The following is a 72,089-nucleotide window of genomic DNA, read 5'->3' on the forward strand; positions in this document are numbered from 1 at the left end:
GGAGCCACGTGAGGGAGCACAGAGGCGTCAGTATTCTCACTAACTCCAAAAGTCCCCCCCTGAATTCCAGGTACAGTGGGGGAATTCAGCTTGGTCTCGTAGCCCTGAAACAAGCCCAGCATTGTGGTGTCGGACACTTCAGCCACTCTCCCTGCGGTCAAGGGGAAGTGACACTAGAGAAAGAGAACTTCTGTTTAAAGGGACAATATCTGTTACTATAGCATAACCTGTAGGCGTCCTTGGGTTGATTCTGACTTAATGGGAAATCCCACGACTTTTCTTCATCTGACCAAAACATTTAGAGCAAGTCAGCATTTTTTCACCATGAAAGATCTAATGGCCTAACAGCTGTCATGGTGCCATGAGAAAGGTGTTTGCAATGAACCCATGGATTATATTGCAGAGTTCTGATGTTCTAGGTTTATCTACCCATGTCCCTCATGTTCCTAAACATTCACTTCCACTGAAGCATGAATGACTTTTAGGCCCAGAGGGGATATTGTTGTCCAAGCAAATATTCCTTGGGACACAGTTTCTCTTGTGGTTGTGGGAAAGTTTATATTTTCATGTTATGCTACTGTAGTTGTTTTTAATCACGCCCCTCCACCCTCATCCCATGTAAATGTACAAAAAATGAACAGAACACAAAACTCAAAGTGCCCATTTACAGTTTTGTTTGATTGCACAGCAGCTAAAATTCACTGAAATCAACAAGTTTGTTAAACATTTCTGAAGTTCGGGTAACTCCCAGAATGGAATTTGTCCAACCAGCGGACAGACTCCTGATCGGCTTTCAACAGTCATGCCCCCCCCCCCCCCCCCCCCCCCCCCTCAGTCTGGGGTATTCCTCTGTGTATTGTCAGCATTTAAGATCTGCTCAAAAAAAAAGCCATGAAATCTCTCATCATCTGTCATATTAAAGCCTTCAACCTCTGCAGCCCCATCTGTCTTATTAGCCGTCTTCTGGAGTGTCACACGTGGTCTCGGGACAAGCCTTCTCCTTCTCCTGCAGATTACCAGGTTTAACAGGTTAGACTGCAGAACAAATAGACATCTGGTTAAGATGGGGAGGCCTTGTGTTTAGCATGCTGTTGTGTGTTTCAGAGGTTGTTCAGGATGGGTTTGGGCTGAGAGAGAGGTTTTGGAGGGTTTAGCCACCGCTGGCTCTGAAATTCAGCCTAAATGCTTTTGCAAGAGCTTTGGCCAATTTAATTCTCCCTAATCCTGTTTTGGGTCATTTAACTACATCTCACTGGGCAGTCTTAATTTATGTTCAGAGAGAACAAATGCTGCTTTTAGAAAAACTAAGAATTCAGTGTCACCTGCATCCCTCTTTTACATGAAGAAGCCTCCAGATATGCAAAATATTTACCACAGCAGTGAACTCTGTGGATTGTAAAATTTCGCTTAGACTCTTTTCTTTATTTAGTGTCCTGCCATTTATGTATGCGTACTAGAACTAGACCTGTCCAATCATAAATATGTTTGCAAAAGCTGGATTTCCCTGAGGCTTGACCATGATTACCAAGCTGAGGTTGAAGGTGAGAAGCTGAACAGGATGGAAGCGCATCTCCTCCCTCGACGCATTTCCTGACCCAGACAGGCTGTTTGGTTTGGACCCCGCTCAGATATGCTACACCTCTGGTGCCTTCTGAGCTGGTGTGTGTACAGTGCCACACCAAAGACAGTGACCTTCATTTTCCATGACCGTGTTATCAGTGAAGAAAGATGAACTCCACTCATTCCCAGGACCTCCTCTCAGTGACCGGATCCATCCAGCTCCTCTCACACTGCCAACCACAATGTGTCACACACTGATAATCAGCCAAGCACTCACCACCGATAACATCCATATTTACTTTGCCGTCTACACTGATGCCTGTGCTCTTGTTTTGAAGAAGAAGAAGAATAAGAATATTTGCATGTGGCATAGATGGTCTCAATCAAGATGCACATTTGGCAATGTCTGCGTTATACAATGACATTACATATGGCAGCATCAAGCAGGAAGAGAAGAAAATAAACCCTTTAGTGAATTCGCTGCAAGACACCATCACATGATGTAACTCGGTCAGTCTGTACCAGAGAATCTCCACTGCTGCAGAGCCGTTTCCTTGGTTACCAAGCAGTTTCAGTAATGAGGGGATGAGACTGTTTTTCAAGCCTCCTCAGGGGGGTTAAAAAAAAAAAGATACACATTTTCAGTCATGAGGACAGTTTGATTTTAGGCATGTTTTTTATTTCCTTTGACGATTTAGTAGAGCATCTTTAATTATGGCCTTCCTTTTGTTCCCAAAGAGAACATCAGAGGATGCGCATTGGTAGATTAGAGAAAAGAATGTGAATACAAAACCAGCCTAAGGTCAATGAGTTAATTAGAAAATGCCTATGCTATCTCTGAAATGGCTCAAGTTCTTAGGTCTCTGTAAAACTGTGCACTCTAGCGCCATCTAGTGAATGTGTGTGGAGAATGATGTTACGCACCAGTGCTATTGCACAAGCTTTGTGAGAAGCAAAAGTTTAAGAAACCAGCATTCATCCTTCAGACAGAATTTTGAGCTCGATTTATTGAGTTTTCAGTGTTTTACAGTTAACTCCTTACAGTAATCCAGCTTCACATTTGTATTCCTAATAATTCCATGGATCTTTGTCGTAGGAAAATGTAGGTTACTAAGCTCTCTTTATGGCCACAGGGGGGAGCCATGCACAATCATGATAACCTTCAAATAGGCATTGCGCTGAAGCAACTGTTACACAGGAAATTGTGTTGACATTTTGCAGATTTTCATACTTGTCATTTTGGGAAACATTGTTTAGAGAAAGAGTAGAATTAAATAGATTACTTCTGTTACATATCCTCATATTCCTGATTCAGATAATGTCACGACACTCAGCATCAAAATCAAATTTATACACATGATAATTTTTAGAACGATGGTGTCAGGCCTATGAAATAATATGGGCATTCTGTAAATGAACAAAGAGTTACTATACTGTTGTGTGCATATTTGCCTATCTTGATCAAATACTTTATGTCGTGAAAGCTTATGTTTATTCCTCTTGTTACACAGTGTGCTTCATGGGGAAAGCTTGTCATTGTGTGACCACTGACTTTGAAACATCTCCTGTTCTAAGGGAGACAGATCTCTGCCCTTTGGCTGCATGACTACATTATTTCCCACACACACTGAGTTATTATTGTTACCATTTCTCTCTCTCTCTCTCTCCCTCTCTGTCTCTCTCACACAGTTTCTTTTCTGAAGAGTGTATTTCATAGTTTATCATCCCTAACTTTGTTCATGTGCTCCTTCCAGTCTTAATTGTGAACTGTGACAAAGGCCTACTTGTGATACAGAATACAGCTCAAATTGACTGCAACACATGACTCAGCCTTTGAAACCAAACATGGGGGCTTGTTCAGTTGACATGAAAGAGAATTGCTAATTCGCTTATCTGTGTGTTTCTGATCTGTGTTTGCTTTCTCTCACTCTCTCTCTGTGTTCCCTACCTCTGTCTGATGTTTCGTGCTCTGTTTTAACAGACTGTAACTACACATGCCATCTTGACTGCCAAGGTCTTGTTCGGCTCGACTGCAACCAGCGTGACGCTCGGACAGAGGACACCCTCTCCCCTAGGACAGCCTGTGATACACCCACTCAGGAAAAGGTGAGTTTACTCTCTGTTTTTATCTAAGGAGAGGCTACAGAACCTCAGATAACGTAAAGTCAATGAACTGCCTCTAGTTCACAAGATATTGGGAAGAAAGTTGAACAGGGTCAGGAAAGTGAGTAATATGAAGAGTGAAAATGTGAATGAGATCCCAAGGAGAAACAAACAAGGACCTGCCCCTGCTAGCTTTACTGGAACACATTAGCATACACTTGGGTTCCTCTCAGTGCTGTGTGCAGGAAGTGACTGCACAGTTGGGACGGATAAAGCAATCAGCAGGGTTCTGTGGTGGAGTGGACTCACATCCCCTTAGCACGCAATCTTCAGCCTGACACTTAACGCCCTTAACACACACACACACACACACACACACACGGGCACACATATACACAAACAAACGTACACACACACACACACACACACACACACACACACACACACACACAGGCACATATGCACAGATACAAACAGACACACATACACACACACCCTAAGGTTGAAATCTAATTACTAAGGCTAAAATCTAATTACTATGGGTGAAATCTAATTACTTAAAGTTGAAGTGTGTGATTGTAGAATAAAAAATATTTGTGTCCTTTAGTACATCAGGCTCTACCTATCCACAAACCTTGTGCGTGTTGTTATTGTGTGATGCTCTACTGTGACACTGTTCTTCTCTGTGATATGTAGTAGTTTCAGTAGGTGTTCAGTTAAGGCCTATGCTTCTCTTTTTCTTAGCACAGCAGTTATCTGAGTCCTTTACATTTGGTATTTTACTCCTGTCACTTTGCAAATCATAACGGAGCAGGCCTCCGCTGTCATTGCCGAATTTTGAGCTATCAATAGAAGGCATTCGAGCCATTATTTTGTTAAGGTTTATGAAGTGGCTGTTCTATGTCAGTAATCACACAACTGAATATTTTACTGAATTCATCGAATGAGATCATAGCACAAGGAAACTGTAACTATGGACTGATTCACATATAATAAGACGTGCCAGGAGGGGGCGCCATTGTCAGATACATGGGGAATGTTGTCGTCCCATGATGGACATCAGTCATCACCGTATCAGTGAAAAGACCTCTTTTAGGCAGGTCATAGCAATGTTTCCCACTTACCATCAGAAATTTGTATTGTGATAGAGAATGAAAGCTTGCCTGTCTTGTTTTTATTAATTGAATTTGCCCCGTCTTGTACTGGTTGTTTGGAGGCCAGATGTCTCTTTGTATGTGTGGCTTTAACGTTTCCATTTAAGAACCTCAGAAAGACTCACCTTCCCACTCAAACACATTTGATTCCCAGAGCCATGACAGGAGGAGACTTGTTGTAAGTGAATTACAAGAAAGACGTGGATCAGTTAGATGCCTCCCCTCCAGGGCCCTACAGACTATTTTAAAGGAATTAGCTCACGGAGTCAGTTCTCTAAACAAAGATGAGGCTGTACACAGCTGAATTACAGCTCCCCTCAGTTCATTTAGTTTCATTTAGACTTTATTGACCCATGTATCTCAAGGGTATTTTGAATTTTGAATCAAAATGGGTTATTTTGTACTCTCAGCCAACTGAGAAAGGTGGGAACAGCTAAACCCAGGTACAAAACTAATTTCATCAGCCATTTCAGTCAAATAACATTTGCTGTTATGGTGCTGCTATTGTTAATAATTTGTGCGTACGGGAACATAATGTGAGCTTCCTGAAGATAATCAAATCGTTTCCATATGTCGCTTCACATTAAAACTTCATTTCCCATCCCCGAAAAAAAAAATCTTCCTTGAAAACGATCATCTCCTGCTGAGAAGCTCTCTGCAGATCTGTTTCTTGACACTTACTAATGGTTTGGTTTTGTCCCCCTAAAACTGTATCAATTTCAGTTTCACTAAGAAAGTATGTTCTCTCCAAGCAAGTTAACCTAATTTGTCTTGTATCAGGCATACAGAGTGTGCCAGCTCCCATTTCTCCTGTTCTCTTCTCCTGCCTGTGCAACAAAGAAGCGTAACACAGGGCTCTGTTAGCATCATAATTCATATTAGCGTTAGCGACATGACTCTGGGCTTCCTTACCCCTCCAAGTCATATGCTAACTCATTAGCTTCAGCCTGTCCGTGATGGCACAGGGCCAGAGTGGAAGGGACGGCTTCAGCACAGCTCAAGACCTCTCACCTCAAAGCCTAGCCTGCTCGGTCATGCAAAGGGAGCTTTTTCCCCCTCTCACATTAATCTCTCAGACCGCTCGTAGCACTCTCTGACCTGCCTCAAGCGTCCTCTGCCCTCCAGTAACCCCGGCGTGTCCTAAACACTCTCCTGCTACTGCAGTCTGTCACGATCAGTAAGCATCCTCACTGCCTCACAGCAACGAAAGCCTAGGATTCATGTAACCTCCACATGATGTGTACCAGAACCACATATTTCACAGGAAAGTCTTTATCTCACTTGAGCAGCTTTACAACATACTGTGTCTTCTGATCGTAACAATGGATAAATTAAGACATAATTGGAGAATTAGGAGCACTATTGTTTATGCAAATGAGATATACTACTATGTCTTTTGATTTATAATTTATCTGGTGAGGATGTAACTAGACTTACACTTCCACCGTAGATATTTGTAGGAGGAAATTATGTGGCTTTGACAGTGCTCAAATATAACAGACAATGACTGTTGTCACATCTCAAACTTTTCCTTCTTCCTGTTCCTGAATGTGTAAGTCCACACAAATTCATTCTCGCAGTTTGCATTACACACTGTGAGAATCTCAGTATTTTTTTTTTTTTTTTTTGTCAGTAAGAGCTTGAAATACACTTCCCCAGAACTGGGTCAGTGTCTATGGATCTTCATTTGAGTGTAAGGCCTGATAATTATCAGCTCTCTGAGGCTTCCTGCGTCATACTCATACACATTCTTCCTGTTTGTTTCTAACGGCTCATCTCTCAAATGATACAAAATGATCTTCCTGATGGCGCCAAAGAGCTCAGCAGGACCCTCCCTTACTCTTCCTGTGTGATGTACAGCTCTCTCTGTCCTTTTGAGAGAGGTTAACACTGAGTCCAAGTAATATTCAAACTCTTTCATGGGAAAATGCCCCATATTAATGAACCGCACACCCAACCGTGACTATGTTAACTTTATTCTTGTTTTGTTTTGTGAGTATGCTCATCTACTCTGCATCCACATTTTGTCCAAATATATTCACACTAACTATCAGCACAGTTAGTGTGAATATATCCTCCTGCTATTTTCCAGGAATAAATTGGCAATTACATTCCCCCTTCCCACCCGAACACACACACACACACACACACACACACACACAGTGTAATGTAATTTGCTGTCATCTGGGTGTTAAATTTACGCATGACAGACCTGAGAAATACAATGAGATACAATGACAAACTGGAAGACAGAGGTTGGAAGAGAGATTTGGAGAGAGAGAGAATGTCAATAGGAACAATCTGTCATTTCACAAGCATGATGATGCCCAGCGTTGTGTTTCTATTTTAGCTGGAATGTTGGAGACTAAGTAGTGCATGTAGAAAGTGTGAAAAATTTGTTACTCCACAGGAAGTCTGAGCGCTGGATGCTATGGTTACTGTATAGTGAGTACATGTAGGCATCCTCCTACTTCTCACCTCGCTGCTCCCTGAGCTATACCAAGCTATGCAGAGTAACGCGTAACTCACTGGCGTTGCTATGACAAAACTATCCGTGGTTTGTGATTAACCTAACAAGTTCTGTTATGCACAGCCAAGCTTTGCAGTTAGCGACACATGCTTCTCACCTACGTTCGCATGTGTCAGCTAGTTACAGAAACCAGAAACCTTTTGCATTATTTAATGGAGAGAGGTGACATGACTACCAAGAAGAAGTATCACGCATTGATCACATAGGATCTCCTAATGTAGGATTTAACACCACTCTGTAACAAGAGCTGAGCTCAGCACAATGGAATCCAGCTACTCTAAATCAATTTTTTTTTCCAAGTCCAAGAGACACCACTCAACCAGTTTTACATCTCTCCCTACCCTGGTCTTCATAGCAAACGTTCACACACGTTGCGTTCTGGCCACCACACCTCAAACTGTTCATATCCCATTGAATGTCTTAAATAATTGAGTATTATTTGCTTAGAGCTGGCCTTGGTGACATCTCGTTCGGTGACATATGAGGCTACCAAAAGGCTGTAATGATCAGAGACAGTGTTCCGATGAACATTGACAGACATTCTTTATTCCGATACCCTCGCAGCCTTGATTTTCATCTCTGAGGAAGATTTTGTTTCGATTTTACCCACCGCCACCCAGAATTGATTCCCTTTTTATGGCAGTTGCAAGGGCCCCCCTGCAGTCCCTTTTGACCGTGTGTGGAGACGCCAATAAGGATGAACTGGGTTTTGTCGACCGCAGCCTGAGAGCCAACTACCTCTTCAGCCCAGTCAATAGGTAACCCCTGGGGAGAAGTGCTCCTCTGCTCCTCCATCTTTGCCTGTCACCCACGTAATCGATTATTATAATGGAACGGATGGCCATGGCTTCAGGTAATTTGTCATGTGCTGATAGAGACTGCTTTTTATCTTGAACAACTCAGACAAAATCAGCCATCAGCATTTATAGTCATGGGAGTCATGTATGGGCCAGAACGCAAGCAGGCCAGATCCTGGCACTCTCAATGGCTTTAAATTGCCCACAATGAGAATCGAATAATCCCCTGGCAGAAAAATCAAATGTGGCTTTTGAACAAGATTCCGTTTTGAACGGGACATCTTTTCAGTTTTTCAGCTTTCCTCTGACAAGTGAGCCCGAAGCGGGAGTGAGAAGCAAATGTAACTTTGATGAATCACATCATTTTGGTCAGACATATTGTCTGTGTGGTTCTGTCAAAGAGTTACGTTACAGAACCACAGTTTATTGTAAAGTCCATTTTCAACTGTCTTCCTTGTCTTTGGTCGCCTGGTTTAAGGTTCACTAAGACAAAGGCCCAGTACAGTTGTGGAAGAGGTGAAAGGATATGGATTTTGGACAATTATTTTATACTCAGTCACTGTTTTGACAGCAATGCAGCTTGGCTTTTTTGTTTGGACACTCAAGGTCAGGGTCAAAGGCCAGGATGGAGGAGGTTAAAGGGCACCCAGTGAAGTCAGGGGTCATAGTAATCTTCAGCTTTCAGGAGAGCCCATATGTGCTCAATATTCCAGGCTTGATACAGAAATCTGACTCCTCTGTAGTATGAGGAGCAGGGAAAGGAGCACTATTTGCTAGTTAAATGTTACTCTTCTTTTGTGTTTTTTGCTGTGTTTATTATATTGAGTTATTTTGGTCATATCAGTGGTCCTCTGTGTGACAGATTCACTGTGTAGTCAGAGATGACTCATACACTTAAACGCTATACCTAAAGCAAACCTTTTGGTATGAGTGCTAGACACACTTAAGTGACCCCTCCCTTCCATTAAACTGCACTATCATAACACATGCTTAGAGCAGTGGGCTCAGCTAATTGCCTCAGTTCTCTATGACTGAGAGACAAGTGGCTATGGCAGTTGGATGAAGACAAGATTCCCAGTCTTGAGCTCTTCAGTCCCTGATCAGCTGAGGTCTCTATCAGATTGTGAAAAGATGGAGGTTTTTATGTGTTCTGAGCTGAGAAGCTCATCTGCAGCAGTGGTTACAGTGCTATTTAACAATGCTCCCTTTCAGGTCTGGCTGGTTTCCTCTTTTAGGGCTGCCAATACTTTGAATATCAGGTATTATGTAAAATAAGCCCCCCTCCCTCTCTTTTTCTGTCTCTCTCTCGCTCACTCTCTCTCTCTATGTCTGTCTCCCACTCTCTCTGTAGAGGAAGTGGCTATGGTTGAGCAGCGTGCAGTAGCATGCAGGAAGAGTGACAGAAGAGGAGGGGGGAGGGAGGAGGTGGGTGTTTGTGTAAGCTCAGAGGCAAGCAGCTCACAGGCAGATAGCAGAACAAACCACAGATGGAAGAGTGAGGCGTAGAGAAACAGGGAGAGAGAGAGAGGAGGACGAGCACGTAGAGTGTGAGGGCGAACAAGTGAAGAGGAGAGGAGAGAGAGAGAGAGAGAGAGAGAGAGCTTGCGCGGGAGAGAAAGCGAAGGAGGGAGCTGCACGTTAGCGTCAGCCCTCTTCTCTGCCTGTGTGAAAGCAGGGAGGCAGAGGTACGCTGTTACCCAGCCTTCTCTCCAGCTGCTCCAGCCTTGCTGAAGGAAGAAGCCCCATTTCTTTTCCTCCACCTTTTCCTGCAGCAGAGATTGTCTTCTGAACATCTTCGGAGCCGCGTGACCCGGCTCTTAGCACCAAGGCTCCCGGAACACACGTGCATTCGCGTGCCGGCGCTCGCGTTGGATCGCCTCTGTTTGAAAAATGTATTTCGACATTTGCGTCTTCAGGTTGTGACTGACAACCTTAGATCTCAGAAGCTGATGGTTGAGAGCGCTGAACGCAGCACGTGCAAAAAGAACGAGTCAACAGCGGAAGCATTCTATATGTGATTGAGCGAGAAAGAGGAACTCTGCGTGTTTGTGTCGGATACCGGCTTCAGTGCGCGTGCACAGACTACCTCGCACGTTGCAGGAGACAAACGGAAGCGGCAGGTCCATCACCACTCTCACTCTCGGATTTCCTGAGCTCTTCTCTGGTGGCACGCAGAGCGCTGGCAATTCAGCTGAGCTCTCCAGTTCACCCTGTCCCCTCCCCATCTGCCCGCTCCAGGAGCTTGGAATGGTGTGCGTGGTCCCCGGTGGCCCTTGTCAGGGAGGACTCTAAGTCTCCCAACCTGGATCCAACCCCACAAATGACTGGCAGCAACAGTATGAGCAGTGGGTACTGCAGCCTAGATGAGGAAAGCGATGATTTCACCTTCTTCACGGCCAAGACTTCGTTTTTTCGCCAGCCACAGGGCAAGCAGGTGGCCAAGGTAACACACAGGGCTAAAAAGAGCCCTGTTTTGCAGCATCTATTAGCCTTTAGACCAACGAAGCTTATGATATCCACACCCATCTCGAAAGTAAGAAGTATAGTTCACGGAAGTGAGCAACAGCTTCCACATTTCTATATTTTATTTAAGTGGTTAGTGTCAAGCAAAGAATCAAGTATTATTTTGGTCGCTCTCTCATAACCCTTGGTGACAGTATTTGACAACATTTACTTTTTGTGTTTGTAATAGAACTTGAGGTCTCAGGTCACAGGCTGAAGGTAAAGATAGATCAGAGCCATGTTTAGAGGAACTAAACCGCCTTTTTTCGGTTTTGGTCTTTTTCATAAACGCTGTAAATGTGAGTAAGCGCAGTGCTCAAAGCAAGCACATCAGTGTTCAGCCACAAAGAAAACGAGAAAAAGAGGGGATGTTTTTTCTTCTTTAAACATTATTTTCCCTGTACAAGTTGGTATAAAAACATTGTCATAGCAACCCTGGATTTTCAAATCCTGTATGCATCACTAGCCTAGACAGAAATGGGCCGTATTGCTTTGGCAGAATCCTCATGAGCTGTATTTGGGCATGGCAGTACTTGCTATTTTTAAAATTAAATATTGTAAAGGTGGTCCATGAAAGTTGTAATTTGGGGATCTGGTTATCTGGTTTTGTTGTTGGTGGTGGAGTTTTGTAGGTGGGGAGATTCCTCTGTCTGGTGTTCATTTAACAGTACATTACTTCACTCTGACAACATTGACCTTTACTGGCACCCTTGTGCAAGATGTGAATGTTAAGTTGAACCATTTCACCCACAGAAGACATTTTGCCCAAACCACATAGCAATCTTTTGCTGTGGCAGAAACTCAAGAGTTACTGTGAATGCATTATCTGAGGTCCCCTTGCTTAAATGCATTTTCAAACATCAATTTCTATGAGAGCACTTAAGGTGTATTGTTTTCGTATGATGTCAGCCCTCACCCCCACAAACTGAACAATGCATAGAAACACTCACACACAGCTCAGGCTTTTAGTGTAGCAAAGGAAGGAAATTGCTACTGATTGTGGCAGAGTGACCAATCCCTCCCTACTGGGAGCACTGTTATTTTATAGGTTCACGGAGTCTCACTATTTCACTGACCTTTAATGTGTCATGAGTCATCTTCAAGTTCACAAATTCTTACTCCAGCCCTTCAGCAGACCATGCTGTGCTTGGAACCCGGGAGGCTCTTTCTGTTTTGGAAAGTCTACCTCAGGTTTGGGGCTTGACGTGTAAATTATTGATTCTCACTGCGCGCAGTGCAGTACAGTTTGGGTGGCCGGTTTCAGTGATGTTGGTTTACTGATGGTTGTCAGGTTTTGTGTTACACACACACACACTTTTGAGTTGCCAGGTCTTTGTTGCCGTCATACCTACTTCAAAGTTTGTGATAGCTGTTGGTGTAACATCATTGCTGTTTTGTCCCCTCCCCCCCCCCCCCCACCCCCACCCCCCACTTCCTCCCGCGTCTGTCACAACAGTCTTAAAGTAGTAGCTTTCCTACCTGCTGCTTCTGTTTGATGTTTTCATTATGATGCACAGTATTGTGCGTTTCTTAATCAGGAGTGCTTGTTACTGTCATTATTCTTATCCTAATAATGTGCTTAAAGTATATAATGAGTAAATCAGTAGGAACAGGAACATGGCACAGGGTGCTGGACAAAGGCAGTGAACATAAGAGTAGTGAGTTACGGTACCCTTCTTCATGTTAGTCATCACTGGAAAATTTTTATATAAATATATACAACTGGGCCTTTTAAGTCTATTACAGGGATTCTCCACTTTGTTCTAGAGGGAACTTCATAGACTTGGACTCCATTTCTAACTAAATATCATTCATTGAGAAGTGAAGTGCTAGGGTTGGGGTCATTGTTTTTGGCTTGTAGGCCGCTCAAGCACTTGAGGAGCCTTTGTCAGTGTCTGCAGTCAGAAAGGCACCAACATTTGGATATGGCAGAACTATGTAAATATTAAAATGAAATGCCAAGGGTTTTGTATGAGTACTCTGTCCTACATGCCATTGGCTTTACATCAAACACAGAACAGGTGGAGATGACCATTGAACTTATTGAGTTTTACCAAAGGTAAATATAGGCTTTTGGAAGTGCTGTACATATTTTTTACAGACCTAGCATTGCAGCAGACAACCATATGCCATGTTCATAAAGAACAAGGACTCACTGTATTTTGTAGTATTTTGAAGATCTGTGGTATTTTTTTTTTGTACTGCTAACCTCCTTTAACCCCCACAATTCACTATAAATGAAACAGCATGCAAAGAGCCATCACCACAGACTCCTTAGCTGAAATGCTGATGGAAATGAGGACTATAGAAATGACAGTGTAGCTGCCCGTTTTAGCTAAGCAGTCAGCAGTGGAAATTAATTGTAAAGAACTGCATCTCCGTCTCTCAGACTCTGGAGGAGGGAGATGCCTTTGCAGCACAGGACTCAATGACTGTGCCACAGTCACACTGTGTTAGTAAATGAATGAACCTATCCACTAATTAGCACCTCTCAGTCCTTCTGGAAAAAGCAGAATTTACACATACCATCAAAGGCTTCCCCTGCTAGAGAGAGAGAGCGCGTATATCGTATGTGGGTTTGTGTATAGCTTGGGGGTGGAGATTTCACTAGGACGAGGATTGACGGAGCTGTTTCGTCTTATGTATGGAATAGCTCCATGCTTTAAGGCTGCCAGTGATGTAGGCTATTTAGCCAGGCATGCAAATGATTGCTTTTTGCCTGTGCGCATGGCTGTTAAATTTGTTGCCGCATAGCAAGTCACTGGGGCTGCAGAGAATGAGCCTCTCCCACACGATAGTTGACCTAGTAATGCAGCACTGTATTGTGTGTGTGTGTGTGTGTGTGTGTGTGTGTGTGTGTGTGTGTGTGTGTGTCAGGGAGGGGGGGGGGGGGGGGGTGTGGTTCAGTGCAGTGTGTGGATGGGGACAGAGCAAGGATGCTTTTCTCCATGCTACGATATGTTTGCATCTGTACACAGGAAAGACACAGAAAAGTGATATCCATCAAAGTGGACAAAAGCTTGTTTGGTCAACTTACATTGCATATGCAAGTTGCATTCTACAGCCTGAGGAGGATGAGTCTGAGGGTGTGCTTACGCATACCGTCCTTTTCTCTTTGTCATATCTGACCACAGCAATTCGCAAGTAGGAAGTCAGAGGTGTTGCTTAGGCTGACTGTTCCAGGATTTTATATGCCTCTACCAAGAAATTCAGCATGTTCTCATACTACCATTTCGGACTTCTCTCACATCTTGTTGCATCTATTAAAACTGCTGAGGCACTGACCTTAGCTGAACTAAAATGAGTGATTGTTTCAGAGGGTTTTTATAGAATATAACCTCAACAAAGTCAATTGCTAGGCTGCTAGTTTGTTTGTTTGTGTTTTTTGTTTGTTGGTTTGTTTGTTTTTTTGTTGAGAAAATGGAGGTGTCAGCTGGGCCGTGGTTAAGTGACTAGCATGTGGCCTGCAACTGACACTGAAGGCATTGAGTTACCTAATCAGTCTGAGTGGCTTGGTGCCGAGTCTTAGGACGTCAGTTTGACGAGCAGTGCTGACATGGAGAGGAGCATCTGATAATGAATTGGTCCTAACTGTCTTGCCGCATGTGAAGATCACTGTAGCCTGATCGCCACTGTGGTACAGGGCACTCGTATGATGTCTTGATTTCAGAGTTATGGATGAACCCTCCTGTTAACTATCAGCCTTCGTTTCGTGTTGTTTTTCATACTTTATGATGGCTTTGCATTCAAAGAAGTAAGCATTTACTGGACTACTGATTTGAGGAACTCCAAATTGTTAAAATGGCCTTTAACAATGAAGTTCATTCTGAAAAGGAGGAAATGGTATTGTTCAGATACCTATACAACTCCATGGCCTATTCTGTTTGTTGGTTGGTTGGTTGTTTAGTTTAGCCCCCTATAGTTTGTTTTGTTTTGTTTTTTTTCCAAAATGTCATATGATTGATTCCTGTCCTCATTAACAGAAGCAGTGACCAGAAGCAAGAGAGAATGACCACGAGACATTCCATACATTTGTCGACTTTTTTCACCTCTAGAATGTTCTCTCCCATTTGTGATGATGAGGCTCCTCCTGTGTGGTACTGTTTGTGCATGCACAGGAAATTCAGGTCATGTTTGATGTAGTTTCAGCTCACTCGCCGCAGACATCAGAGAAGCAAATGAGAGGGCAAGACACCGCTCTGAAGTATCAAGGGGGAAATGTCTTTGATCATGGTCAGATTGTTGAAAAATGGTGTGACCTTCCTGCTTCAAACTGACTGGAACAAGACCCCCCCCCCCAATGAGGAAGTTGATCTTTGTCATGTAGAAAGATCACAGGGTGCAGGTATTAATTTAGGTCAAGTTACCATGTGGTCCCATGCAATATTATAGCAGTAGTTTAGAGTGCTTAACACCATAGAAACTGATAAACAAACATCTGTAGAACTTGTATCTTATTTCACATTCGTGCTATGCTTAGTACACTCTTTATGTGGCTGTTAGGCTGTACACTCCACAGCTGCAGTTTGTGTGAACACACTTTGGCTGAAGTGTGGGCCAGCTCCTGGTGTCACGTGAGAGAGAATGAAAGCCAGAGAGCAATGCATGAGCCGTGCGGATATCCCACGCATATCACCCACTCACTCAATATAGTCATTTCCATTCCTGAACAGAGAGTGTTATTCACTCACTAATGCTCACAGGCAGGCTCATGCCAGCACTCAATCATGTACGTACACACTTATACACGCTTAGACTGCTTCAGTCTAGTGCTACGTTTTCTCTCATCATGGCACAAACTCTTTAAAATCACCACAAGGCTTGTGTTATTATTTTTGTTGATGTTGCTGTATTCACCATAAATCCTTGCCTGTCCAAGTACAGTCAAATAGAAAGACACAGAAAATATAAACACTACACTCGTGAGGCAAGCAGAGTAGTAGGTGTTACTTACAGACCTGAAACAAGTTTAAGAGGCACACTACAACTGCCTTTCTAGATAGTTTTAGTATTACAAACTCAAACAGCTTGGAACATTTACGTTTACGTTTAATAATATCAGGAGGAGAGAAAAGGGGTACATATACATGTTTATGCGTACGTTTAGACTCATAGCATGTTGTCATGCTATGAGTCTAAACGTACGTAGGGCAACCTGAGCCTTAAAGGATCACACGTTGCCACATGTTGCCTCTCAAAGGATCATGAATTTATTCATTTGTAACCCAAGTCCATGCTCATCCTACACTCCTCTAATTAACTCTGATCATCGCTGGAACCAAGGACGTGCCACTTTTACGCATCAGGCCATTGCATGTAAAGATGGAACTGAGAGCTTGTTTCTCTCTCACTGGCCAAGGGATGTGAATGTAGCTGTTAGTGCCATAAATGATGCCTAGATTTTCGAGTTTTCTATTGTCCATTCCCATTGTTGTCAGAGGCCACACTTTCGCTGTGTTGTGGAACGCCGAATGAGGAAAGGGTGGAAGCGAGGTAAATTTAGACGCTCAAAAGTCGCTCGGTCACAAATGCAGGAATTCCTGTGAACTCTTTTGGTGTGTGAAGGCAGTGAAAGAGGAAGATAATCCTACAGACAGCCCATCTTTGTTTCTTGACCCTGTGAGAAACCTCTGAGGGGCTTTTATGAATCACATCTTTTAGCTTTCGCATCACAGAAGATCAGTTTTGTTTCCTCTCATTGTAGATCAGTCTACTTCATCTGAGGTACAGGTCGTGATTGTGTGTGACAATGCGGCGCACCTGTTTCTGCATTGTGGCCAGGCTTGAACGGTTCAACTTAAAATTAAAATACAACTAAATCCATGGAAAGTTTGTCATTAGGTTTGCCATGTTATGATGAGACTGCCGATCTGACTTTATGAAACCTCTGCATATTTATGCACAGATCACTGGCCAGAATGTCACCACTTTTTTTAGTTGTTTGTTTTTCTTTCCAGCTTAATGAAGTGAATTTCATGCTGCTAGGATAGATCAGTGTGACATTTAGAATTGGTCCTGTTTCCCCTCAAAGGACATTAAGCAGCGCCTCATTTAGTTGTGTTTCCATGTCACTCCACAGCACTGTGTTCTACACTATGAAATAGCATAAAATGACTGAAACCTCTGCAAGTTTCCGGTCTAAATCTGCTACTTGTCACAATAGTGTATGTGTGTGTGTGCTTTCACTGGAAATATAAAAAAAAAAAGCTTAAATACTGTCACGCCTCCATTCTCATCACCCCCCTCTGTTGGTTGGTCGGTGTTCTGTTTCACTGAACTGATAAGTGAATTATTCATCATACCCAAAACTAATCATTTTTCACACCTGGCTTCTGCCAAGTGGTCTCATTTTCCTTTATGTAGAAGTGCTCTTTGGTTCCTCATTGTTAGAAAGTTTTGAGCTTTTTTTTTACTCATTGAGTATGCAAGTGGTCCTTGTCATCTTCATCACCATTCATAGCCTAACTGTGTTCAGTGTATTCCCTGGTGTTCATCTTTACCTTACTCAAACATTTGTTTCTCCTAACCTTTGTTGAAATGAAAACCACTTTACACATGCACCCTATATTTCGCATAGCCTCGCTGACACATACACCGCTTACAACCTACATTTCACTTCACAGTTCTCTACGTCCTAGTTACTCTCAAAGCGTTGTCACACGTTCCGCTGAGCAGAAAGTCTTTAGCTCAGCTACGCTTCGGTTTCCAAATAAGTCTGTGGACGGTTTGAAGGAGGCCATCTAAGGACTCTTTGTCCTGTTTTGAATGCCCTCTATCTGTTTCCTAACCTTGACTTTATCGGGCAGCTCTGTGACATGACTTTTGCTGTAGCTGTTTATTTGCGGAGCATTCCGGCACGCCACTGATATGGATTCCCCTGCCTGTGTGCTCAATGAGACGGCACGCTGCGCCTTCGCTCATGCCCCGAGGATTTCCATGAATAAATGATCCCCGCTACTTCATTCTCATTCTTTTTCTCATCCCAGGGAAAAAAAAAAAAAGAAAAGAAACACATTTTTGCATGTATTACTGAGGACATAGCCTGCATCTAAAAATACCTCAGTTAGATTCTTTGTTGCTAAGGCTTGCTCAGCAACAGCACCGGCACGGAGTGCTTCAGTTAAACACCCCTGTGATGAGCAATGATTTTCCCCACTACTATGGGAGGTGAAATTTTAATATTTAATACCTGTCATTTTTCGGTGAATCTGCTGCAACAGGAGAACGGTTTTGCCTTCGGAATGTTGTGTCTATTTCGGTGTCCTGAGGGGCTACTTTGTTTTATAATGTTAATTTTGGGGGGGGGGTGGTTAATGAGAGTTTGTGGGACTGGGCACAAACCTGACACCCTACCCTTCGCTTCCCGGTCCTACAGACCGACAGGGAATGAACAAGAGAAAGAAACTGAGATGAGTTGTACTGTGGCCCCCTCATTACTGAAAGTGTCCCTGCAGAAGAGGTAATGTCAGAGAGGGTGTAGTCATAAGTATGGTATATTACTGACGTGATTGACAGCCTGTCATTATCACCTTAGACTCTCTAAGGCTTAGAGAAACATTACCTGTCATTGTTTTGTAGCAAAGTTTTTCGTTCTCAGAGACTGTTATATTCACAAGGGATCAAAAACAAGGCTTAATAGCCTTTCGGGTTTGACCAAATAAATACTGAATGAGTGGTGTAGCTTACTGACATGATTAATGTTCAAAGTTCAGGCAAGTCCTTGTGGGTCAGAAAACCAATTGTCAGTCAGTCAGACTACAGCTCATGTGGCCTTGGTTCAGCTTACAGTTTGATGACTGGAATAGTCTCCTTGCTTCACAAGAGAGGTTTTGCTCTTCTTTGACATTGACACATATATGCCAAACACAGAACATGCCTCTTTTTTTTTACGCTGAAGTTTGGCTAAATAAGAACAGCTTGTATTCCTCCATTCCTAGAACTAGATTATTCATCTCTGGCACAACTACGTGTTCTCTTTTCAATGTCAAATGATCTGCTTTTAATGGAAGTTCATACTAACAAAAGCTCCACAAGTCATCTCATAAAAGCCGTATTGCAGCATCCATGCACAGAATGAACTGGCCATTCATCACTCTGAAAGCACCACTGTACTCACATGCATCGCCAAGGCTTCTCCAGTGACCATCTGAGCATGTGTTTCTCAAATATTTATGAGACACTGATGGGAATTTATGAAGCACATTATCAGAGAATGTCTCATCTCTAGGAATAGGTAGTGTAGATGTACACTCCTGAGGTAGATTTTCTAGATCTACACAGTTTGTCCTTGTTGAGGATAAATTTTTGTCCAGTGTTTGATCAGAGGTGAAATTATTGCATGGCTTCTAGAGAACTGCTGAGAACCACACTACACAAATCCTAATTCCTTCCCTGTCTGCTGCCTACATTGGTCTTTGATGAATGAGAGACAGCCAATGGGAAGGAAAAAGGGATCCATACAAAACGTCCTCAAAGGTCAATACATATTTCTTCCTAGCAAGGAAACCCATAAGATAATTAACTTTGGATATAAAACAAGGTTGTTCTCTCCAACAGTTCATCCCTAATTAATTGCTTTAACTTGTGTTTTTTGCTGTGAGAAATTGTTAACCAGGGTGTAAGAGGAGCAATTTTTTTGCACATTGCAGAAAGCTGTCAGAGTAAATTAGGCAGATCGTAGGTTTAAAGATTTAATGTCTTGTGAGTGGTGTAGAACTGCTGGTTATTATTTGAATGGCCTGGTCCTAGGAGTGCATACTGATGATGGTGATGATGTCGCTGTTGTTGTTGTTGATGTTGTTGTTGTTGTTGTTTTTGTTACCTTTTTCTAAAACACAGTGCTGCTTAACCTCAATAAAACTCTTGCCAGAGGAAGTATTTGACCTCTGCTTTCTTTTTAAAAGGCAGCCCTCGGCTAAAAGAGCAAGGCATCATCACCACTGGTAAAACAGATCTTTTGAAAGATTTGAAGCATTTCCTCAAAGATTTTTTTTTCCATTCTCTCCATTTCAGAAAGTCCCTAAAGAGGAAGAGGAAGAAAATCCCAAATCACTGTCTGACGAGGAGGTGAAAGCGCAGATAGAGGTGTACAACTCCAAAGTGTCCGAAAATGGGATGAAATTAGTAAGCAACCGTTCTGTAAAACCTCGTTCTTATCACACATGAACACACACATCATAATCCCTCACTTACACACGCGCGCGCGCACACACACACACACACACACACATAGAGGACAATCTGCTACACACACGCACGCACATAGAGGATGGTCTGCTCATCTGTGTCTTTTGCTGTCTTCACCCAGGGCACAGATGGCATCTTCACAGGCTTCATCAAGGTGCACCTAAAGCTTCGGCGGCCTGTGACGGTGCTCTCCTCGGCGGGGAAGCCTCCTGGGACGGGCCCCGGCTCAGAGGGTCCGGATAAACGCACGTCCTTCTACCTGCCTACGGACGCGGTCAAACAGCTGCACATCAGTAGCACCACCACAGTCAGTGAGGTCATCCAGGGTCTCCTGAAGAAGTACACAGTACAGGACAATCCACACAAGTTTGCTTTGTACCGCCAGACACATCGGGATGGGCAGGGTAAGTGTGTATGGATTTGGAGAGTTCTTTAGTCCATATAGATAGGTGGGGGAAAAGACATAGAAGTGTCAACACAATCCTGAACTTATGATTTGAAGTCACCCGATGGTGTTGGCCATTAGTGACATAGTGTAACTGAAACACTGATGAATGTGTTTTTCGATCTGTTTCAGATCTCTTCCAGAAATTGCCAGTGTCTGAGCGGCCTCTGTATCTGAGACTGTTGGCGGGTCCTGACTTAGAGAACCTCACCTTCGTCCTAAAAGAGAATGAGACCGGGGAAGTGGAGGTGAGAGAGCAATAAGCACACTTCTCATCTAAACTTTTTTTTTTTTGTGTGTGAAAATTATGAAGAGTTCTATAATTTGCTGAGAGATTGAACGCTGATTGTTTGGATTAATGGTCTTCTCTATCTGTGTTTTTCGTTTGCAGTGGCATGCCTTCTCTGTACCAGAGCTGCAGAACTTCCTGGCGATCCTGGAGAAGGAGGAGAGAGAGCGCCTGAGGCAGGTGGAGCAACGCTACATTACATACAGACAGAAGCTGCTGCAGGCATTGCAAGAGGCCCAGGGCAAGCCCGGCTAGAGCAGACCTCTCACCCATCGCTCAGAGCGGGGCCTCTCTGCAGGCCCCACTGGACTCAACAGATCCCAACACACTCCCAAACCTCTCCTCTCAGGACACTTCTGTACTACCCCTTCCTAATACGTCCCCAACCCCCCCTCTCCTAGCCCATCCAGAAATGGGGTAAAGGGGTGAGAGAAGAAGAGATGGAGAGGAACCTGAAGACTTGAGATGGGATCGACACACCAGGGGTGGTCTGAGAGTGCAACAGAGACTGATGCGTATTTTGTTTTTCAGACTGATGGCGTTTCTTTTTTTTTTTTTTTAGTGTATAGAGGGATTTTGTTGGTAGGCTTAGTTGTAGTTGGTCCCTTTCTTTTTTTTTTCTTTTTTTCTTTTTTTTTTTTTTTAAATGCTGCTGCTATTGCTGTCACTGCAAGTGTTACTTAAAGCATGTCTGTCATTTCGGTCTCTGCTGGTGTCTGGTGCATGTCCTGAATCAGGGAGGCCTTTACAGGTGTTGAGGAGGTCCTAGTCCTGCCCCCCACCTCCCCCCTCCAGGCTTCCATTAGAAATGACCAGCAGAGAGGAAGTACGTGATCTCAGAGGTGGAGAAAATACCTGCACTGTGTCCGTCATTCTGTTCAGACAAATCAAACATAGATCACAGGTCATTAGCTGGCTTAAAAAAAAAACAAAAACAAAAAACAAAACTCTTACTTACTCAGCCTTGCACTGCACATATTTTACTCGACAGATATTCATAACTTAAACCAATTAAAACAGCTAGAATGTTTATTTGTTAGGATTCTGCTCCTCTGCACAATTCCATAGCCATTTGGTCTTAATTCTCTCATTAAGGGTTCCCGTAGTAACAGTGAATAAAATTCTTTCCAGTAGTAATAAAGCAGTCAACAGTTCTGCTAAATATTTTATTAAGAAGCTCTAGAGCCATGATCCTCATTTTTCACCGCTGTATAACATCTATACACACACACGCATGTGTACATTTGAATAGGTCGTGGATGCTCTCATAATCTAATGTACTATTAGCATGTCCAGATGCAGATATTTTGAACTGTACCCTGTAGAAATGTGAAATGGACAAAACACCCTCTCAGACTGTTATGGGAATCTTGTGTATGATTGTGTATGATGAATTGAGAATATCTTCATCCATTCTGGTGTGGTATGAAAGCTTACTTTAGGATCCTTCCTCAGCGCTAATGTAATCCTCTATCAATCTTCTCAGTGTAGACTACTGTAGAGAAGCAGAAATCTCTGTTCTTTAATTGTAACATGGAGGCTGTGGTTTGTGTTTCCTTTAAGCTGAGAAATACCAGTATGGATATGACACCAAAGTTACACGGCACTAGGTCCCTTGGTATTTTCATAACTCGCTTTTCAGTGAGGCAATGATATATACATTTATGAGATATAAATAGTTTGTATCATTTTTTTTTTTTTTAGGGACATGATTTGCACACCAATGTAGGCCACCAAGTGGCTAACCAGTATGTATAGTACTCTCTCTGGTAATAGGGGCATGAAATGCTTGGTCCATTTTGACGACAAAATATATTTAAAAAGGGAATTTTGTTATCAGTTGTGTTGCTTATATGTGTACATGTGTGCAACATTGCCATTGAGTGAGGTTTGATCTTCATTTGACATCGAAAGACTATATTTTGATTTGATTTCTGTCATTTAAAGCACAGAAAGGGGACAACCAATAACCGTGGATGGCGAAATTACCTGCAAATCTAAAAAAAAAATCGAAATCTACATCTAAAATTTCCTTTCTAGTCTCCTCACAACATCAATCATAAACCGGTGCACATTCTGTCCCCTGCCTACAAAAAAAAAAAAAAAAAAAAATTCAATTTCCAAGAAACTCTGCCCCTTCTGCTGTTTAGCTGTTGTGCTCTGGTGTTGGTGCACCTCCCAGTGGTTGGAGGTATTGAAGGGGACTGAATTTTAATGCTCAGGCTGCTGCTCCTTGACAGCCATTTTCCCGCTAGCAGTGCCTTTTGTTCTTGTGTCGCCTACTGTGACTGTGTACTGTACATAAGCTCTATTACCTATTCCCAATATGTCCCTCATGTGGAAATGCTAAAAGATCCATGCTAAGAGTAGAGGTCAGAGCCTGGTGCTTCTCTTTTTTTTTTAACCATCAGACACCCCCCCCCCTCTCCCCACCCCCACCCCCCAAGTCCCTGTGGGACGCATTGAGGACTGAGGTGTATGTGGGTGTGTATGCGTGTGTGTATGAGTGTGTGTTTAACTTATTTTGTGGTTCACTTTCTCAGAGACAGTGATATCGAAGATATGGACAAATCACTGCTATTTAGCAATCTTTCTTTTGGAGAATCAAATGTACATAGATATCTGTAAATCTGTAAAAAAAAAAAAAAAGAAAAATGAAGAATGAAATAAAATGTCATCCTTTTATCCGAGTCTCTTGCCTTTTATTTTAGGTGCAATATTATGTTTTTCATAGTTTTCTATTTCACATATTTTAAAGTGGTGGATTACAATTACATCTTGGAATGACTCCAAGCAAAAGATATGTCCGATTCACGTGAATGTAGTTCAACCTGTAGAACTGAACACAGTTGTTTTCACTTGTGGTTTCTCCATCTTTTCCTCATTTTTTAAAAATCTGCTCCTGCTCAGTTAAATAGTATCTTTGTCTTTAAGTAAGTAGCACCTCAGTCTCAGCAGTTTTATCTGATACCCTTGTGAAAAATATGTGTTCCCTCTATGAATTTTTAGTGTAGTCTTTACATTGATATTTCAGCTTAAGATATTTTCTAACTTTTTTACGTCTGAAACACTCATCTCATATCATTGCGATACAGCATCAACCATGTTAACCTGACTGGCCAACAAGAACACCACTGGGGCTCTCATTTGTTTATAACATTTGTTTATGTTTTCTTTGTTTATTTATTTATTTCAAAGGTAAAATACCCAAATGTCCATCTCTCACACACATTTACATTTCTGTGTAGTTTGCAAATTAAAAAAAATCCCATATACCTTTATTAGAACTTGGGGAGAAAAAATGTGATATTGATGTCCATAAGAATTAGTTATTAGTAACCGTGGTTACTGGGAACAGAAAACGTGCACACACAGCAGATTTTACCATGTAATTCTATCTCTTATTTCTGTTTCTGACAATATAGTCGTGTGAAACGAAAACCAAAATGAACATGGGCTGATTTACCAAAGTTTTAGTGTTGTTATATATGAATACATATAACAATTATGGCTCATACAAAACCTTACAGGGTCTTACAAGTTACAGGATCAGTGAATGCTGAGGGAATTTGCAATTCAAATGGCATGCACAAATCTATTTGAGCTGTATGCAAAGGTACAATCAACAGAAACTCCTACCAGTGAGGAGTAGAAACCAGATACCATTACTACTCACCAGGGGGGGCCCTCATCCCTTCTATCATCATTAAGTACATACCAAGTATAAATATGAACTGTCTTCACAATAGTAAAAAGTAGAACAGATAAAACCAAACAAATTCTTCTTAGTTTCTATCCATGTCACTGTCACCTGGTGCTATCTTTGAGACATTATTAAACAAATTGTTCAGTTAAGCAATGCAGTACATTGTTTCAAAGGAGAAATTGAAAGGTACCTGCCAATTTAAAGAAACGTCTGAGTAACCGAAGAATGAGAAATATGTTAGAAGCCTTTGTGATTTCAGGGCTAGTTAAGTAAATAACATCCATTACTTTAGCTATCTTGGCTACAGGAAGAGATGTCAAAGACTCTGAAATAGGGGTGCTTGTTTACACCATATTTGGCATAAATTTCAGAGACAAAAACTACTCAAACATGCAGATGCCCCACAGGGGGTACATGGCTAACATGATATTGGCACTAAAGTCTGTGGAAAGATGCCAGCTTAAGTGAACTATGTTGAAAGTGCCTATTCACTGAATGCAGTGCATACGTCCCTCGGTATAAAAAAAAATTGCACAATTTCAAGTGAAGTGGTGTACAGAACACAGGAGGTTATCTACACAAGCAATGCTATTCTGATGATGGTGGTCTCCTCCAGGTTGACAATGCCCTTTCCACAGTACATCACTGAATGCTGTTATATGTGTGAACATAATGTAAACCATACCTTGGTCATCTCGGTCATTGATTCTCAATTCAGCTGAGTTCTGATGAAAGATTCTGGAGTAGTGCCTCAGAAAGCCTCTTAGACCCCCATCAGCAAAACATCAAATTATTGCACTTTTTGGTTCTTAAAAGAATGATAATGAAAGATACTTTATGATGGTGTTATATTTATCTTGGCATTTACAAGTGCTTTCTAGTTCTTTTGTGCTCCATGAAAGAATGATTTCAAAGAACCCAAAGTTTGCTGAAAGATAAATGACTCACTACAAGTAAAGTCAATGTGTGTGTTTAGTGTTGTGTATGTGCTATGTGGTACAACTCTTTTATAAATGATTTCAGAAATGCTGAAAGCCATTCATTCGTGAAACATTATGATAAAGTTTAATACGGTGGAAAAAAAGTGAATCTGTGACCCAGTTTTGAATTTCAATTTCATGCTTCGGAGTGCGGCAATTTATTCCATGGAATGGTGGTGCTTTTGGAGAAAGGAAGCTGGTGATTTGTCCTTTATCTTCAGCAACAAGATCTTCAGCTCCATGCAGACCTCTGCTATCTTACCCACAGAAGAGATGCATTCAGCATGTCGACCAGAACGATAGGCAATACAGCATACTATACTCAACTCGTCTGCCTTGACCTGCCTTCACTAGTGCACAGCAGCACAAACAAGAGAGGAACTGCTAAGTCTGTCATTTGATTCATTTATCAAATACATTGTCTTTTGTTAACAAACTTTGTATTCATTTAATCAGTATCACACCCTCAGTAGGACTTATACGAGGGGATTGCTAGCATGCCCAAATATAGAAGAGGCTTCAACCAGATTTCTCAGGTAAGCAGCACAAAAGCCAGCAGTTGTGTGTGTCCATCATAATTCACAGAACCAACTACATCCGTCCACCGTCAGTTTTTACAAAGAGTCAGTTGCTAAAAGGTTGAGCAGAAAACGATGTCAACATGTTATTTTTAAAGGTAAATATAGACAGACCCCCCACCTCCTTCCTCTGTGTTGAGCTACCAATATACCCTCCACAACTGCAATACCGTTACAACACTATTAAGAGCGTGCTTAATTTAGCACTCCATGCCTAACCGTCTCATCTTTAGTTTCTTCCAAAGGTCTTTACCACTAGGGTTGTTCTATATCTGGACAGTCAAGGGAGCCTGCATTGCTGCACAATGCAATATTTGCATATTTGAGAATACAGTTTGTTAGGAAGAAACTGTTGTCTGCCTCAAGTATTTAAAACTTCACATAGATTTCTGTCACTTTTTATTGTAACTGCAAACTTTTTAAGTCAGGCACCAATCACTGGGGCGCTGTCCTCAGCATACACAATCATACTCGAAGATATATTTTGGCAAGACTATATGCACATGACGGGTTCAAAAAAATAGAGCTGCATCTGCTAGTAATGTACCGATACCCAGCTGTCCACCAAAACATTTTGTGACTTTGAGCCAGAATGGCGCTTATTTTGCCACGCCCTGCACCTCCCCTCTCTCTGTTTGATGACGCTTTGCTGGGAGAGCAGAAGACGCTCATAGCAACTAGCTAAGACACTAAACGAAGATTCATATTCACGCGAAGCAGGGAACGGGTCAGGACGGCCTAGCCTCTTACTGAAACGGATTTTGAAGACATCTGTTTATGGAGCCGCTGCGGTTTCAGGGATTATGTCGACAGCGAGTTGCCTTCCTCCCGTGAAACAATTCTTACACAGTCCGGAAGGGAAACGAACATTTAGCATAGCTAGCTAGCCACAAATCCAGCCAGCTAGCAAATCAGGAGTAGTGAGTGCCCAAGGAATCTACTCCCTCGACCCTTTTCTGTTTGGGATGATACTAAGAATCGATAAAGTTAGCCATTGTCAGCGAAAAACAAAGAGTGACTGTGGTCGTCACCCGTACAGTTTTTGGACTCTTTATTATTTTTGGCTTGGGAAGCGGTGCTCATGTGGACGTGTGTTTTTGTAATGCTGGTAGTTGACAAAACTGCTCTGGTCTATGGAACTTTGAATCGTCTGCGAGGCACGAGATTGTAAAAAGAAGCGTACACGTGAAGTGTGAGATTAATTGAGGATTAATTTAGAATTGGCCAGACTGCTCTGCGCGTTAATTTACTTTTATTTGAATTTGTTTTAAATGTGGCTGTCCGTTTTTAGATCAATATTTTTAACATGACCATGGTCCATCCTCTGTTCATGGATAATTAGCTAGCTAGCATGCATTTCGCTACTTTGAGATCAAGTTTGTATATCTTTAGCTAGCTAGAATTATTTAGATTAATTAATTATTCTTTTTGACCTCCATGATTGGTTAGTTGAGGCGTGTAGTCAGTAAGTGTGTTGTGTACAAGATTACTTTCATACAGCGAACGGACCCCCGAAACACTGAAGCTAAAGATTTGTCTCTAGCTGTTTAGTGCGATTCTATCCAGTCTGCCAAATACATACGCCTTGTTTACAAAGGCACAAACGGATCATGTCCGACGATATTCACATGAACGATTATTAGGAATCTTTATTAAGTTTTAACCGCAACACTGACAGCCAGCGGATTCTCCTGGATCTGCATGACTTTTTTTAAAGCAGTTTTTGTATTTATACCTTGATGGGCTTCTCCCCACGTTAAAAACAAATAGCCTAAATTTGAGGTTATCTTTTATCCTGCCTGCAACCATGATGATACTGAGCAGAAAACCCGAGGGTCCCATCACAGCAGGTAATTAGTCTTTTATAAACTTTCTATTACGATCCAAATTTTAATCCCCTCACTGTAGTCTTTGATCGTCACTGATCCTAGCGTTTAGTCTCTGGATATTGAAGAGATGTTTGAAGATGACTTGTTAGGCCATCTCATTAGCCTTGTTAGTGAACTGTTCATCTTAAATTATATGATTATAGCTAGTTATTCCAGCTAACTTACATTTCCTCAGTCGGTTTTCATTATTTGAGGATATATGTATCCCTAATGCAGTTTAAATCGAAAGAACCAACTCAGTCGAGTACGGTGGTGATTGACACTTTAAATGGTATGTCTATGATGTCATTGTCGCTTTGTTACAGTCGAGGAAGTGTTAGTTTACCGTCTTACCTGTGTTAGTGTTTGTGTATTTTCCGCGTATCGCAAAACATCCTCGAAGACAGCGATGTAAGAGTCTTTTCCATTTTGAAGTTTGAAATTTGTTAGATATAGCCTATAACACGTTGATTTGTGCAGTTAGACGAAGCCAACTAGAAAGATAAGAATAGTCACGCTCGAAATAATTTTGTGTTTTTATTCATTTATTTATTTGCCATGGTTTGTATTACTTAGTATTGTTAGTACACCATTTTGTAGTGTTAATAAATGAAATATACTTGTATTGTTCCCTCTCAGTGGCACCTAACGTTTTGCCAGACGTGTCTCCTAACAAAACCATCAGTCTTATTCAGTAAAGATGATATTTGAGGGATTTGTTTTCTGTCATCGTACTGATCCATTATATATCCATATGTCTGTTGTGCTGATGTCATTACCAGTCCCTCACCTGCAGAGACTGTCTCTGATTTTAGAGGTATAATAAGAGTGAGTGTCAGAACTGCTGAACTTTGTAAGTCATGAGGATTATCAGAGAAAGTTGCCAAATGCTTTATTGTGTTCCCAAGTGACTGTCTCTTGGATTTACAGGAAGGCTTGGCCTTGACGCAATTGTGACTTGGTTACATCCCTCTCCTGGGGAATTTTTTATCTGTTGTTCTTTTAATAGAGGATATAATGTTTTTTTATAGGGAAGATGTGATATATAGCCTAGGTCTTCCTTATACATAAATGCATATATGAATTTACATATATCTGATTTCCTTTTATGTTCAGTACTTTTTGGTAGCAATTAGATTTTCTGTTCAATTGTCTTCCCTCACAGCCCGACATGGTGATGGTCTTTATGACTCCTATATGCGCACTGACCACATTGTGAACGAAGACTCGGACATGAACGGACACAGCCCTGCTGGTCTGCCTCCACTTCCCAAACACACAGTAAGTGTCGAGTACCAGTCACTGAGACTAAATGGAGAGACCCAGTACCCGGAACATCCTCGAGGTCATCCTCCCATGGCATTCATCCAGAGGGGCTTGGATGTACATTCCCCTTGTGTCTAGCTTGGCAGGAAACTCTCGTGACTTAGTATATTGTTAGGAATAAGTGGACTTGAAAATTTGTCCCAGTAATAAATGATGAACTGGCTGTTTTTTGTTTTTTTTTTCACTCATGCTGTTGCTGTTTGCTGGCAACTAATCATTATTCTGGTTCAATGACTCCAACATACATCCATAATATTGCCAGCAACACCCTTTGCAGTGGCATAATTATATTAAGTCATGTATTGCGTGACTTTTTTCTTCTATGGGCAGATTTTCTCCATTTTACTCATGTTCTACTCTGTGTGGATGTCCTTAGATTCTGCACACATACCAGTTGGTTTGTTTGAAATGTTAGCTCTAAAACAGGGAAGCCTGAAGCTGTGAATGAACAGAGCTGTCTGACTGAAATGATTAGCCTAAGCCTCCTAAAAAGAATCATGTGTATTATAATGCATTTCCTCGTACGATCTAATAGCAACCTGCTAGATTGACTAGCTAATCTGATCTGATCGGGTTTACATTGTTATGTAATGTGCTTTCTTGCGCACATTATTCCATGTACCTGCAAGTACAATAATAATAGACTTATGTGTATTACGCACTCAAATCAGCTGGGTCTGTGTTCTGACAGACTGTATTTCTTCACCAAATAAAATTACTACCAAATGATCCCTCCATGGCACTCAGTAAGTAATCACAACTCTGTATGAATCGGAGCAAGACTAGACAGATTTATTTATTCATTTATTTATTTATTTATTTTTAGCTGCATGGGATCAGAGCTTTATGTTAGTTGATTTTTTTTTAAGATTCCTCAGAAAGTATTACACTAAGTTGATATGCTTGCTCATCTATTCAACACTACTTGGAGCATATCTGTAATTTTTCTTTCATACTGTATTGTGCACTGTGCTATGGCAAATTCTTCATGACAAAGCAGCGGACAGCTGATTTATTCGCTGATGTTTGCTCTGTGTCTCTGCACGTTGGTATCTATTTTGGTCCTGCCTCTCCTCAAAACTGCCATTCCTACCCCCTCTCAGCAGCAGAGACTGACGCAGTTCTGGACTGCATATTCATCTTATAATTTTATCTATGTGACCTAATTTCTCTCCCAGTCCTTGCTTCCAGCTCCCTCCTTGAGCATGTTTTTTTAGTGTGTGTTAAAGTGGGGTCAGTGCTTCAGCATGTTTCTACATCCTTCCGTGGAAACATTTGAAGGACTGTGGATTTGAATGGATCAGGGTATGGTAGATATACTGAAAGTTAAAAGCACGTATGTGTACTTTTCCTCACAATTCAACAAAGATCTCTCTGATCTCAACAAACTGAGTAACTTCACATGAGAAGGTCATGTATTCGGCCAGAGAATGTAATGCTGATTTAATGATATGGTGAGTTCCTTTGGCACTCGCTCAACTTTGTGGAGCACTCTCTCCAGTTGTGAGGGGCTAAAAAAGGCAAATGTTCATGCTGCTTTTGTGCAGCAGGATTAATGCTTACATCCCTTTTCCATTAAGGAAGTGACATATCCAATTAGAAAACAACAAAAGTTGGGTTGAGGGACTTTCTGCTCCAAATGCTGCTGTAACCAGTTGGGTGACAATGTGTTGGTGTTGATGATGGCCTCCAGATTTTATCTGTTTACACTATACCTTGTGTTAAGTAGAAGATCCTGTTCTACCAGCTTACTTGTGTATCTACTCTCCAAGAGCTCAGATGGTTGGGACTGTTTGTCAGGCTTGCCTTTGTGGCAGCCTAATCACTTGTTTATTGACGCTTCCCAACCCCCTTCTTCTTGTGTTCCCTGTGTTACTGGGCAGATGCTTGTTGCTGCACGGTCATGCTATTGATTAGTTAACGCCGTCCAGACCGACGTTGTGTTACTGTATATTGATTTCCATTAGTGCTTTTCAGAGTTGCCAAATAGATCTCCTAAAGGGAGGCCTTTGGTGATGGACTTCTGCTCAGCTGAACAGAGAGCTCTGTCTTTAATCAGCTGTTGTCAGTGTAACTCTGCTGTCTGTCTTTTTGTATGCTTTGAGTTTGACGTTGCCTTTCTGTGTTGTAATATCCTTTTGTATTCTTTCCTCCCACAGGGTGCCAACAAGCCCGTGATGAAAGACCATCAGGGTGTACGAGGAGGACAGATGAAAGCAAAGTATTTATATGAGGAAGCCTACGCTCGCAAACTCAATGGTGTGACCCAACACAAGGGCAACGGTCAAGCTCCTAGTCAAACCCCTCCCAAACCCCAACCTGCTCTTTCCAAAGAGAAAAGTGTGGACAGCAATGGTTCCTCCAAGTCTTCTGATAGTGCAGTGAAGACTACCAAGCTGAGTAGCCCTCTTACTCCAGATCAGGCTCTCAAACACCACCGGCAGCAACTGACTGCCCTTGAACAACAGGAGATCCTTAACTACTCAGAGATCTACTTCCTTGGACCAAATGCCAAGAAGAGGCAAGCTGTGGCTGGGGGCTCCAACAATGGAGGATATGATGATGATCAGGGAGGCTATATCCATGCGCCACATGACCATGTTGCTTACCGCTACGAGTTCCTAAAGGTCATTGGCAAGGGTAGCTTTGGACAAGTGGCCAAAGTATATGACCACAAGTTGCACCAGCACCTGGCTCTGAAGATGGTGCGCAACGAGAAACGCTTTCATCGGCAAGCAGCCGAGGAGATTCGTATACTGGAGCACCTAAAAAAGCAGGACAAGACAGGCAGCATGAATGTGGTTCACATGCTGGAGAACTTCACCTTCCGAAACCACATCTGCATGACCTTTGAGCTGCTCAGTATGAACCTTTACGAGCTCATTAAGCGTAACAAGTTCCAGGGCTTCAGTCTGCCACTGGTTCGCAAGTTTGCGCACTCCATCCTACAGTGTCTAGAGTCCCTGTACCGCCACAAGATCATTCACTGTGACCTGAAACCAGAGAACATTTTGCTTAAACAGCAAGGCCGGAGCGGCATCAAGGTCATAGACTTTGGCTCCAGCTGCTTTGATCATCAGCGTGTCTACACCTATATCCAGTCGCGCTTCTACAGGGCTCCTGAGGTCATTCTTGGCTCACGTTATGGCATGCCCATAGACATGTGGAGCTTTGGCTGCATTCTTGCCGAGCTCCTGACGGGATACCCACTCTTTCCAGGAGAGGATGAAGGAGACCAGTTGGCCTGCATGATGGAGATCTTAGGTATGCCTCCACAGAAACTGCTGGAGCAGGCCAAGCGAGCCAAGAACTTCATTAGCTCCAAGGGCCACCCCCGTTACTGCACAGTCAGTACTCTAAGCAACGGTGTTGTTGTGCTCAACGGAAGCCGCTCTCGTCGGGGCAAAATGCGAGGACCTCCAGGCAGTAAGGAGTGGGTGACGGCCCTCAAGGGCTGTGATGACCCCACGTTCATTGACTTCCTGAAGAAGTGTCTGGACTGGGATCCCAGCACTCGCATGACCCCTGTCCAAGCCTTACGACACCCTTGGCTTTACAAACGACTCCCAAAGTCTGTTCCTGGGGGTGAGAAGACAGCGGTACCCAAGCGGATTACAGAGCACAGCACCTCCTTTCCTAGCATCATCTCTAAGGTGCCCCCAGTCATGGGCCCAGCCAACAACAAACTGAGGACCAACATGATGGGGGACTCCGGCGGGAGTATACCGTTACGCACAGTGCTGCCGAAACTCGTTTCATAGAGTTTCATCCATTCAGGGATTTGACTCACTTGTAGCAAAAAAAAATTTTAGAGCAGGGGTTTTGTTTTGTTTTGACTCTCAACACTCAGCATTTTTATTGAATTTTTTAGTTAAGTAACAAAAGCGAAATGGACATTAAAATGTTTAACTGCGGTTAACTAATGCTGTGTTTTGTTTTCATCAGAAAGCCTTCAGAAAGATATTTGAAAATTTAAAGATATTTGCTTGACACTTGTTTCTGGTGTGGGAAGGCTGTTGAAGTGCAGAAATGATTGAAAAGTTAATACTGTCTATTTAAAGGCTATTCTTTGTCTCGCTCTGGAAGTGTTAATTAGTGTTTCTGCTAAGATGCGTGTTATTTTATGCGTATTTATGTTTTTCCTATGCTAAGGGCTACCTTTTTCACTGTCATGTTAAAGGGCTTTCAGAAGATTGTTGCCATGTTCACACTTTAGAATCTGAGGAGCCTGTGAATCTTTCAGTGACTTTTTTTATTGTTACACTTGAGGCCCAGCATCACTATTACGTAGCCTAACACTTGATCAGTGAGATGCCTCACTTCATTTATATAATCATAATTTAAGTTAATAATAAATCAGCGTTTTACCATTTTCATTAATGGACAAGATATGAATATGTTTAGTCATATCTTCCCGCTGTATTGGCACAAGAGCTTAATATCTGACGTTATGGTGTGAGTCATGAGGAAGCTATGGCTTAAACTATTTCTGAGAGCCTAAACGGAGCTAAACCGTAGCACTGACAAACCAAAAGAGGTTTGTCAGGCTATGGTACAGCCCCCACAGTGTGCACTTTGAGAAGAAGTTTTAGCTGGAGGTAAAGTTGGAAGGGGGGAGGGAGGGGGGTGTAAAATGTCCATCATTCCTCGTACCTTTAATCAAGGTTACAGAAGCAAGCTTTTGTTTTTCTTCTGTTTCATCTCCCAAGCCAGAAGCAACTATGGCAACCATCATGAACATTGTAAAGAGGAAGCAGAAAGAGAGAGAGAGAGAGACAAGCTCCCCTCCTCCTCAGCACAGCGTCAGAACACAGAATGGATAATTCCCTGTGACTCCTTCCCAGTTCTGCATGAGTGTGCACTGGTGTTGTGTGCAGTCTGGTACTGTTCCCATGCAGTGACCTGTTTTCTCCCCTTTTGTTTTCCCCTCTTCTCCAGGTTTGCTGCAGAAGCCTTTCTCTCATGCATACTTGAGCCCTTTTCAGTACAGCACAGACCCACAGCTGCTCACTCACTGTCTCTGTGATCAATTATATTCGCATGCTAGTTATTTCCTGTGGGAGGGGCTTGTGCAGACTACTCTGTTACCTCTGTGTGTCCCCTATGAGAGACGACTTTTGAAAGATATATGCATCTGTTTCTTTGCTAATTTTTTGCTCTTTTTTTTTTGAGAAGGGCTATTTTTGATTTTTTTTTTCTACTCAAAGAAAAAAATCGAATACCCTTTTTGACTGAGGCATGTATTCGTCACTGCCTTTTTTTTTTTTTTTAAGATCACCGTGTGTCTGTGAATTGAAGACACAATACTGAGACTAATTGTAAATGGTGTAAGTCAAAAACAGTAATCCAGATCAAAGGGATGTGAAACTGACTAGTGCTCAAACCTTCGACCCACACACACACAAACACAGAGTCTGTGTGATACTTGGACCAAGGTTAGGAGCTTACTTGGGAACCGGAAGTTCCAACATAACTGCCTCAGAATGTGTTTTTTTTTTGTGAATTACACAGTGAAAAGAATCACTTCTCCATGGATGCTGTAAATGTACAATCAACTTGCTTCTCAGGTCTTAACCCCCATTATTTTGTTGATGGGGACTCAGACATGTACCTATTACATATATATGATTCCACACATTATTTACAATGGATCAGTCAGAAATCACAGAGTTGTGAAGTACTAACTTTTAGTACTGTCTAGAAGATATTGGTGCTGTAAACCTATTGGGCTATTCTTGACGTTTCAGACTAACTAATGGTGATATTTGTTAACTAGCCTGCCCTAAATAGGGAAATGATGACCAATTTCTATCAATAACATGGTCCCTTTAACAGTTCTTGTGTCAGGTAAAAACTGATAACGTTGTGGAAATTTCTCTTTGCAATAGTGGTCGTGGACAGCAAACCATGTGTTGTTAGTCTACCTCTCCTTTCCCAAAACCCCTTCATCTGGCATGTTTCTGGAAAGATCCTCGATAAAGTGACAGCATTTGCCTCCTCCCTTTCCCTTCATGTCTCTTTTGCCATATCTCCCTCCTTTGCTTCAGAGCCCTTGCCTTTTAGCGTCTGCATGAATATTTCAGCACCACCCCTTTCACATGGTCATTTTTCCTTTTCCTTGTGGTGCATGGCTTCCTCTCAGGACTCTAATCCTGTGCCTTCAGCCCAGCACACTTGAGAAAATTGTAGGCTCAGCACGGGTTGACTTTTTTTTTTTTTTTTTTTTGGTCTCTTCCAGCTCTATGGTCAGGGTTTTATACTGTTTTGTTTTCTCCTTTTATAGTGTTGAATTTTTACTGCTATACAATGACAAGTTTTAAATGAAGTAAGAGTTGAAAGAACTGTACTGATGTCATTTTTCCTCCATGTGCTGTATGTTTATAGAGTGTTGGCTGTAAATTCACAGCATGAAATTCAAACATTTTAAAGGACTGAATGACAAGACTTACGTAATGTGATGAAAGTTGTGTTAAAGTAACCAAAATGAGCTTGTACTAGTTTCTTTTTTTTTTTTAAAGAACAATAAAAGCAGCAATATGTGAACCCTTTGTTCTTGTAGCTTGTGTACACTCTTTTGTTTGCTTTAGATTCACATACTGATTTAAAAGACCCTTTGACCATCCTCACATCAACTGTTTTCTCACTGTGCGGTGACCTCTGAATGCTAGCAGGACTTTTGAGACCTATAATTGGTGTACTTTGACCACAAAACCTCAAGTACTTTTGTGGCCTTGATGTACTGGCATATGAAAAAGAGTGTGTTAGGAAACTTAAGTCATAATTTTCATACCATAAATCATACTATCCACAATGCTGAGGAACAACATTTTTCCTTTGATGTCAAGGGTTTGACAGTTGAGAAAGGTTGAAGGGGTGAGTTAGGAGAATGAGAAAATCTTTCTTTCGTCGATTGAAGACATTCAAATACTATAAAAAAAAAAAACTAGTATTAGTTAAGGCACAAGCTAGATGGAACCAGATTCCAGATCTTGAGATTTAATCTTCTATCGCGTCTGCGTAACTGATGACGTTAAATAATTTTTTGTAAGCATCTCCTGACGTCTAAAATTGGTGTTTAAAAGCCAAGCCAATTCGACACTGTCTCAGCATGTGACCGGTTAATTTACATAGCTGCCCTATCTATGAACTAAGTATGTATGTTTTTCAAGAAGTGAAATCAAATCAGTAACGTGGACGGCTCCTGTGTCCGGCGTGTCGTAATCCATTTCATGTGAATTTGGTTATGCTGTTTTCAGTAACTCTATTTTGGGCACAGCTCCTTTCTCATTTTCCCGTTCACCCTTTTGTAAACTTTCAGTCTTCCACGTAGCTGGTAATGTTATGTACATAATCCTTTTTATGCGTAGCCGAACCCAATGCTTCGAATCTCCGTGGTAAATTAAAGTTGCAATGTGAATTATGAAAAAAAAAAAAACTTGCTGTGAGGAGTAAGTCGTATGTATACGGTGTGAAGAGGGATATCTCAAAAGAGATGTGGCTGTTTGAACATTGTTTTTATGTGTGTCATACTGTAAACGTGACAGTGTCAAAGTGCTTCCGTCGAGTGGAAACTTTTACCGAAACCCTGAGGCCACCCCAGAGAGGCAAAACCAGTAGGTCTAGGTGTCTGTCTGGAAGTGTCGTCTCAACAAAGCTTTGTGGCAACCACTTGGTTTGCATAACAGATGTTCAATATATACCCAAAGTCTCACTTATATTACATTTCTTAACGTCTAGGTGAATATGTAGTCAAATACTTCATATTCAAGATAGTACAATAAAATATTTCAGTGCCTTGTAATATTTAAAAGATTTAATCTGTGCGATTTGTTAAATTTTAATCAGACGGAGGCAATAGTTTGTTAATCCACAAAGGTAACTAGGATGACAATTCCCGTCGATGAATCATATACCAAAGATTTACTGCTTCATCTGCATCAGCGTGGGTGATTGATCTATTTTGATGCAACTTTTAATGAGCTTTGTGACTCATAGCTTGATATGAATATGATGAGCTGCTGTTATTGGAAATGTCTCAGTGAGGGAGGCTTCATGAGATTGTTGTTACTGAGGAGGAGCAGGTGTGGGAGCTCCAGAATCCTGGCAGGACAACGCATCCAATCACAGTCTGTCAAGGTGTTGCCCTGTGCCATGTCTGTGCTCAGCTCACAGATTTGGGGAGTATGGGACAGAAGTTCACAAAAGAACTTCGCTAGAGTGGAGAGCAGATTAACCCAATCCCATTAAGCATCCAACACAGTGAACGCATGACCTAGATGGACTCTGCACTGAACAAGCAGAGAAAGAGAGAACACTTTGGACCATCAATCCCTCCCTCCTCTCACCCTGCAGTATCAGGGACAGTCCCTGGGCTAAGGGTTTAACAGAGACTTAGCCCCATGGCCATATGGAGCCTCCAGCAGGATTGTGGGCCACCCGTTGTGATTTGTATAGTGTGTATGAGTTTGTGAGTGACTGACCACTCACCAGTGTTACTGAAGCATGTGATAAGACAGCTGAAACTCCCTGAAAAAATAATGAGGCAACACCAAGAAAGGGTCACAAACACACACAGAGGTTATGGTTTTGTGTACACTGGTTTATATACTGCCATCTTGAGTAGGTAATACAATCTTATTTGAGGGCTACAAGTAAGCTGATGCTGCCAATTAAACATATCAGTGATACTGCTGTAAGGTTTCAGTTGGGGAGTACCCTTGAAGTGGAAGTGATCCGTGGTAGGGTTGTTTTTTCCAAACTTCATTTCATTGTTTGAAAATAAGGGCCGTCAGACAAGCCAGAGAACTAAAACAAGGAACGATCAGAGTGACAGAAAGGAGGTGATACCAAGATAGCTGCTCTTCCAAGGAAAAGCAGTTTCCATTGTGTGTGTGTGTGTGTGTGTGTGTGTGTATGTGTTTTCAGTATGTGTCCTCAACCTGTCATTGTTTTGATTTGTCCATTGTGTTGCTGGTGTAGAGGATTTGCTGGCCAGACTAAATGAGCATCATATTTTCAATCTGGGCTGAGATTCCAATCCTATCTCAGGTATTAAACACTTCCACAGTAGTCACAGAGCAAGTCAGCAAGCCAGGCACAAGTGAGCAAGTTAAACTTAAACTCAGAACAGTTCATAACACAGTCATAACATATTCAACTACTATATTGGTAGTAGCATTGTTTTGACACAGAACATCTGAATGTTGCCAATCAAAGGTATGTAATATATATATATATATATATATATATATATATATATATATATAATATTATTCCATTTTGTTCTAAACTATTCTCATTTCTAGTTTCAGCAGGGTTTATCTGATATTGTTTACAGTAGCAGTCTGGTAGCAGGCTTCTTAAGTAGTGGAAACAACAGTGCACCTTCACAGTTTGCCATTTGTAGGCTCCTCGTGGAAAAGAGTTATTCAGGAAATGTGAGTGGGCATTCATTTCAACTTAACAGCTTTGTTGCCTTTTTTTGCCATTCTGACTTAAGAGTCAGCAAAAACAACAAAAAAAAAATCATATTTGTTTCCTACATACAGGGTTCGAATTACAGGAGGGATTGGGGGGTGGGAGTGGGGATGGGGGTGGGTTGCAAGGTCTCTGTTACGCTAATCAACAAAATTTACCTGAATGTGAAAACATAAACCTAATTATGAGATACTTTTGGATATAATTCCGTGTGATGAAGAACTGTCTTCATGAGTATTTGAGTAGCACATCCTGAATCATTAAGCGAATGAGTTAAAGAGAATGAGGATGTTCATTCTTGATGATACCTAAGGACAGTACGGAAGCTTTTCTGATGTACACCTGTTGGAACATTATTTTATTTACAATCACCCCTCTGATTCATTCTCGGTCCATCAAAATAAATGAGTACTCCTAACATGCACGTGAGTCAGTGTTTTGTCATCAGAGGAATTTCGTAAAATCAGATTGGCTTGTCGCTGAACTCTTAATAACGTCATAGCATAGCCACAGATGGCAGATTTGTCATCAAACTGTGTTGAGAAAGAGGACACTAAAGCAACCTCTTTTCTAAAATGCCAGGCAGTGAAGTAACACAACGGGTCTGGGTAGTCCTGGCTTACAGCGACACAATTATGGAGAAGTACAGGAATTCACTTAAGATACCAGTGAAAGTCATGAAAGATATGAATCCTTTCTCCGTTTACATATATCTACAGCTATGATATTAGTCTTAGTGATACGCTGGGTTTACCATGAAATAAAAAGAGGAAAGCCAATTATCAACAAACTACGCCAGAGGAGGGTACTCCTCATGTTGAGTCTGTTTAACTTTCTTTTGTTAATGCATTTGTGGGTGAAGACTTGCCACATCTGACCTTCATTAACACCTTACTCGAATCCATATGCCCCGTTCAAACACACATACAAAAACACAGACACACAAGCACACACATGCTCAGACAACATAGCACATGCCTGCACAAGTCCAAACATGGATAACAACATTTGTGGTGGCAAACATTTTTAAAGGTGGGGCTGCATTTCAGGAACATTTGTCCCACCAGCTCTAACATTCCACATTCCAGTGCAACAACCAGCAGTCGTAGCGAAGGAGGCCTTGCTCTACAGGCTTAGTCAGGCCAGTGACAGTATGCAGAGACAGCAGTGGAACACACTAGCTGTGTAATAACACAAATATTATGGAGTATATGAGAGCCAGGAATCGCTAATTCAGAAAAATAAACGAGGTTTTAAATGAGGTTTGTTCAGTTCCCCTCTGCTTGTTCCACATGTCCAATGTCCTCTGTTTGACATATAAGGAATTATTAACAGCCAGTTTACAGTGTGCATGTTAACTTGTTTGCTTAATCATGCTTCCCAAGATATTGGGTCAAAGTACAACTGTGTCTTATGAAGTATATGTGTGTGTGTGTGTGTGTGTGTAGATAGATAGATAGATAGATAGATAGATAGATAGATAGATAGATAGATGTTTAAATCAGTTTTATAGTTTTATAGATTTCCATCTCAGTCTAATTAACATACCGTTTATTTCAGTGTGGACTTCTGTTTTTAATCTCTGTATATATTTTGCTGGTTTGTTTACTTCTGATTTCTGTGGACTGCAGACATCACTGAAATAGCATATGGCTCTACTGTCTATGGAAGGCCAAGGGGATGAGTGCATTTTCCACTTTGAGCCATCATAACTGTCTGTCGGGGAAATTTGAAGTACCAGCTTGACAGAATACGTTTGTTTTCTTCCATGTGTTTCTGTGGCTCGTGTTTCCAAAAAAAAAAAAAAAAAAAAAAAAAGGGAAAGAAGAGGAATTTTTCCACAAGGAATCCCATAAATAAATCACAGCATCTGCTCTCACTTTCCTACTTCCTGGCAGTTAAAAGTGTTTCCTCTCCTTGTCTTTTCTTAAATTTCCACCCACAACTACACCCGACGCTGCTCAGAGACCTGCCACCTGTCAGCCTTCTTTCACAGTGAAGCATACACTCCTGAAAAGCCAGTAAGCGACGTCCTGTATCAAGGCTCCCCAGAGAGAGAACTAAAAAAGAAGAATGGCTCGGCCCTCCCTAAAAAAAAAAATGTAAAACAGTACGTAGGCAGGGATTCTTGCCTGGCGGAAGTGGAAAGGAGGCTGTCTGACATTAGCAGAAATCTAGTGCATCTCTCATTAGGCAACCACTGGGAAATGTGTCAATAAATGAATTATGAAGATGGTAGTCAGGGGTTGACCAGCATGTCTTGATGTAGCTACACTGGTAGCTTTGAGATACTTTTGCGCAGACATTAGTCTGAGAGTACGCAAAAGCTGAGTGTGGTTTCCATAACAAACAACATCAACCTCATCCCAACTGTCACTGTCAGCGATCTCTGTGCTGACATTACACTGTAGCTATGATTATAGTACATACAACATGTCAAACAACTTTCTTTTTGTTGAGAAATTACAAGACACTTTAGGATCTCAGACTTAAGTGAGACGAGCCGTATTCTCCCTCTCAGTAACAGAGAGAACCTCGCAGTGTTAACTCGCGCTCTGCAAGTAAATTATAACTGACCTCCTCCTGCACGATCTTAGTCATTACCGTGTTTAGTACTGTTTGCAGAGAGAGAGAGAGAGAGAGAGAGAGAGAGAGAGAGAGGAGGGACGAAGAAAAAAAGAACTTCTTTGGAGGTTGGCCATAAAATGCGTGCGTCTCTCTGAAAAGTCGGTTTTAAGTGCCATTAATGCTGCCAGGCCTGTTCCCCTGGTAGCCTACTAAAAAAATGGTTTCTCCTCAGTTGATTTGCACAGCACTTGCTACACAGCCCAATGAACAATTCTGCGCATGAGGATCTTGCACACAAGACGTGTTGCTGTTTTTACAATAACTGGCAATGATGCTTTAGATCCAATCTGAGACAAAAATGAGAAATAGGAGAACTGTTACAATTATACAAATGGATGATACCACCCCACGCAACTCATTTACTGAGGAAAATTCAGCTACTTTAAGGTAAACGAGAGTTTTCAATTTGTGGGGTATCATCCTACTGTGCTAAGATAGACTTGTTTGGCATTGCTGTTGCTAGGTAAGCAGCTTATTTCTGGACAGTGTCAGGTTTCATGGGGAGCTGCACACAGGAAAAGGCTCTTGGAGAGGATTACAGGTGACTCTCTGCTTGGGCTGTCTCCTCCAAGAAGAGCTGTCTTCCATATGGGCTTTTCCACCATGCCTAGGTGTGGCATCCATTACTGAGATGGCTTTAGTCGTGGGACGGGCTAGTTTCACCGTAAACACCGTGATCCTTCAGTTTTTGTTTTTTTTTCCTGGCTTCAACGTGTTTTGGATTACAACTGAGAGCTGGAGAGTTCACAAATGAAGCATGTTATTGGTCTTTCATTTATCTAAATAATGAAATTATTTCCTGTCAATTTGCATCCTGGGCACAGTTTACTAAAGGCACGGGTTAAAGTAGTCGAGCAAACAACGTCAGTGCTTAAGTTAGCGCTGTTATCTTTTGTCACGTGACACATTTTGGTTAAGAGAAGGATGAAAGATAATATCAGCTTTCCCGTCAGGAAGCAAACAACTACAAATCTTTAGTGGCAGTGAATATATAAAATGCCATCAGAGCTTGTTGTTACTGTATGATGAGATTGCTGGCATTGTATTTTTATTGCAACTGGCTAATTTCTTTTATGAGACAATAAAGAGATGAACAGATTTACTGACGGAGAGGTTTCATGATTTACTGTCAAGAGGCACGTTTTGAGTCATTAACCTTTGGGTTCTGCTTTCTCTAACTGGACATGACTGCTAATTATAGTCAAAGACAAAACATTCATGAAGTCCTTCCAGTAATTTGTAAACAGCTACTTCCTTGTGTAAGAAAAAAATAATCTCTTAAAAAACACTAGCGTGATAAACAAGGCTCTTGTGGAGCTGAATGCGAGCCAGGGGTACATAAGCCATGGGACAAGTAAATGGAGGGCTTGGTCTTCACCAGCAGCTGTTGGTTTTCTGACAGCTCTTGCCAGCTTTGTTCAATTCCCCCACTGGCAAATGAGTGCTTCTTGATGTCAGCAGGACAGGAAACATGGCCCTGAAGTACCCAGTATCTGTCTGGACCTGAATTGTGCAAGACAATCTGCTGCACCACATTGTTCTTACTGTGGCAAGACATCCCCCAACATCTCAGCTGGTACTGTATTCCCCTTACTTTTATCCTAAAGGCTTGTTATTTTCATTTTAATATGCACAAAATACACAGCTCACTATGACGTAAATTTCCAGGGATTTGATGAGAAGTAAATAGAGAATAAGGAACAGGACAGCTGTGGGACAGAGGACCAAAGTCTGAACCATATACTTTAAAAATCCATGAGAAATCCTTATCAATTCATGGGAAAACCTTCGGGGAATACACGTGCTTAGGTGCATTCAAAACAATCTGAATATCTTTTATTAACTCGGAAGTTTTGAACAAAGTAATTCGCAAAGTGAGACGCCTCCGAGGACACTCGTGATGTGAAGTGAGACAAACCTCTAACAGGCCAGGAAACAATAACAGAACACACGTGCCAAACACAAGGATATGCAACAGCACATCATGCTCAGGAGCCATCAACATCGACCCCTTAAATAATTCATTGCCTAAGTGATTCACTGTAAATGTTGCCCTTGTTCACTATAAAGAATGCAGAGGCTGAAAATGGTGCCCTATATTAAGACACGCAAAGTGGTGTTGAGAGGCCCTGCAGTTACACACTTACTGCAGAATCCTGATAGCTGCATTTGCAGTGATGTTCTATATTACACTCTTTTTTTCTCCATTTAATGCTATGGATGCTTTTTCAACAATAAATAAAGATCAAATTTTAACAAATTATGAAAACTGGCTTCAAATTGCTCAAGTAAGATGTGTAGCTTTGTGGCCAAAGACTTGTGATTATTTGCAGCCATAGTTTAAATCTATGATTGCTTTGATGCTTAAGGTTTGTGAAGAAGAAGAAGAAGAAGAGCTATTTTCCATGTCTGCTCCATCGTCATGGCATAATATCTGAAGGTAGGCCAAGGATATAACAAAGTCTCTGGAACTTTCCTGTGAATGCTGGTTTTATGTCGCCACTAACACATGTACCTGAACATAAGGCAGGACAGGACACAGACGAAGCTTCATGCCTACTTGCAGTGGAAAACTTGAAGGACATCTGCGTATGCTATTTGAGTTGAAGTCTAATTGGCCAAAAGGCCTTGTGGGGGGTAATTCAGCTAATCCTATTAGCCAGTGAAATCTACACTGGAAACGTGAGGCCAGCGCTGGCAATACTAGAATGTGTTGCCGATGTGGATGCCACTTGAACGAGTGGTTTATTTATACTTCTCCTCTGGAAAGACATGAAAAGGGATTATCCCTCCGTGCCCCACAGACACCCTGTCAGAAGGGAATGGCAGGGAAATGGGCCGACTGGCCATTGGGTCACATGCCCCAATATGGTCATAGCCAAGGCTGAACCGGACCCATCCCAGACGCGCGCATATGTCTAGAGGTGGGCATTGTGCCATTTGGATAAAAATAGTTAGTCAGAACGTTCAAAATGCACAGGATCCAAACAATTTGACCAGCTTAAATTTCAAATCGATCAAGTGACACTGTGGTGGAATGTTCTGAGAACAGCTGTAATTGACTGTTATCATCAGCTTGCTGTTCTCAATCTATGGGGATTCTTAACATGCTCACTGCAATAATACACTAATAGTGTTGAACCTCAGAAAACACACTGTGTTATCACCTGTAAGGGGTGGATATATGGAAAAAGAAACTCTTGTGTTATCTGGGGCAGTAGGCTGTATTGTGGCAGGCACAGGTGTGAAGTGCTGAAACGTGACCGGGATCAGACAGACCAGGGCATTAGCAGGCCACAAGGCTGACATAGTCCCCTCATTGTATAAAAAAAACAGTCGTGGTAGAAGGGGGCTGGGGGGAGGATAAGAAGGTCCAGGCAGCCTCACTTTGGCATAAGCTTTAGGGGTCAAGTCTTGCATGCCTTACTCCAGTATCGTATGAGAGTGACTTATGCTTCATGGGTAATCTTACTCATAAAGTGCTCCCTCCTCCTTCACCATAATCTATATGTAGGATCAGAGGTTTTACAGGGATTTAGCGTCTGTGCCTAGAGCAAGACGACCTAACACATGGACCAAAAGAGCATTGAGATAAAGCAAAGGGCTCACTGTTCTGTCTCTGCACCTGGCCAGGGGAAATCAGCAGGGCTTGGGGAGCAGGCGTGGATAGTGTCAGCAGCAGGTTTGTGGGTTTGCTGCGTATCAGAGCGTTTATGTCACTGGCCACGTCGATGACGTCATCTAGCTGTATGTCAAAACATACCACCTGACCCTCATGCTGTAAAGGTATGCCACCTGAGATTAAAGTCATTCAGAGTCTGATGACAGTATTATGTCTAGAGAGTGCTGTATTCCTTATCATTCCTACGGTAATTCGTAAGATTAAATATCATATCGCAGTATGATGAAATACATTTACAAGAAGTGCTGACCTGGCCATGACAAAAACAGAAGACCTGGTTTTAATTTGATAGACAGAAGCAATGCATGATTGCCCTCTGACCAGATACAGCCGTCTCTTTTTCCGTTAGTGCTGTTAGGCCCATTTATGTTCACCCGGCCTTTATCTTCATGGGTACAGGTCAAGAATATTGGGTTACTGGGTCTAGGGAAGACAGTGTGGTGGACAAGAAGGTGGATGTCATGACTGTTTTGAATCTGAAGCCAATTTCACATAAAAAAAAAAAAAAGAAAAAAAAATCAAAATCCCTCTGTTTATGACAACTGGGGCATCTTCGGTACTCGATCAGGTTGAATATCAAGGGGAAAAAAGTGGAGCAGTGTTTCCAGCTGAATGAGACACAAGAGGAGCTGGCACCTCTAAGTAGGCTAAACAAATGTCTGTGATCAAGCTCTTCATTGTTTATGGGAATAGCAGGGTAGGGGTGAGGCGGAGGGGCAGGAATTTCCATGTGACTCAAACGTGCAAGTGTTTCTGCAATCAACATTTGTCCAGTGGTGCCCTACTTACCTTGAATCTCTCAGTGGCGTTTTTGTCTACACTTCCATTAAGAATGACCTCAAAAAATGCAGAATGGACACAGTTACTCAGCTCATTCCACTTTTTAATACTGAATCGTGATGAAACTGCTCAGGACTCACTGCAGTTTCATATCTCAAAACAGAAGGCAGAAGCATATTTTTAGAGGGGGTGGAGAAATGTGAGAGGGCTGGTGTGTTGTTTTCATAAATCATATTATTCGACGATAGCTGTGAGTTTGTTTTTCGACAATCTGTCTTTACAGCATGGTCTTTCTTAGACAGCAAAATCTGAATGTGTCCTCCTGATGCACTGTGACTGCAAAAGTTGTGTTTTGATATCTGAGATGGGCATATATGTTTTCAGCCTCTTGACTGAAATAAATCACAGAAGAGATGTGTCTGTATGGATTCACATCATATGATAACATATGATAACTTTAGCGTCATCCCAAAGTAGCAATGTTGTTTTCCTTGCTCTGTTTAACGATGAGCACACAAATATTGCCCCTGGCTCTGCCTATTGCTAAGCTATATGTTAGCAAAGCTGAAAATAGCTAGTCACTACACAAGCCTGGCTACTATGAAACAAATGATTTCTCTGGTGTGCCACACGATTCTGACTGTGGCATATGAATCACATTCAGATTATTTGAGGTCCAGTGACAACTGCTGGATGATTAAATGAATGAAATATACCCCTTTGGATTATCTTTTTTATGACAGAGATGTATTCTGTTTTAGTCTTACTTCCGTCTCCCTGTCTCCAACTCTCCTTACCTTATCTTCATTTTTGGTCTGCAGTCATGACAAAATGGCCCGTGCTCACTAGCGTTGCTACTTCCCCTTTCATACAATGCCCTAATTCTGTGTGCCTTCAATGGGCTTCAACTGTAGAGGGGAAATTCCATGCGGGGTCACATGACCAAGAGAAGCAGTACCCAGCAATTTTACTGATGAGAAACTCTTATTTAAAGTTTCTTATCATTTAGTTATAGTCTCTAAGGCAACAGCTTACTTAACTGATGCTTACAACATTCTATTTATTCTTATTTGGTTAAGAATATACATTTTCTCTCATCGTAAGTCTTCCAGGATGTACTTTTATCTGGGTATGAAACCTGAAGGAAGACACAAATGATAGAAAACAGGGTAAACATAAATATGAAAACAAATGTAGTACAAAATGAATTCTTTTAGCAATATATGAATTGATGAATACAATATAAAGGTTGTAAATATCACAGTAGCTCTGCACACATATTGAGACAGCAGATTTTCATTTGAATCTCAAAATTACACTATTGTCTAAAGAACGGAGAGTGCTCCCTGTCTGGTAGTGCTTCATGCACATTCCATATGTTCTGGGAATTTCTCCTTTTATAGCGTGCTAATGGTGTGAGGTTTTATGATGGTATTGCCTCTATAATAGCACAGCCTTGATTTCACTCAGACAGCCTCATCTGTTTGTTCCTAATGTTAATATAGTGCTGTCTCTGGAGTCACAGGACCTAAATTCTTCTGTCTCTACATAAACAAGCCTGCTCCTGTGTTAGAGGAAGCATGGATCCTCTCAAGCTATACCTGGCCACTGACTGGAGGCGCTGATCCCGTGTGGGTTTTTTTTTTTTTCTGCTCTGCTGGGTAGCTGGAGTCATTATAAATCCTCCAATGGCAATTTCCATTTTTAGTGCAGTCGTTTTAAAAGCACATTGCAAAAAAAACAAAAAAAAAACACAGCAACTATATATATATATATATATATAAAATACTATCTGTCTGGTGACATTGCAAATCATAAAGTATTTGCGTGGGTTATACCAAGAGACAAGGTCTGTTCGCATTTGCAAATATGGCTGATTAGATGAGTGCAATGAGTTCACAGTCTGGCTAAAGTGAAGTCAAGCACACCCTTCTCACAGACTACCAATGAAACCAAATCCTCAATCTCAATATAGAGCTCCCCAGTGGAGAGATGTTTTTAGCCTAGGGGAGGCAAGCAAGACTGGACACAGTTTACCATAAATAGATGATATAGCTTGGACTCAGATGTTTGAAGGTCTGCAGATGTCGGGAGATAAAACTCTAAATCGCATAAGGTTGACCACTCATGATTTGTAAATATTGAAAGAGGAGTTTATCAGTAGGTAATTTATGGATACAACAGGGAAAACAGAGGATACTGCATTAAAAGAAATGGCTTCAAACCAAGATCTGGCTACTGTACTATAACTTCACATAAATATGAAATAAGATTTCAATAAGAAACTGGTATAAGACATTATTATGAATTCAAACATTACTATATTGTACAAAAATGTATTTCATGGTGCACTTTAACTGCATACCAAAAATCAAAACAAACCCTGTCACAAAACACTTCTTACAGCTATGTCACCATGCTACACTGTTTCACTGCAGTTGATGTTCAAACTCCTCAACCTGGATGCCTGATGTTTCTTAACACAAAAAAAGAACTATTCTTCATTAAAAAAAAATAATAATAACAAAATTAAGGAATTATTAATGTCTTGCTACAAAGATATGCGGCCATTATATATGCTTTCCATACGGGACACCACAGCGTGATGCTTCATAGATACAGAGCTGTAAATCATTGAGAGAGGCCTCCTCCTCTGTTTCTGTGTTCTTTTTCAGAAGATTGACCCTGTTGGGAGAGCCTCAGAAACTCCCTCCTTATGAAGTACAGGGTGTTCTTAGCAGTCAGCACCGGTGCTGCTGCTGCGAGAGATGTGGCCTCTGATGAATTCTACCGCGGAGGTGTGCTGGGAAGAGTAATACGCTTATGTGTGGATAAGAGGAACGGGAAGAATGGGTACATGCGAAAGTGTGAAATCTGTACCCTCGCTGAGGCATGTAAAGCCTGCTTACATAACTGTCTTTGTAACAACCAAATTTTACCAGCCCGAATACAAAGTGGAAAATTCTTCTGATAATACTGTTTCATCTGGCAGTCAGTGTAAGCATCAGAAAGTCGGAGTTATTCGCAAAGTGTGCTCGGGTTCATTTGGTCTACTTGCTGCTGAGAAGCCATAGATTATGAAAGACCATTAACATAGGTGGTGAGACAAATTATTGCAGACTTTAATTTTATGACAGCTAAACTCGGTCTTTCTAATGACAACACTTATAAAATATTGTCTGTATGACACAGATTTCGAACTGGGCCCAATGTTGATGAGGTATATTCTTGAACTGGAAATAAATTAGCTCGAAGTTTACTAATCCATAAACTCTAACATCCTACAACATGATCCTACAACAACAAGATTACGTCTGCACAAACACAATTTCTCAATGAAAGAACAAGCTATTAATCCAGCAAAAGGCTTAGTTTTATTGCTTTCAAGCATTTTTAAGGCTGGAGTTTCTCTCTCTCTCTCTCTCTCTCTCTCTCTCTCTCTGTAATTTGTAATTTCAGTCGAACTCTTTCATAACAATTGTGTTGAGAATGGTTCCGTGTGCTTTTAACGGTCCAAAAGCGATCACAGTGGTACAACTGAGCAAATAGCTCCCTCTTGTGTCCATGTCGGTTGCACACAGTATAAAGTACAAATTAATACATTTTGAATTCAGCAACTTATTGATAAATTTGTGTCTACAACATACGTTTGTATTTGTCTGGCAAGAATATGTATTCTTATGTTATTTGTCATTGGTGCATACCTGAGTGAAATATTAATGGGAAGACTAATCCTCCCTTTCAGCTCTGTTCCTCTACACGGTTGTAACGTTACTGCAACTTTTTCGGGGGTTCATCTACTCTGTAGTGTGCCAGCCTTGCTGTGAATCAGAGGAAAGCCCCCCGTTAAACCGGACATTCCTGTCCGCTTATTAATAAATAACAGCGTTCTCTTGATGTATTAGTAGAGAAGGCCCACCGGTTTTGCACACGATCCAGTCTGATCTTTTTAGGCACAAGAAACTGATTTTGTTCATTACTGCATACGAATTCAGGTATTTGGCATGAGGCATTTAATTAAAGTCTGGAAATCTAGAAATGTGTTTAAAAACTGGAGCTGATTTTTATTATCGTTCTTTACTTTATTTTATTTATAGGCACAGAAAACGTACCTAAAATGTTTTTCAAAGCTTACTCATGATGTCTTTGCCGAGCAATAGAATGCTGAATTTTAGCACAATGAAACAAGTCATTGCTAGTTTGTGGAGAGTGCTATCTTGCGGACTGACTGAGTAGTAAGCTACAAAAAGACATGGGGGAGGGACTGGCTAGGAAGTAACACCTGTTGAAATCAAACTTAAGACATTTCAAAATATATATCAGGTGACATAATGAAACAACATAAAATAAATGTTATACATTACGCACCATTACGACCATCTTGTTGTGTCAGTGAAACCAGAGAAAGGACAGAGTACTTTTCCCTAAATCAAGGCATTGTCAAAACAGTCACGCACCATATTACGGACACTGAAGTCGTGCTGCTTGTGTAGAGAGCCGAGAGCATGTTGTTTAATTCGACAGTTTCACACCGTCATCACTTAAATGAATTGTAACCAATTGGTAATACACCTCTTATTAAATAGTCAACTGAAAGTTTATTGGCCTTTTTGTTTTAACTGCTGAACGAATAAATTCAAATCACGTCACGCCATTGTTGCAATATGTGTACGTTGGCTTGTCGTATTTTCTCAATGGACTTCTCCTTTAAGAACCAAGGCATTCCTGCCAGTGCCATGACGTCAAGGGAGAAAAAAAATGCTCAGAGAACAGCCTGGTCGAAAAGTAGCTAGCTAAAGGACAGTGCGAGTGTTTGCTAGTTTTTGAGCTTCATACGTTTCCACTACTTGAAATATTAATTTCAGATTGAGAAAATTGGTAAGACAGTTTGTTCATATACACGTAATAATTCAAACTGTTTTTACGGACCTACGGTAACTGTTTGCTGCTCTTGGCGAATTGGCGGACTGACCCTCGAAATGGATATTAGCTAGATAGCTAACTGCCGAAAAGCAACTTGCTACGTAAGCTAGTAAAAGAAGTTTTCTACTTTGTTTCCACTTTAGAAATCACCGCGTTTAATTAATGTGTTCACGTGTTGCCGGTTTTTTGTTCGGTGACCAGCTAGTTTTTTCCAAAGGATCGAACTTAACGAAAAATAGCTTCTAGAGGAGGGAAAGGAGCCATCTCCTTGTCTCTTCTTGGTCATTATGCTGTCGAACGCACAGAATCAGCCGGTGTTCCCGAACCAACAACAGCAAGCCCTGCAACAACAGAACCTCGCTCAGTTTCATGTAAAACCCACAGTACAAATAAAGAAGAATGCGATAACTGATGATTACAAGGTCACAGGTCATGTCCTTGGCCTTGGCATCAATGGGAAGGTTTTGGAAATCTTTCAGAAGAAAACTGGAGAGAAGTATGCCTTAAAGGTAAGCCTGCCGTATGTTGATACTATTACATGCTGGTCTTTCGCCATCATTCCTTTCCTATAATGTAATGTTTCAGATACAGAGCCCACTTATTAACAGATAGAACACAGCCTAATTTAAAAATAAGGAACTGGTTGTCGACGAACCTTAAACTTTCGTGTAAGTACTGTTTCTTTTCTTTTCTCTTTTTAAATAAATAGACGTATATCATATATTGGTAAATATTTATGATTAACCTAATTCTTGTTTATATTAAACATTTCAGTGTTTAGTTATCCATCACTGAAGTCCTCAACTGAGTGTATATCTTTAAGCATTACTGTCATTTATTTCGCGGGGACAATCACAGCTGACTACTCAGGACATGTGGCGATCCTAGCAATCTATTATTCGCCGTGTGATATCATTGCGAAGTGGCAAAATTCAATAATTTTGCTTGTATACCCCTCGGATAGTTTAACTTTATTCTTAGACTAGAGCCTCTTAGTAGACACGTGTTTGTATTTTACCAGATTTTATTTTACCAGAACATATGAAGTCTAACTCTCTATACTTCCGCAATTGGGAAACGATGGGATTACCCAGAGACTGTTGCGATGAGTAGTTAGATTTTTTTTTTGTGGTGTTTAATTGATCTCTTCATGTGCACCGAAGGATTTGACCAGTGAGAGTTCATTTATCTAGAAATACAGGGCTGCATGCCTAACGGATTATATAGACGATCAATTTGTGTATGATACCCACGTGTAACTCGTAATTGTTCTAAAGCTGGTATCAAATTTAATTTGCTTTGTTGTTTAAGAATGTAAGTACATGAAGTGCTGTTGGGCGTTTTCCCGAGTCTGATTATCTGACAATCATTGCTCTTATTTGCACCACAGTTAACGTCCTACAGAAAAAAACACCCTCGGAGATTAAGATATTACTTTTAAGAGTTACAGATGTTGTTGTATGGTCAGATAAAACGATTTAACTGCTGCACTTATTGTTTACCATAACAAGAGAATGCTCGATTGACATTATATTGTCAAGTCAGGAGAAATAAAGATGAAAAGAGAGCACAATATGTTTGTTTGTTTTAAAGGTCAGAGCGGTTGCACGTCTCGGGCCATGTTCTCCCACTCACTGTCTGGTTAGAGAGACTCGGCATAAACGCAGAGGTGTTCATTCACGCCCTCGTTAATCTTTCTATATGAAATGCATTATTTGCCTCTGTCTGTGATGTGAATGAAGCTTGTGTGCTTTTTACTTCACCCATTCAATACTCACTTTCATTTTCATGAAAAAAACTCTCACTTTTATCTACACCGGCAAAAGTAAGTGACTGTCCCCTGAAACAGTAACCTTGTTATGGTTTTGTTCAGCTCCTTCTACCTCCACTGTTATGGTATTCGTTTTTTCATCACTTTATTTTACTTTACTTGATCTACCTGATTTACAGTCAGTCCTCTCCATGCAGCGATGGCAAAATTGTATTTATAATTTGAAAGCTTGTCTACAGGCTGCATTTTTATTTTGTTGCATTTCGTAAGTTTATGTCTGAATGTATATCAGAAGGTTTTAGATGAAACCTGGACCCTTGAGACATCCTTTGAAGCTTAAGTGCCCTGCTTGAGCTTCCGCTGAATGAAAGCCCTGTTGCTTTAACTGTGACAAAGGTGATGTCACCGTCCTAGCTCAGCCTCTGTCATCATGTTGGAGCTCTCTGCTCTCCGGTGTCAGTTCTGGCCCAGGTCTACATTCATCATCCCCGCCAGGCCCGGCTGTTTTTAGCAATAGAGCAAGTGCATGCCAGCGCGTGGTGGAAAACGATGGACTGGGAGGCAGACTAATCAAAATACAGACATGCTTCTGAAGATGACCTGGGATGTGTTCTAGGAGGGTTAAAAAGGGCTTGTCGAGGTTAATTAATAGTTGACGTGCGCACAAGCTGCACCAGAACACTTAATGCCTTTGTTAATGTTGGATTATTTATGTCATCCGTGCATACAGGTAACTCAGCGTGGAGGAAAGAAATTAGAGAAGGATTCATTTACAGGTTCACAAAGTCGGTTGATGGCTCTCTCCTCAACCCCAGTACTGTAAGGAAAAGCAATTCTTTTCCAGTTGTCTGGTTTTTATGAGTATGACTCAATATACTTGGACACTGATTTGGTCCCTAATTCATTTTGATGAACACAAATCCTATTATGTCCCATTTAATATCTGGTATTATAGTACTGAGCCTCTGAAAAGGTTGCCTCATGTTTCTATGATGCAGACCATGCAGTATTCAGTTTATAAGCGAGGTCTCTCTTCTTTATCGTACCTTGATATGCTAAAACAATGCAGTCGCTCGTGGATCACAGGAATTATGACTTTGATCGTAGCGTTTAAGGACTTACTATCTGGTTTATTCAAAACTGTTTCACAGGCGATATGTAAAGCTAGACTTTTGGGTGAGGTCACCTCATCGGCTTGTCTCTAATTTGGATCCGCAGGTAAATCCTTTTGACTGAATTGCAGTTAAAATTGAAGAGAACCAGCATTATGTTTCATGTTCCAAGCGAGATTTAGTCTACAGTTAAACCGCTCTGCAGTTATGTGCACGTGTAGAGGACTTTGTTTAGACTTGTTAGGATCATTAAAAAGTAGATGACAGTCAGACACAGTTCTCGGTAAAGGGAAACAAAGGGCCGTCTGGATGAATGCTTAACGGGAAACCACAAAAAAACAGGACAGCTGAGGCCTCTGTACTTGGGCCTTATGGTATTTGGCTTATAAGGTTGAGTTTGTGCCTTCCAGGTAACAAGTCCTGGTCTGATTACACACCCCTATCCTGTTGAATTTATGCCAGTATAGTTACCTTCAATCTTGTAACAATTCTCAACGCCTTTAGCAGCAAAGCTAAAGGCATCATCTTCTCTGTAGCTGTTCATTTAGACATGCTTCCCATTCCCACTTTAGAGACTTTTTTTTTTTTTTTTTTTCCATCTGAAGCTGACTTCCCAGTTTTTTAATACGTTATGGGCAATTGGCTTTTTCTTCAGTATGAATAGCCCATCTCTTCTTTTTCTCTCTGTCCATCATAAGGGCTGACTCCATAATGTGATCCGTCAGCTCACATTTGTGTTACACATCAGAAATGTGTTGCTTGATCATGGTATCTTCACACCTAGAAGTTGAGAATTAAAAACCACGCATTGCGTGTGTGAAGTTTATGTGGGCATGGGTCTTACACACTTCAGAATAGAACACTACTTTTTGACTTCCTGTAAGGTAGCATTCACTTCTTGCTCTCCAGTTAAATGGCTCTTTATGTGGAAAGTCACTTAATCCAGTTTTTGAATGTCACTTCAGCCGTCTCTTAACACTGGTGCTCTCACTCCTCGCTTTTCATTTAAGTCTTTTCTTTGTTTTGATAGCTACGCTGTGGTTTCATTTTCTTAGTCTGTGTTGTAAGGCCTTTCTCTGCCAGGGTCTTGTGATCAACATATTTATCCATCAGCTCCTGTTTGACAGCACTCCCTTCCCTGAGCCCTGACCCTGTGACGGACTGCTGCTGAATGATGACGCAAACCTGTTTTTTTTCTACACGTGTCACAACCTATTGAGAAGAAAGTGTATTCCCACTGTATTGAAATGAAAAGTTAACCTTTTGAAGCCTGCTGGGCATACTTTGGGTTCTCTCGCACACAGTTTGCACAAGGCTGATTCATAATAACTCAGGTTAATTATTAATAAGATCTTCAGTAGCCGGGGACACGCATTTAACTCGTCAGATAATATGAAGTCACATTACTTCATTTAACTGGTCTTCATTTAGACAGCGTCTTCACAAAAATTTCCCCATCCTCCTTGACTTGATTTTCTTTAACCACAAGCTCTTGACTTATTGGGTCATTTGACCACTGCCTCCGCGCTGAGTAAATGTTTTTCGTCATTGTCACAACTGTTCCCTCCTTCTAGTTACTGTGTTCTCAGAGATCCATGTATTTACCTCATCCTGACTCTCCATGTCATGAAATGGGTCTATCTTGTGTAATCTTACCAGTATTTTGAACACCTAGTCAACATCTGGTTTGTGAGGTGACTAAATCTTTATAAGTGGTGGTTATGATGTCTGGATGAGTGTTGTCCCTTTGCCGTGTACTCTCAGCAGTACACTCTGAGAATGGCTTTAAAAATTGTAGAGACAAATTTCACTGTGGTTTGTATGAGCTAAAAAGCTGAACCAAATATGTCATTTTATCTTGGTGAAGAGGTCATATGGCGGGCCCTGAAGAGGATGTACTACTACGCTGATTTGATTCATCAGAAATTTGCATAGCCTGATTACAGAAGAGCAGAACAGTCTGGTTTGATTGAGGTCAGACAGTCAGCTGTCTCTTTAGTAGGGCCTAAAGGCTTTTGTGATGAGCAGAATGTGAAAGGAGTCTTGGAGTTTAGTCATCAACGCTGAATCCGGTCATTAGTATGAAAGCAACAAACATATACTGAGCAGTTTCAGATTCTGTATTGTTTACTTTGTCTTTCAGTAGGTACCTTTTTTAAAGTATACAGATATTTGTATGCGAGTATGTAGCATGTTTTTTTTTTTTTGTTTGGTTGGTTTTTTTTGAGCATGTCTCATTTAGCTGAAAGTGGAATGAAGAACAAACACAAAGAAAGAAAGAAAGAAAGAAAGAAAGAAAGAAAGAAAGAAATAGGTTATTAACTAGGGCCCCATAAGGGAAAGTGGAAGGAAACCATATTAACTTTTCAGTTGTGTGAGAATAAACCAGCTGTGCTGATTGAGGAAAAGATAAACTCATGACGAATGGTTTGATGGAATTTTTGCGTTCTGGCTCCCAGATGAGGAAGTCATGTGACGGATGAAGCGTTAGTTTCTTGTTGGACTGTGGTCAAACGAAAATGCATTTTGGGGGACTGATCACGCAAACCCAGCCATCCGTGCACCATTCACTTGGTCCTAAACTTGAGCTGGTTCTTAGACCTCTTAGAGGAGGAAGGAAGGATGTGGCACTTTGATGGAGCCCGAGAGTTCCACTCCCTCTCACAGGCTTGATCAGAGTATGCTTCCGTTTCTGTTGAAGCTTTCTGCATCAGTCCATCAGTCTAATACAGATCTGAAAGCCATGCCTAAGCCAGATTGGTTTACATGCAATGGCATTAGCGTGGTAGCGCTTGTTTTGATGCAGATTTCCAATGTTTTGTGTGTGTTATGTTTCTAGAATTATTTCTTTAGGAAAATGGAAATGGATTTATGTGGTCGGGTTTGAACCACACCAGCCTAATATTACGATAGTGTTTTGTTGATGTGGTAGATGTTTCTCCTTCAGACATGTTGCTTTCACTTTTTAAAAAGACCACATGAATGCTAGTGTTGTTTGGAACGGTTAAAATATCCGGTTCTTCGGTATGCTGAAGACCTGAAACATTTATTAGATAACCAGACGGAACCTAATATTTCTGCCATATAAGCCTTCTGAGGTTATGACCAGTCCAAATCTATCAAACAGATCCACATTACATGAACAAAACCATGGGAATTGCTCTTATTCCTTTAATCTCGTGATTAAATGTTCTGTCAGCACACAGCACAGTACAACTCAAATGTCCATTTTACAATGGAAACGTACGTGATCTCAACTCTCTTTCTGCTTTGCCTGTTTTTTTCTTTAAAGGTTCCCTATTTTTAAAAACACTATTTGGTGGTTTACTTAGAAATGCAGGGTAGGATATTTTGTACTCCTGGACTTTTTTTTCCCCCAAGAAGCAGATTAGTCTCTCTCTTCCCCTCTTTTTTTTTTTTTTTTTTTTTTTTTTTAAGAAAATGAAGTTAAGGGTTGTGTACAGTGGAAAATTCTCAATATCCAGACCTAGTCACAGGGTGTTTCTATTCATAGATGGCTGCTCAGAGTTGCCATGGCGGTGTCCTGTTCAAATAGGCTAAATGGTGGCGTCAAAGTATGAGGGAACAGTTTGAAGCACATTTTAGTGTAGCCTAAACATTCATGAGTTAAGCCAAAGACAAGTGAGGTTTTAGGTGCACTACCTTTTTTCTGTTTTGGTCTAAGGCCGACAGTCATCATGCACTTCCTCTTTTTAGAGCTTTTGGGGTACTTTTTTTGGACTAACGAAACCCTTGAACCAAGGCGCTTTTTTTTTTCTCTTTGTTTTGATGTGTGAATTGGTCACACCCTTTGGAATCTGTTGTATTAACAGCCTGTGAGTTGGTGTGGCCTCCCTCTCTTTGGGTTTTTGTTGTACACATTCACACATGAAGGGTCAACATGCTGCTCTGCATCATATTACAGTCCTCAAAATGTTTGTGTTTAAAATTTCATTCGCTCACATCTGAGGCGTCTCACTGTTTCCACTGGTAACCTTGTGTTATTGTAAAGAGAAGGATGGATGAAAATGTAAACCTGTGTAATATTACAGTTGGGACAGCATGGCAGAAGTTTTACTTATGATTTGTGATGAAACAAGACCGGTGATGCTGACCAAGATTTTTATGAGTGGACTAGGGGCTTTAGGATTCACTATTTGTGAAATCACAGGTAGGATTACGAAATTGACTTGTTTTAATGAAATGCATGTGTTTACATAAAATAAAGCATTTTTTGTTTACTATAATTAGTCCATTTCACTTTTTCCATCCTAGATTACTCCCATACTGTTCTCAGTTTAAGTGAGGTAATGGGCCTTGACAGTCATAAATACATTCAGCTCCCAAACAGTAACAGTTTTTTTTGGGGGGGGGGCGTTCAAAGCAGTCACCATCAATGTAGTCATTATCAATGTGTTTTGTATTTCTCTCACTTTAGATTACTTTATGTTTTTCTTTAGATCTAGACAACTTTGCAAAGAGATGAACTAATCTGAAAATGTACTCAAAGAGGCTAAATGTAAAGACAGTCATGCAAAGTATCTTGCTGTCACAATGAAGGCTTGGCATAAAAGCCAGTATTTTGTAATTGCATGCGAATGAAAAAAAAGAAAATAAAAAAAAAAATACAAAAAGCATAGCGAAATATGAAAACTCAAAAGGGTCTCTGTTGCAGTGGGAAGCGCTAAGACTGATTGTCTTATCATATGACTGCCATTTCTCCTCAGAGAAACAGGAAATAGTCTGTTGAATGGTAGGTTCCAGAGAGTCAACGTTCACAAGGAAGGGAAATTTGATACGTTAGGTCATCAGTCGTCTCTGTTTCATCAGCTCTGTCTTTCCAGCCGAGCTTGTCATTGGCCGCGTTCCGTTGTGTGGTTTTCGATCTCTTGACCACTGTCACAAACTGATCAGGAAGACAGCATTCAAATCTGTGTCTGTCGTCGTAGTGTCGCTCTTCTCTGTGGAACGGCGCTACCAAAATGTCATCTGATAATTAAAGGGGAATTACAGCTTGAGGTTTCAGCGTCCGTTGTGATTTTATAAGAGACTCTGACAGCGATAGGATGACTCAAAAAGATGGCTACCTGGCATTTCATGGCAGTTCATTCACTGTTGAGTGTTGACTTAGACTGCCTGGGGAAGTGACACAGCTGCTGTGTAGCAGATGATTTAAAATGAAACTGTTGACACCCCCATAGACAAATTCGCATAAAATGTCTTTGTACTTAATGACACCTAGTGGATGATTTTCATAATGTCTTTGTCAAGTGGTATGTTATGATGCTCTGTGCAAATTATGGAAGTATATTCAGTTTCATTGCATGAAAAACCACACTACGGACAAACGCAACACTAACACTGTTGGAAACTAAGTCAACCCTTTTCCTATACATGAGGCCCAAGTCTACAGTTATTTTGACTGTTTTCCCTTAATCTCTTTCGTTTTTGGTGTCGATCGAACACAGTGAAGATAGATCTCTTTTAAATGAAGTCCCCTGGTCTTTGTTCATAGACTGTGACTCGGTCTTTTACTCCTGTGTTGTCAATTTTGAAGGACAAGTGGAGGGTACCTGTTTGGCAGATGTCATTAATCAGGTCAAATTTACTCTGACACAAACATGTTTGCCCCGGTGCTGCTCAGCTCAGCTTAGCTCAATGCCCAGACAAGAGTTAATAACAGTCTCATCCAAGTGAAGACCATGCATATGCCCATACAAACATCCAGAGGATTTTTAACACCCCAGTACCATGGTATCAGAGTAAGAGGCTTTGCTCAGCCATCCCAGACAGGGCTGTTGTTTCCTGCATGCTTAAATACAGGCAGGTGGAAGATGCTTCTTTGCACCAGCCCCCATCCTTCTCCTTGCCCTGCCCCTCTGGCTGCTCCCTTTGTATGGAGGTGGAGGGCAGTCTTTGTTCAGGGCTTCTGGAAGGTGAATAGGCCACATCTGCCATTCTCCAACTGAGCGGATGAAGGCCTTGCTGAAAGAGCTCGGCAGCAGATGGGTGTGATTGCTCACCAATCTGGTGGTATTTAAGTGGAGGGCTTGTCCTGTTTTAACTGGGTAGAGCTTTGTGCCATGGTTGGTTGAAAGATGTTTGAAAATGTTTAAAAACATGACATGTATTTTGATGACGCTAGATTATGGGTCATGATGTTTCATTTATTTCAAGTCTCCTGTCATTGTAGATTTAAAAGCCTGTTATGTCAAAGATATCTTAGCAAAGAGCAAAAAAGACCCACAGAATAGTTTCAGCACACTGGGATTACTTTACAAAATCTCTTTTAGAGCTTTGCATGATATTGTCATCCAGTCTATTATGGATTAAAATATTAACTTTGTTTTTCTTAGATTTAGGTGCTGTTGTATATCCATAGAGGGGATTAGAGGGCACTTTTATGTGTGCCTTGGTTTTGGCAGGAGCACTGGTTGGTTTAGGGAGTGACGTCAGCTCACCACATGTTTAATAGGAGGCAGCGTTCAGGCAAGCCTTTCCCCCCATCTGACACACTTCCAGAATTCTGCCCTGTATCAGCAATGATTTTATACTACCTGCCATATGTTGCCTGCTTCCTAGGGACCAAAGCACTACGTGCTAGCATGATCAGTGAAAGCTGAGATTTCAAAGGCAGACCCCTTGTTTCCTGATGGTTAGAAGGGATACGAGGAAAGTTGCTATGAGTAATCAGTTACATTGTCCTTCAAAGCTTAGAGTCTGTGACGCAAGATGTGTATACAAGCGTGTTCAATAAGCTGCCATGACGCACTTGTTTATAGCTCTTTTCTGTTTGCACTGCAAGAGTAGAGTCTTTCATCTTACTCATAACTACACAGTTAAGGATGAATCAACATGGAATATATAGATTCAAACATCCTTAGCAACCAAGGAATGACGAAAAAGGGCAGATTAATTCACCACTATTAAACCTTATCCTCTGCTTAAACACACCAGCCATAAATGCACTCAACTGTTAATTTAGCATTATTTTATCCCACCCATCATTTACATATCTGGTCTAAATATGTTTGGGTGCTTGGATATTTCTTCATCTCACACTCAAGCAGTGTAAAAGAATGATGAAATTTGTAAGTTCTAAAAGGGGGGATGTTTTTGGTAGATCCACACTACGTTTCTGAGCACAGGAATAAAACAAGCTGACACTGATGAGCATTTCTGCTCTGCCTTGTTTTTCCCCTTGGGAAACTGTCAGAAGGAGACGTGTCTCCTTTGTCTAATAAGGCTGAACAATACAGGAAGACCACGCGTGTCTACCAGAGTTGACATCAGGTCGAACTTTTCTTGGCTTGGCAAACTTTTCCATTTGCGGGGTTTTAACGTAACTGTGTTCGTCAGCTGAACAATGCGATGTGTCAAATTGCCTTTTTTTCTCTTTTGTCATTGCCTTTTTACAAAAGCTTAAGTCTGTGCCCACGTTTAAAAAGGACAAGTCTTGCAGCTGTGACTAATTTTACTTGTATGACACCTATTTTTTTTTTTCCCCCCTGTTGTTTTCTTTCTGAGATTAAGCATTAGAACAATTTGAGTTGGAATTTATAGGTTCAGTTTGACCGGATATGTAACTTTGATGAAACTGTTCAAGATCAAAAGTCTGGAAGTGCACACAGAAATGAAGTGAGTTGTCCAATTAAATGGGCCCATTTTCACAGGGTCCACTTTTAGATATGCTCCAACATTAATTAAAATTAAGCTTTTTTCAGTCAAATGATATTATTCCATATTAATCTAGTTGGAACTGTTCATTTTCTCTTTTGTATTTACTAAGATGTTAAGCTGGACACCTTTACATTTAAAGTAGGCACAGGGATATTGTTTGGGGTGAAAAAAAGGTTCTTTATTAACAAAAGAACAAAGACGTTTTTCTTGTTATCTTGTCTAAGGAACTGTCTGTAGTGCATCACAACTGATAATTAGGAATCGGGTCTGATTGTGTTGAAAAACCTGTGCATGTGATAAATTTTGACAGTTCATGCTTTGGCCTGACCGTGTCCTAAAATGTATTCTGGTCTTTGATGTGAATAGATGTTGTACACAGGGAAATGTATTCTGGTCTGTCATGTCAGTAGATGTTATACAAAGGGAAATGTCAAGACAATCAGACTCCACTGAAATGGCAAATCTGTCTGCATTAGACATCTTTTGAGACTGGCAGCACGTCAAACCATGTATTGCTAACCCCAGTGGGGCTTCATTGCTAGCTTTTCTTAATGTACACATATATGGTTGAAACACATTCATGGGTTTCTATAGGTGGACAATAACTCTACACCAATTTAAGCTTTAAGTAAATGTCAAAAAAAAGTTAAAGGGTGTGACAACAAGCACCCAGTCAAATCAGCTGGTTTATGGCTTGAATGCCCAGTCATTTTGTAGTGGGCAGTGAAAGGAATCCTGCAGCATGGCTGACTTGGCTTGAGCAGCTCCCTGGAAAGGCCACTGCCATGCAGGATTCTTTCCATTGCCTGTCATACATTACTGTGTAATGGGGTATACAGGCCATTACCGTCTGTGTGTCTGTTTGTGTCAGGGTTGGCTTATGCTTCATTTTCAAAATGAAATTAAAAGTTGATTTGTCAAAGTTAAGCACTTAAACAATAAGAAAAGGCTTTATGTGACTGTCTAACAGAATACTATCCAGTTGTTGAAGACTACTGAAAATTAACCGGAGATGCAACATTATTCAGTATGTTAAAAGGAATGGTGTGAAAATATGACTGTAAACCAGAAAAGGGCAAAACTGTGAAATAAGATGTATAGTGGTCAAACCAGAGTTTTTTTATGTCTAAAGCCTTAACAGGGTATATGTTAAAAACACACCATGGCTTCAAAAATTAGAGAGTGGCCATTTGACAAAACTCAAACACAAGCTTCACAAAACTGACTTATGCTGCCACTCAGACAGTGTATAACCAAGGCCGCTGCACAACACCACATAGCTTGGTTTACTGAGTACAAAACCTTTCTTAAGAGCAGTAGATGATCCAGTTAGATCTAATATGATCTGATCATTCTTTTTTTTTTTACTCTCTCCTATATATGGATGGGTTGATTTTTGAAGAAGCCTTCAGCCCACACTGAAGCCTTCCAACGCTCAATCATGGTGCTAGATCAGTATGAACAGCCACCTTATGAGTGGCATTGGGTCTGATTCGTCAGTCAGTATAGTACAGTAACTACAGGGAGAAAAAGCCCTTTTAAGTGACCAAGTGCACCCTGAGGTGCAAGCGTCTTTTCTTAAAGATGTTCCCTTCTAGCTAGATGATAATGCCCCTATTACACATTGCTAATTACCTTCGAGAGTTATTTTATATATACAAGGACAGCCGCAAGTACTCCTAAGCTCAAGAAGTAACCAGCATTAGGCGCTTTCGCACCGAACAGTTCTAGGGTCTAATCCGATAGGAACTACCCCCTGTGGAGCTTCCCCTAGAACTACATTCGTTCTAGGGCCTTTTTTCTGTTTGCTTTCGCATCGCCAGTAGGAACGCTGAAGTGACGTAAGCCGGCCGACGGTATAGCAGCTAAGAGCTGTTGTTTACGACTAACCAGGATAGATGCACATTTTGAAGTACAAATTTAATGACTTTAAGACCTTTTAAATACCTCCAAAAGGAAAAAAAAGAACCATTACTGCAGCAAAAGAAATCGACAAACTAGACTACAGCATACACAATGAGTTTTATTGAATTTGAATGACAGAAATATTGATTGCACATTAGATAACCTATAACTGCCTTCTCATTAACGAAAATAAAACTGTATGGCGATAGACCCAGTCCAATGGAAAAAATAATTTCCCAATGCATTTATGCATTTACCACCGCAGTAGCAGTGAATGACTTGATGGGCATAGTACTTTTCGGGTGCTAGCATAGCGCTTGTGCCTGACCCTTGCTCGCAGCATCGTGTTTTTTTTTTTTCCTTTTTCCCCGCCGCAGCCGTCAACACATTCTTATTTTAGGTTAAAATGCGGATCACAGCCACACAAGCGGACACACAAGCACCTACCGAAGCGGAGTGTATGCTACCTCTTCAATGTACAAATATACATTGGACGTTGCAAAATGGTCATTGTTGGGGGATATAAAATAGCGGTAAAATAAAACATAAAAACCATGTGTCCCCTCCTACAATTACAGACATTTTAAGACATTTTTAGACATGAATATCAAAAACAAAATGTAATACGGTCCAAGACTTTATATTTTGCACGGATCTTTAAAAATGGCGGTTGCAATCATCATATACCTGTGTCTGGACCAATGGCTGTACACCTACGTCACAAGGTTCCTATTGCGCTGCGAAAGTACCTACCCTGAAGTAGGAGCTAAAAAGGCCCATCAAAACGGCGTTCTAAGAACTATAATCGTTCTAAGTTCCTGCGGTGCGAACACGCGAAAAAGGGGGTACTTTCTCCAACAGTTCTAAGAACTATGGAAAAGTTCCTCCGGTGCGAAAGCGCCTATTGAATTTTATGGGGGTTTTAGGAGCCCTAAACACAAAGTACATGTCTACCTCCATTTGTCAAAGGCCTACAGGCTCTCTTTCTCGAAGAATGTTCCACGATCCCCCTAGAGGTAGTTTGAATAGTGTGGAGGAGGATTTCAAGAATGACCGAAGCTGCTCTGAAGCCAAGGAAAGGCCTTGTTTCTTTTAGTAAAGAAACTGATGTCGTTTTAGTCCTTCCATTATTTGGTGTCTTCCTCTAGGTCTGGAAGCTTGTGTGCTCGTACACCTGTTGTCACCTTATCACTACCTTAATCTCTCCTCAGACCCCCCCCCCCCCCCCCCCAGTCTATTTTAGGAACCCCTTGTGAACTTCACAGCGCTAGTTAGATTCACGGTGCTCCATTTTCAACATTCAACTTCTCTGAATGATAAAAATGCTGAAATGCCTTGACTCACATAATTCAATGCTGAACGTCGAAGAAACGTACGATTAACGTGAAATTAATGTAAAAGGATTTTCAGCAGTATTGTTCAATTACTTGCATCCTGGTTTTGAGACTCAGCGGCTGAGAGCTGAAGAAATTGCACAGGTTACTTGCCTCAAATACGTAGCCAAGCTATTGGACAAATGAGAGGAATGTGTTAAATTTGTCTCTAGTGTGCGTTTGGCTTTTACACTGGGCTATATTTGCTGTGTCTCTTCCTTGTGGCATGGAGGGGGTGGGGGTTTAGCTATTTTTGGCTCTGTCACCCGTTCTTGGTTTCATTGGACTTGTCCACTCTTACTTGTTTATGTGTTCCTCCTTATTGTGGATGGTTTGATGGTGTGTAAAATTACTGCAAACAGCGTCATTTATTACTGAACTGTATTATATGCATTTGTAAACATGTTGTACATAACCCTGTTACATACTGAAAACTGACAGACTTTTTGACTAGGTTCTTCCCAGGTCGGTTGATATCTGTTTGAATACTTACTGATATATAATTGCTCAAATAATTGTCGCTCTCTATTTTTGCCACTAGAGAATGTTGTTTCCCCAGCAACATTAGAACCCTCCAGAATATAGGGTGTCTGTTTACAGCATTGTAGGCTGGTGCTAGTAAAGATATTTACTGGACATGGGATAAGTCTTAGACTTGAATTCAGATCAGCTGAATTACACTGAATTTTACATTTTTAAAGATGATATTTACATGTACAAAATTCTCAAAAATAGGCTAACGTGTATTGTTTTTTTGTTTGGGTTTTTTTTGTAACTTCATAACAAAAAAAAAACCTGTCGGGATATAGATTATTTGATTCTTTCATTTTATGTGACTGAAGGGAACCGTGGTGCAGACCCATCCTGGTAGGATGGCATTAGAGCCTTGTAGTTAACAGCCATATCAATAGCATCTGTTAATGTGCAGTAAAATTGATTTGAATCGCCAGTGTGCCAGGGAAGCAAAGAGAAGAGATTCATACTTAGATTGCATTAAATCTCCGTGCACTTTCTCATCTCTAGGGTTGGTTGCCAGTGCTCTCGTAAATTGCATGAGGAATTATAGTTTGTCACGACGGCCCATATAGAGAACAAACCACAAACCTAGTCCAGAAAAGTTGCCCTTCTTCCTTTTTATGGGTTTCTCTCCCCTGGCAGATTGATCACCATGTTGGCCCAATGGTGGAGGAGAAGGAATGAATGAGTATGAATGGCATGTTGTTCCATAAATATCAGCTCATTGTACGGCACTGAAAAAAGAAAACAGTATTATTGTAATGTGGGTCTGCTGCCCTAGGGTGGAGCCAGATTGTCGTAAATGCTTGGTTGCTAGTGTTATGTACCGAGAGATGTTGTGAAACCTCTTCCCCAGTATCAGCTTTGTTCTGTGAACACAGGCGACTCCTGTGATTGTGCCTGTGATATTCAAGTTTGGTACTAAAATGTTGGTAGCAAGCTATGGAATCATTGCTGCCACCTGCCTTGATCCTATGATGTATTCAGACATCATAGGTTGCTGTTTGTCTGCAGTTTGTCTGAACTCACATTAAGAGCATTGTGAGTTTATGAAAATGTTCAGGATATGTAACAGAACGTCACAGAGAATCCATGGCTTTGTCATAACGGTTCTCCAAGCTCTTTAAACTTAAACAGCCTGAAAAAGAAAAAAAAAAAAGACCCTGGCCCATTTCAGTTTGCCATAAACTGTAACAGCTGGTTGTCATCTTTTGTCTCTGATACTTGCAAATCAGTCTTGTGATGACTGAACTCGTACATTTCCTACTGCACAAATTTCCCATTTGCTCTTGGGTGGAACAGCACAGGAATACTGTTCTAAGTATACCCTGTTTTAGACTCAATGTCTTAATGGTCACTTCTCCTTGTCTTCTCTATCAGATGCTTCAAGACTGTCCTAAAGCCAGACGAGAGGTGGAGCTTCACTGGCGAGCGTCACCCTGTTCACACATTGTCCGCATTGTTGATGTCTACGAGAATCTTTACCAGGGCAGAAAGTGCTTGCTCATCGTTATGGAATGGTGAGTCATTTTTTTGCCAAACCTGAAAGGGTGCAAATGAAAATACATCTCTGCATCTATGCACATGAAAGAAGAAAACCTTGTTTTTCCCACAATGACAGTTGCTGTAGAGCAGTCTGTATTGTCTCTATATTCATGTGGGACTTATCGCCCCCTAGTGTTCACATGTGTTTCAGGTCTGTCCCTAACCTGTGGCCTAACAGTCATTCTAAACCCTTAAACCAATTAATCAAGCTTGTTGGTGGTGAAATTGCTTGAGCCAGTAGTTTTCAGTGTGCTTGTCTTTCATAAGAACTTTACGAGATGTGGTGTGTTTAGAAAGAGGAAATGCATGTCTCTTATATTTTCTTCTAGGCCATTTGCTGGTTATTTTAAGAGACAGAATTTCCCCATTTCACTGCTTCTAACATTTTCAGCTGCTTCAGGCCCTGTTACTAGAAATCCCTAATTTATGCTTTTAGAATGTGGTAAGCAAGGTGTGTCAATCAGCAAATTAGAGTTCTTATCTAATTTATCTATGCAAACTAGGCTGATCTTTTCCAATTCGTGGACTTCTGAAAAGAGGATGTGGTTTGCAAGCAGGGTTTTAAAGCTAGTTACAGACAGTACATGGGAAGTGGTATTAATGAATGCAAGTTAAACATAATAGCCAATGGCGGAATGAAAAAGTGTGAATTTCACCTTTGCCTAGAGATAATGTTCCAGTTTTGATTATTTCTCCAATAATTGGGATTTTGAATTTAAAGAGCAGCTCACTCAGGAGTCCAGGGAACATTTTGAATAAAATATTTGGTCCTGTTTTATGTAAGAGGCTGCTTGTGTGGCAGCACCATGGTTAAGATCTTGTATATGCATATAGTGTGTGTGTGTGTGTGTGTGTACAGGTCATCCCGTGTCAAATCAGACAGAATCCGGGAAAGCGGTTGCAGCACTGTCTCAAATTTTGTTCGAAGTTTGTCTATATAATGAATGGGTCCCAAAACTAATTCCAAAACAAGAGTGATATTGAGGGTATTATAAACCCATTTGTTTGCACCCATATGGTATCAATCAATTATTTTTTTCTTCAAATGCAATCTTTTAGGCCGAAATAGTATGTGGGGTAGCTGGTAGGAACATGAAAATGTACATGGAACGCTTGATGTATAGTCATTTAGTGCCAATGTCCTTCCATGTCCCCTTCATAGATAAACACATGTAGTTAAAGGCATTGTATTACCTCTAGGAAAAAAAGTCCATAATGAAGAAGCAGGGTCTTCCCTTATTATCTCTACTTATGCCAGCCTCTGAAATATTGATTGTAGTGAAGAAATACGTTTTCTGTAGGCTCATTTTACTATAGGTCATTAATGCAAGCTGTATTCTTTACTCGCAGGGCCTCATTATAGAAAATTGCATTAACTCTGATGTATGCTATCTAAAAAATTCAAATAACTTTATTGGAAATGATGTGCAATGTAGCAAATTCAGTCTTTCATTCATTCGTTTTCGAAGGTGCTTGTCCTAATTAGGGTTGCAGGGTGGAGCTGGAGCCTATCCCAGCACTCACTAAGCAAAAGGCGGGGAAACACCCTGGACAGGTTGCCAGTCCATTGCAGATGAAGCAAATTATGTACTAGAAATTACATGTGATGAAAACCGTTATCCCTTAACCATGTAACTTGAACAGCAGGACTGAAATGGGTGCATGCTTGGTGTTTTCTTTATAGGTGGAATCACTGTGCTGCATTATTTGCCAATTGGTGGCTAGGAAGTGCTCAAAGGCCACCGCAATATCTTGAGTTTAGAGGGCCATTTAGGATATCACTTATTCCTCATATCCAGGACCTTACGAGAGACACAATTCCCATCTCAAATGCCCGCCATTCCAGTGAACATACTGAAAACATATCCTTTATTTCTCACAATTCCTATGACACAGGAATCCAATATTCATGGGGATACTGAGGCAAAAAAATTGCACTCCTGAAATGAATGTTCTTCTGCCAAAGATAAAATATCTATCAAATCTGTGTCTATTTTCGTATGAAGGAAAAACAGAAGGACATTGGCACTTTGTACCCTTAATAACCATACATTAAGCAATTTCCATGTACATTTTCATGGTTCAACCAGCTACCCCACACACCATTTTGGTCCTATGAATGAGACCAAAATATGCTACCAGGCCTTGTTTTATTCACAATATCTTCATGTTCATTGGTAGTAGAGACCTCAAATATGGGCACAAAATTAATAAAAGATTGTATTTGAAGTAAAAATTAATGATTGATACCATATGGGTGCAAACAAATGGGTTTATAATACCCTCAGTATCACTCTTGTTAAGGAATTAGTTTAGGCACTTTTTCCCAAATCTAGGGCCTTATAGAAATTCAATAGGCATGCAGGACAAACTTTTAATGGTTCAGTCATACTGAGAACATGTTTGTCTTCCATCCTTCAAAGTTTGGTGAGGCTAGGAATAACACTTCAAGATATTAATGCCCAAACATGGCTTCCCAGATAAGGCGTTTTTGAGACTATAAAAATTAAATAATATCAAGGACTGAAAAGATATGAAAAGATAGGATTTGAACAGAAATATTTCAGAGGCCTTAGTTTTGGGACTCATTCATGATATGGACAAGGTCTGAACAAAATCTGAGGGGGATCTACAACAACCTTATCTGATTTGACATGGAATGACCTATATATATATATATATATATATATATGTCTGTGTGTGTGTGTGTCTTGGTTCTGTTTCCTTGTAAATGGGGGAGCAGCAGGTGTGTGAAACAGATGGGGTGAGACACCACTTGCCGTTTGAGTGAATTAAAAACCCCCCATTTCTTATTCCGCAACAAAACGCACATTTCCTGGATCTCCTAGTCTCACTTCACCTCTCCTCTACATTCTGTTCACTCAGCAGACCACCCATGGGTTTTTTGAGTCAGCATTCAGGTGTAACAAACCTGCAGTGCTGTCACAGTCACTGTTATCAATTAATCTGAAAGTATGCTGCATCGAATCGAAATGTTCCACAAAGCAGAGTACACATTACTCCAGAGAGAAGTTTACCATCATGTGTACAGATACTCCTGATTATTTATAAATTATTAGAAGTATACGACTGTCGCGTTACTTGTTATTGTCGTAGAAAGGATGTGGTAACTTGCACTGTGCACGATAATGCTGTGTCTCCGATATTTCTTTCGCTTTGTAAACCATTTTGACTTAGTGAGAATATTTTGGGGGTTCACAGTCCAGGCTTTGCATGCAAGTACTGCCGTGTGTCTTTGATCAGGGACGCTTGGTTCAGATCCAAGCTGTTTCACGCGTGTCAACTGCGGCCGTGAATCTGCACGATCACAGCGGGCAGGGGGGATAGATAGGACTCGTCAGTCCCAGTCGTCAGACCTCTGTGTGTGTGTTTGCAGGGAGGGCTAAGAAAATAGTGCTCTCTTTCAATATGGTTACGTCACTCAGCAGTACTACTCAGGGTACTGCCAAATTAGGAAGTGATTGGAGGATGGTCTGAAAAAAAGAGATTTTCCTTTTGAACTTGATCATATTCTCATCATGCCCTTCGCTCATGTCGACGAAACGGCCCATCCCATGAGCAGTTCCACAGTATTTCACTCCAGTGTAAGTCGTTTTTGAAGCCCTACTTTGTCTTTTTTTTTTTTTTTTTTTTTTTTTTTTTTTTTTTAAATGTAGGTCATTAAAGGCTGAAGTGAAAAGGGAGAGCCTCCTCTTAAAAGTGTTCTCTGCTGGAAGTGAACTACACATGGTTTTGTTTTCCTCATCAGCCTCAGGACACTTTGATCGAAATTACGAAATCACACCTTGGTTTTTGTCTGTTTGGTTTGTCAAGGCACCCACATCAGATGTTCTCAGTGTGACATACATGCTGAAAGTATCATATACTGGAGTTTTGGAGAGATGGTTCACACCCAGCGGTACTGAGGGACAAGACATGATCAGGCCTTTAGATGTTTGTGTGTATTCTGTTTTGGGGTTTTTTTTCCCCCCTCCCCATGTTCTTTTTAAACAGGATAAACTACATTCTGGGGTTTTCCTTGCTCTTTTCAGGCAGGATAAACTGTTTCATGTTTCCACCCTGAACTCACTTGTCCATGCCACAACATTGACTTGACAGATTGGGTTACTATCATACACTCTTGGCTGAACATTCACGGTCGACACAAAGATAACTGTGTAATGCTTACGTTTCCTTTCTTTGGATAGCCGTATAATTTTAGTTCTTTGACCTCTGATGACAGACGACTGCTTGTCTGTCCACATTACTGAACTGTGGTCACTCAGATGTACTAGACTCCCAGTGCATATGTACTGTTGTCCCCTGGAACAGGGAGCATCAATGGCTGCCCTTCATTCATTGCTTTACACTGAAATGCTACATGACATTTTTGAATTACAAGGTACCAGGTTACAGGGTACCAGGTGAGATTTTTCTACATGTAGTTGCAGGGTGTTTTCCCCAGAGGGCTGTCTGTAAATGAGGTCACATGCTTGCTTGCTGGTTTGTCATTAGATAGGCAGTTATCTAAGAACCAAGACCCAGTGAAGAGTAACTAATGCAAATGGTGATGTGATCCTTTCCCTTGTGCTATGTGTGTGCTTACCACATCATTCTGGATCTGCTCTCCACTTTACCAAGTACATATCTGAGTCATTCAGTATCGCTCAGGCTTATTCAACCTCAACCCTAACGGCCGCAAGGCGCTTTCCTCAGAACAAACACGAAGACACATATCTGAAACCTCAGCATGTACATTGCTTGGTTTGCTGTTTTAATTTGTCTTAAATTGGAATTAAGGGTAGGGTGGGGTGGGGTGCGGGTGTTGCTCATTTGCTCAATTTCGCTGGCTTTTTAAACTCTTTCTTTTGTTTTGTTTTTAATCAAGGGATTTTCACTGAGCTCATGGCCAACGGCTGGCAAAAGGACTGAAAAATCACCGTAAATGTCAAAGCTTATTGTCATTTATTCCTTTCTGTATGAAAAATACTCATGTGATCCATGACCAATAAAGTGTTTTTTTTAAGATGGCATGTTTTGGAATGTAAATGTGGTTGCAAGGTGCCCATTGCGTTAAAACCTTGCACCATTAAACATGACACACACACACACACACACACACTCCTTACCATTTTAGGTGTCACAGCAAAAACATGCAGATGAGTGAACATATGACTGCTTTGCCGCGAGCGGTTTGTCGCTCAGGTACCTCTCAGGCTTCCATGATGTGATCAACCACAGGCTCAACAGATTACAAGAAACCTGACAATATCATACAACAGCACACATGATGAGGTGTGACAGGAAACGGATACCTTAGAGATCTGAAGACGGCGATGAAGGCACAGATGGAAACTGACTGCGTCGCTGTTTAGAAGTGCTTACAAAAGAATTTTCAAAGTTACCGAAGGCCTTCACCCTGCAAGATGACTACAAATGCAAATCTGTGTCGTCTTCAGCCTCCCCGTCGCCCCCTCGCCCTTAAGGGTGGGAGAGAAGAGGGGACAGAATGTTTGCCAGGGTTTGATAATAGTCTTCATGTCAGCAATGTTTTTCCACGGGATTTCTGAAATATCCACACACCATTGCGAGACGGAAGCTGTTGTAACAATGCCCTTGTTTTTATCTTGATGCAGCTTTTACATGATGTAGCCTAGAGTAAACTCAGAAATG

The 72,089-nt window shown here is 41.2% G+C and overlaps 3 protein-coding genes across 4 annotated transcripts in view; all 3 read left to right on the plus strand.

The window, feature by feature from the left end:
- The first annotated feature begins 10,464 nt into the window (after positions 1–10,464).
- On the plus strand, positions 10,465–20,821 carry rassf5 (Ras association domain family member 5). Its single transcript, XM_030776382.1, has 5 exons — positions 10,465–10,587; positions 19,659–19,769; positions 19,954–20,236; positions 20,410–20,525; positions 20,669–20,821. Exons 1-5 carry the CDS (start codon positions 10,465–10,467, stop codon positions 20,819–20,821), a joined length of 786 nt encoding a protein of 261 aa, XP_030632242.1.
- Positions 20,822–27,600: 6,779 nt separating this feature from the next.
- dyrk3 (dual specificity tyrosine phosphorylation regulated kinase 3) lies at positions 27,601–32,785 on the plus strand. 2 transcript variants are annotated; one of them, XM_030776379.1, is made up of 3 exons: positions 27,601–27,680; positions 28,864–28,985; positions 31,184–32,785. In XM_030776379.1, exons 1-3 carry the CDS (start codon positions 27,638–27,640, stop codon positions 32,783–32,785), a joined length of 1,767 nt encoding a protein of 588 aa, XP_030632239.1. In that variant the 5' UTR covers positions 27,601–27,637. The 2 variants fall into 2 exon arrangements, with proteins under 2 accessions (XP_030632239.1, XP_030632238.1); XM_030776378.1 differs by having other exon boundaries at positions 28,864–28,979.
- Positions 32,786–50,406: 17,621 nt separating this feature from the next.
- The window catches only part of mapkapk2a (MAPK activated protein kinase 2a), a 25,263-nt gene continuing 3,580 nt past the window's right edge, over positions 50,407–72,089 (plus strand). Inside the window, exons 1-2 of the mRNA XM_030776380.1 lie at positions 50,407–51,023; positions 66,252–66,391. Coding sequence (XP_030632240.1) covers positions 50,802–51,023; positions 66,252–66,391 — 362 coding nt within the window. The 5' untranslated portion in view covers positions 50,407–50,801. The remainder of the gene's footprint in view (positions 51,024–66,251; positions 66,392–72,089) is intronic.

Source organism: Chanos chanos, chromosome 6 (assembly GCF_902362185.1).
Source record: "Chanos chanos chromosome 6, fChaCha1.1, whole genome shotgun sequence".
NCBI classification, from domain to species: Eukaryota; Metazoa; Chordata; class Actinopteri; order Gonorynchiformes; family Chanidae; genus Chanos; species Chanos chanos.

Coding starts and splice junctions, on each gene's coding strand:
- dyrk3 (XM_030776379.1), top strand. CDS start 27,638: ATGATGATACTGAGCAGAAAACCCGAGGGTCCCATCACAGCAG. Junction 27,681..28,863: donor CGAGGGTCCCATCACAGCAG/GTAATTAGTCTT, acceptor CTTCCCTCACAG/CCCGACATGGTGATGGTCTT. Junction 28,986..31,183: donor TTCCCAAACACACAGTAAGT/GTCGAGTACCAG, acceptor TTCCTCCCACAG/GGTGCCAACAAGCCCGTGAT.
- rassf5 (XM_030776382.1), top strand. CDS start 10,465: ATGACTGGCAGCAACAGTATGAGCAGTGGGTACTGCAGCCTAGATGAG. Junction 10,588..19,658: donor AGGGCAAGCAGGTGGCCAAG/GTAACACACAGG, acceptor TCTCCATTTCAG/AAAGTCCCTAAAGAGGAAGA. Junction 20,237..20,409: donor GACACATCGGGATGGGCAGG/GTAAGTGTGTAT, acceptor GATCTGTTTCAG/ATCTCTTCCAGAAATTGCCA.